Below are 72,089 nucleotides of genomic sequence, written 5' to 3'. Positions count from 1 at the left end.
ATCGGCATGGGGTGTCAGATAGGGGTATGCGATATTGACAAAAATCAATATCCCAATATTTTTTGGGATTTTGCCGATAACGATAATTGACGATATTTTGCATCCCTCAAAAATGTTTGTAAAAGCATCAAAGGCCTATTGTACTAGCTCGCTCTTGTTAATAGTATATTAAATGTTAATGCTAATATTGACAAAAACAGCTTGTTCAAGAAAAACAAGTCTTATTTATTAACTTAAAACTGAGTCATTCAAGTAAGTACAATACAAAAACACTGAAATCACCAGTGCAAGTATTGAGATCATTCAGTGCAAGTATACGTAAACCATTTCAAAGTGGCTTATAGGATTTACAGTATAAAATATTGCACTAACAAACTATCATGAGAGCATTTTAAACTGACACTTCCCCCTAATGTAAACAATACTCATCATATTTGAACTACAAGGCATGAACATTAGAATGTGGATACACATTTGACTGCTGTGCTGGAAGGTGAATTGTGCAGCATAAGCAAGAACAAAACTAAGTCTCCAAATCCAATCTTTATGTGTCAAATACTGCACAAAGAGTGGTGACAGATTTTGTTATTCCTTGCCATCTGTTGCCCTTCTTGTTGTAAGGCACTCCCTTGCCGAATGACGCTGTGTTTTCTTGTCGGTACCTTGCAGGCCGGTCGTGGTCGACCGCTGACTGCCGAAGCTTTTCATATTCTTCATATTCTGTGCTGTGGTTAATTTGCAGATGGTGAAACAAGTTCGTTGACGAGCTGTCTTTGACGGCAACCGCTTTCTGACATAGTTTGCAGATTGGCGTCTTTTGAGCAACATCAGTGTTTTCAAAGCCAAACCACCTCCATGTGAGTGAGAATGATCCACATTGAGCTATTAAATCCGAGGCTGGTAGAGTTTGTGGTTTGTTCACTCATTTTTAACTTCAGCCATAGTATGCAGCTATGTTAGCTTGGTTTGTTGTTGTTGTGAAGTGTAAACACGGCATGTGTTCTCAATGTGCACGTGCCGTAGTCAGGGTTGCCAAATTGAGATTACATTTCCAAGCCAGACACACACAAATACAGAAAGACAAACTAACCACCTTTTAGGTAACCATTTTTTAATCATTTTCATTCCAAAATTGTGCGCATAAATGAATAGTAGGTTGTGATTTAACTTTTGCCACCTTTTCCACCCTCAATGAGCATTAGCCTACACTACTATCTGAAAACTTAATTCTAAAATATTATGCTGCAATAGCCCAAAAATCTAATGATTATTAATTAGAGACATTGATAACATAGTGTCCACAAGTGAGAAGTAATATGGGTCCAATAAGTGACACACAGAAGTGTGTAAAATGGGCGCAACAAGTGACAGATTCAGAGAGTGTGATAATACGGGTCCAATAATTGACACATAGAAGTGTGTAAAATGGGCGCAACAAGTGACAGATTTAGAGAGGTGTGTGACGATACAGGTCCAATAAGTGACACAGAGAAGTGTGTAAAATGGGCGCAACAAGTGACAGATTTAGAGAGGTGTGTAACAATATGGGTCCAATAAGTGACACAGAGAAGTGTGTAAAACGGGCGCAACAAGTGACAGATTTAGAGAGGTGTGTAACAATATGGGTCCAATAAGTGACACAGAAGTGTGTAAAACGGGCGCAACAAGTGACAGATTTAGAGAGGTGTGTAACAATATGGGTCCAATAAGTGACACATAGAAGTGTGTAAAATGGGCGCAACAAGTGACGGATTTAGAGAGGTGTCTAACAATATGGGTCCAATAAGTGACACATAGAAGTCTGTAAAATGGGCGCAACAAGTGACTGATTTAGGGAGGTGTGTGATCATATGGGTCCAATAAGTGACGCAGAGAAGTGTGTAAAATGGGTGCAACAAGCAGTGCTTTAAGTGGGCCGGTACGCACCGGTACTTCTAGATTTTACCCCATGGCATACCGGGACTTTTCTCGGACTTCTCACAAGCTCCCAGAACCCTTTCCTTTCCAAAGCTGTCTCTCTGTGATTCATGGCAGCTAAACTACATTACCCAGGGCGCACTACGTGACGCTTGCCTCTATGTTCTCGCCGGTAGGCTATTATGTGACGCCCACTAGTTTGTTGTCACGGAAGTGGAACGTCACATTTGCTCATGATCCACAGCAGTGTTGGATAAACAGGCATAAACAAAAGACACAATAGTAAAGTACTGCTGATGATCTTGTAGAAAACTTTAATTTGAAAATTTTGAAAGTCATAGATGTCATTGCACCTTATAAGGTTAAAACGATTTCTGGAAAGCAAAAGGCACCCTGGAGAAAAGCTGCTTCTGTAACAGCACAGAAAAAGGAATGCAGGAAGGTTGAACGCATCTGGCGTAAAACAAAACTTCATATTCACCATGATATCTATAAAGAGAGCCTCCGTGCCTACAATTTAGACTTAAAAAATGCTAGAGAAACATTTTTCTCCAATATCATTAAAACCAACACTAATAATGCAAAAACCCTATTTGCAACTGTTGACAGACTGACCAACCCCCCAACAGAAATTCCACCTGATCTCCATTCCACGCAGAAATGCAATGAGTTTGCAGCTTTTTATATTGATAAAATTGAAGGTATCAGACGCGCCATCAATATCTCCACGTCAAACAAAAATGTTGGACTACCACCCTGTTCAGGCAAAAATTACGTGGCAAGGATGGCATGCTTTAATGTTATAGACTCTCAAAATCTTGTGGAAACTGTGACACAACTAAAGCCATCCACCTGTTGCCTTGATACTATACCTACCAACCTCTTTAAGAATGTTTTCGACTGCCTAGCAGTAGACATATTGCAGATAGTTAACAACTCTCTCCAGTCAGGCAAGTTCCCAAAAGCTTTGAAAACTGCAGTTATTAAACCCCTTTTAAAAAAGCGGAGCCTAGATGCCTCTATTATTAACAACTACAGACCAATATCAAATCTACCCTTCATAAGTAAAATCATTGAGAAAGTTGTCCTCCAGCAACTAAATCACTTCCTGGCATCAACTGGTTGCTATGACACCTTCCAATCAGGATTTCGACCCCTGCACAGCACTGAGACCGCCCTTATTAAAGTTGTAAACGACATCCGTCTTAACACAGACTCTGGCAAAACCTCAATACTAATGCTACTTGACCTCAGTGCTGCATTCGACACTGTAGACCATACATTACTTCTGGAAAGGTTAGAAAACTGGGTGGGGCTTTCAGGCACTGTCTTAAATTGGTTCAGGTCCTACCTACAAAATAGGAACTACTTTGTTTCCATTGGCGACTTTGTATCAGAATCAACCAACGTGACATGTGGAGTCCCACAAGGTTCGATCTTAGGACCCTCTTTATTCAACATCTACATGCTCCCACTAGGGCAAATCATGCAAAATAACAATATTGACCATCATTGCTATGCTGATGACACGCAAATCTATGTATCGCTATCACCAAATGACTATCGGCCCATAGATCTGCTGTGCCAGTGCATTGAGCAAGTGAAGGAATGGATGTGCCGAAATTTCCTTCAACTAAATGAGGACAAAACAGAGATAATTGTATTTGGTCCTAAAACGGAAAGGCTTAAAGTAACCCAACACCTTCACTCTCTGTCCCTGAAAACCTCAATCAAAGCCAGAAATCTAGGGGTTATCATGGATTCAGATTTACATTTTGACAGTCACATCAAATCAGTTACAAAATCGGCATATTATCACCTTAAAAATGTAGCAAGACTTAGAGGGCTCATGTCCACCGAAGACTTACAAAAACTTGTACATGCCTTTATCACTAGTAAGCTTGATGACTGCAATGGTCTCCTCACAGGTCTTCCAAAACAAACTCTGAGGAAGCTTCAGCTTGTTCAGAATGCTGCTGCTAGAGTTCTAACAAAGACCAAAAGATTTGATCATATTACACCAATTCTGAAATCGTTACATTGGCTTCCTGTAGGTCAGAGAATTGATTTTAAAATCATGTTGCTAACCTATAAATCCCTACATGGTTTAGGCCCAAAATATTTAACTGATATGCTTCCACTACATCAGCCTTCTAGACCACTAAGATCCTCTGAGACCAATCTGTTAATTATCCCCAGAGTAAACACAAAACATGGGAAAGCAGGATTTAGTTACTATGCAACAAATAGCTGGAATAAACTCCCAGAGGATTTAAGACTTGCCCCAACTCTGAGCACCTTTAAAACAAGACTGAAGACTTTTATGTTTGCTATAGCTTTCTGCTAAAATCTTAAATACATTGCACTTTCTAAAAAGCTTTTTTAACTTTGCCTTTATTTTCTTTATTTTTTTAATACTAAAATGCCTTTTTCTATATTAACCATTTCTTTGCATATGTTTTTCTTTTACTTATCTATTATTTTATTTTATTTTATTGTATGACAATGTTTATATGTGAAGCACTTTGAGTCTGCCTTGTGTATGAAAAGTGCTATATAAATAAAGTTGCCTTGCCTTGCCTTGCCTTGCCTAAAGTTGGCCTGGCTCCTAAAAGGCACAAAGAGAATGCGAACCGGAACGGAGTGGCATGATGACAGAACTCTCAGACAGTCAAATACTACTGAGCCAGAAAATGCAGGTCAGCAGCAACAAGCTAATCTTAGCACACAGCCTGTTGCTATAGCAACGCCTGTTGCTAATGCTGCGACGTTAGCAATAACCTCGTTCAAGATGAATGACCAGACTGTTGGTGAAAGGATCAAGTACGGTGTTTTTTAAAAACCTGACAGTTCTGTTGAAATCCACTGTTGCTCTTTCTACAAGTATATGGATATTCAGTGGTGGAAAGTAACTAAGTAAATTTACTCTAGTAAGTACTGTACTTAAGTAAAATGTTGATGTATTTTACTTTTGTGAATTAATTTTATACTAGGCTATACTATTCAGAGGAAATATTGTACTTTTTACTCAACTATATTTATTCAGTAACTTTAGTTACCAGTTACTTTACAGATTCTGATTCTCAATACAAAATATTTCAATTATAATTTAAAATTAATATACATCATGTATTGTTTTGGATTGAGCTACACAGAAGTATATAAAATAATTCAATTTTGCCCCACCTTTTATCAGCTGGAACGTGATAATTAATCTATCAATGACAATCTAATGATGTTTAGATTGTACTTTAAGTACATTTTGATGCTAATAGTTTTATACTTTTACTTAAGTTACATTTTGAATGCAGGACTTTTACTACAGTAGTGGTATTACTACTTTTACTGAAGTAAAAGCTCTGAGTACTTCTTCCACCACTGTGAATATTTGAAGAAATTAATGTTGTGAAAATCAGCATTATCTTTCAGTATCTTTTATTCACTGTAGAAATGCAGAATGTAATACTTAATGATTCGACAATATCGGCTGCCCAATACACATGACAACAGGTGAAAAGGGGAGTACTGGCACTTATTTTTTTCCACTTAAAGCACTGGCAACAAGTGACAGATTTAGAGTGTAATAATATGGGTCCAATGAGTGACACAGAAGTGTGTAAAATGGGCGCAACAAGTGACAGATTTAGAGAGGTGTGTAACACAGGGGCTCAAAAGTGACGTAAGATAATTGTGTAATATGGGTCTAATAAGTGACAAAGCGTGAGAGTGGTCCCCAAAGGTGACCACCCTGACTCCTATGAAACATTTTTTTGGAATTCTGCTTATTTAAACAGACTTTTGTAATATATGACTGTTGCTGATCATTGGTGATTTTTGTCAGAGCTGTACGAGCCCTGGAAAGGGTGGGCCCCGCAGATGACAGTCCTGACTAATGGTCTCTCAAGTTATGGCGCGGGAGTGTGTGTGTGTGTGTGTGTGTGTGTGTGTACTACATATAGTTATTTTACAGCGTCTGTGTGTGCATGCTGTTCTTGTATATAGTTATTGTGTGTGTCCTGTAAGCATGCTGTGTAATATAGTTCTTTCTTTTGCTGTATATAGGTCTTGTATATAGTTATTGTGTGTTTGTCTGTGTGCATGATGTATAAAGTTCTGTCTTTTGCTGTATATAATTATTTTTGGTTTGTGTGTATGTGCATGCTGTATATAGTTATTTTGCATCTTTGTAGATTTTATGAGAAGGCCTCATTTGCATATTAAAAAATTTAAATACCAAAAACATGCAATACATTTTTTTCTTATCTTAACATATGTAATCAACTAAGAAAGTTTCATGGTGATATCTGTTCTTTTTTTTTTTTACCCTATTCACCTGTGGTGTCTCGCCTAAATGTTCTTATGCTAATTATGCAAATTGCCCAAAGTGCAACTTTTAGCAACCAAGTTCAATTCCATCCATTTGGCCTATAGATGACATTTCTGCAATAAAACTTTAGGGTACTCAACATTTCTGGGTTCAAGAAATTACGACTAGACTACAATGGAAGAGTTAATGGAGGCGAGTGCACAGAGGAAATTCTCAGCTTCACCGGGAGTATGAAAGAAATGTCTCTTACCAACATGGGTAATTCTCAGCGTGCAGGGAAAGAGCAGGCCATATTCGATTTCCCTATCACGGAGCTTTTTCTTCACTGCATCAAACTCTCGGCGTCTCTGGACTACACCAGCAGAGAAGTCCGGGTAGATAAAGATTCGAACATCCTTCAAAGAGCCCCCTTGGTTCACAGCCCTCGCTTTGTACTGAAGGGGGTCCCTCTTGTCCCTGGCCAGTTTCATTATCTTCAGCTTGTCTTGAAAGCACTGGAACTTTACCAAGATCGGCCTTGGACCCTTGGCTTTGACGTTGTCCAGGATACCAGTGCGATGACAGCGCTCTATCACAGGAGGAACGGAGAAATTTGCTTCACCTAGAAGTTTTGGAATCAGATGACTTATGAAGCCGAGGACATCCCCGGCCTCGGCCCTCTCGGGTATGCCGACGAATCGTAGATTGGAGCGTCTGCTTCGGTTCTCGGCGTCTTCAGTCCATGATTTAAGGTCGGTGTTTTCCTTTTCGAGCACCTTTACACGTTTGACCAGTTCTGTTATGTCATCTTCGTTTGAGCTTACTCCTTGCTGAATCTCATTGACCTGATCTCCGAGCATATGCAGGGAGTCATCTATTTTCTTCAGACTGGATCCAAGTGATTCTATTTTTGCGTCAATGTGTGAAATCATGTCGAGCTTCATTTGCTGCATCATATCACAAATACTTGAGAGTAATTGGTTCACCCATTGTGAGGCCAGCAGCGTTTCCACTCGCACAAGGAGGGTGAAGTCTTAAAACTCGTGGGTTTGGTGCTAAAGGCTGCTTTAGTTTTTCGTTCTTGTTTCACCACAGGTAGTTCATTAGCACCAGAGACTTTTTTCGGGTAATCGTAGATATCACAACATCCTTAGTAAACAAATAGTTTAGCCAGTAGACTGGAGCTCACAACACTCACTCACGGCGGCCATTGCCTTTTTGAACGCATTAGGTTGTTCTTAGCCTAATGCGTTCACTGGGATCAGGTTTATATTGTTTTAGGGTCCTAACTGTTCAGTGGTGACCCGTGCTTTCAATTTTATTACCCTCCCAAATGGTTGTCTGCTTTACAAGAGTCTCTTCAAGCGACATTGGTGTCGATGTTAAGATCCTGGTCGCCATAGTTTCTGAATTCACCATTGATATTACGGTTGCCAGTGTTTCCATATTATCCTCTTTAGGTATTATTATTTTGTTCACCTCTACTTTTGATAGTATTGTTGTCAAGTTGTACGGTTTTGTTTTGGTTTTTTGGTGAGTTTTTCAGTTTTGTTTGGTTGGTTTTAAGCACTGTGTTTTTCCCCAACTCGAAAAGGATGTTACACTGAAGGAGTTCTGAAGGCACTGGGTTTCACTCAAGGACTGGACAGACAACAGTTGTTTCCGTTTTTGGTCTTTCCTCTTTTTTTTCTTTTTATTTAGAATATAGAGCACAAGTCCAAAGGTTTGCAATGGTTAGTCCTTAGGTAAAAAACCTAAGATAAACAGACATGAAGATACACAGAGCAGTAGTTAGTTGTCACTTGAATAAATGTGCAAAATGCAATAAATGAGCAAAATGCAAATACATGGATGAAATGTGCAAATATGCTATAATCCTGTGCAAAGTGAGTATACATTAGATTGAACATGAGCAACCCCACTATGAAATATGAAGCGCCCGTGCGCAACTGGAGATGCGTGGTTAAAAGAGTTACAGCTATTTCGCTGGGACCACAATTAATAGACTGCAAAGTCTCAGATGCAATGCGCCCAGCCCATTAAGCTTTCGTCCCGTTTTTAACCAACATTAAAACACTACAATGGTGACAATCAGTGCAAACGCCAAGCTCCAAACATGCCGACCGTATACGCCACAAATCCAACCAAACGAGTCAAGCGCTTACCGGCAGCCTCTCCAATTTTCAGCGTTACGTTCCTGCACAGCACTTTTTCCAAACTGAGAGCAAGCAGTTTAATTTCCGTGTTACTCTCACCAGTGTGTCTCACCAACTAAACGCCAACCAGATAAATAAGCACCTGTGAGCTGAATCCAGCACAACCAAATCAGTAGAACCGCGGACAGCTGACACTCATTAGTTGACTCGCGCTTCTCTTAATCTTAATAAACTCTCATTTACCGCGGCTAACACACCACCTATTTTTTCGATTTAATTTTTCTGTTTTTAATTTTTCCCGTGCATTTTCCCTGTGGATTTAAACAAACCGCTGCAGACCTAGTCTGACGCGACACCCACAAACACACACACACACACACACACACACACACGCACCCACAGACGCACACACCTGCATTTTTCCTGTGAATTCAAACCAAAACGCTGCAGACCTAGTCTGACGCGACAATTGTTGTTAGTATTATTTTACTCTGAGCAGTTGCTGCTGTTCAATTTGTTGCTAGTTTGTTCATCAGATCACTCATGACTGTTGTTATTTCTCTAATTGGAGTTACATTAGTGGTTGCTAGCATTGTTGCTTCCTCTCTAATATAAGTTACATTTGTGATTGCTAATATTGTTGTTTCCTCTCTAATATAAGTTACATTAGTGACTGAAGGTTGTGCTAAATCCCTGATATCAGAAGTTTCATTAGTCTTAATTGCATCTAGAGTTGAATTTAATCTATCAGTGGTTACCAATGAATTTTTCCCATTATCTCTAACTGGAGGTTGATCTACTTTATCGGTGGCTGTGGTTACATTTACCTTGTCATTATCTGAAGATTTTAGTGGATTGCTTTGATCAATTTCAACGACCTTACCCGGTTGATTTTTGATTACACAAGGGTCTTCTGCTTCTAATGCAAAATTGAATGTTCTTTCTGACACTACTTTAAAAAGCATATATCCCCTCATATTTAATTTATACTCGCTGTTATAATCCCATGTTTTTTCTGACTTCACTGTTAAACGCCATTTCATTGGTTTAGGTTGAATATGTACTTCACACTAAATTTTCCTATGCGCTTGTTTATAATTCTGGCGGAAGGTTAATGCAAATAATGGTTGGTTACCTGACATAACAACCCAAATTCATTGACTTGGTTTTGCGGTGGTATCTGAGCATATAAGACTATTCTCTCTTCCTTATTAACTATTCCTAACTGAGTTGGGGCCGGATTGTCCTTTGTTTCTCTCAGGCTTCCTTCAGTACCAGCCCCTGATTCCTGGTTCTTCCAGGTCTGTGTTGTCTCCATGGTTTCATCCTTCCTCGGGATCTGTCCTTGAGCCAGCAGAATCTGGCACAATCCGTAGAGGATCAGGAACAGACTCCCGATTTTCAGCATCATCATGTGGCTGTTGCTTCTGGCTCGGCTGGGTCTGGTCCTGGGGTAGCTGGTCAGCCCCAGGCGTGTCTGCATCTGGCTCCTCACCCTCCTCCTCACGCTCATCACTGGCTTTGGGTTGAGCGGCTTTTGTGCAGTGGTTGAGATGATACCAGGTGGCACTTCCTTCCACCTGGATGGCTGTTGGTGTTGCGTTGATGACTTTGTATGGTCCTTCTCTCCTGAACACGTTCCACTTTCTCCTGAACACCCGTAGGTACACTTGGTCACCTTGTTCCACCCCTCTGGGTGGATCCTCCTCCAACTCTGGAACTCAATTCAATTCAATTTTATTTGTATAGCCCTTAATCACCATTACAGTCTCAAAGGGCTTAACAGGCCAAATATTTGTGACACCCCCCTTTACCCATGCCCCCACTAGGGCAAGAAAAAACTCCCTTGAATCAGCAAGGAAGAAATCTTGAGAAGAAACGCAGTGTAGGGGATCCCTTCTTCCAGGGATGGTCAGGAGTGCAATGGGTGCCACAATTGACATACAGGTAAATACATGCACATCATATTAAAATGGTTATGGGGTTCTGGCCGGTTATCCATGAGGAGAGTCCAGGCATCCAGTCCAGTACCCGCAACACGCTAGAACAGACAGAATAGTGAATTAGAACGGAAAAGTACATAGTGGGAGTGTATAATGTAATAAGAAAAGCACAAGCAAACAGAGTAGTCTTCACTTCGCATCTGTCGTTTTCACACTCCAAATGCAAGATTATAGAGGTGCGTTTTGAGCTTTCCTTTGAATAGCTCCACAGAGTCAGCTTCCCTGATCACTGATGGCAGCCTATTCCATAGGAAGGGGGCTCGATAGGCAAACGCTCTCTGTCCAGCCGATTTCTTTTTTACCTTCGGCAATGAAAGAAGGCCCGCTCCCGAAGACCGGAGGGACCGAGAAGGACTATAAGGAATAATCAGGTCCTTCAGGTAGGATGGAGATAATCCATGCAAGGCTTAATAGGTTAACAATAGCACCTTAAAGTCTAATCTGAAAGTTATTGGTAGCCAGTGTAAAGAGGCGAGAATAGGTTTAATATGATCAAACTTTCTCGTTCTGGTCAGCAGTCTAGCTGCCGCATTGTGTACCAGCTGTAGACTTTTTGTGGTAGAGTTCGGTAATCCCGAGAACAGTGCATTGCAATAGTTCAGTCTTGACGAAACAAATGCATGAATCAGTGTCTCTGCATCCACTGCAGATAACATTGGTCTGATTCTTGCAATGTTTCTCAGATGGAAAAAGGCAATTCTAGTTATACTTCTTATATGTTGGTCAAAGCATAATTGAGTCAAACAAGACATAATTGAGTCAAACATTGTCAAACAGGACACCAAGATTTCTGACGGACGCACTCTGTGGGATGGCGAAGCCATCCAACCACAGAGAGACATCCTCAAACTCTTCCCGGTCCCGCTTCGAGCCGACAATTATCAGCTCTGTCTTCCCAGTATTAATCTGTAGGAAGTTTTGTGACATCCAGCCCTTCACAGCAGCCAGACAGGACTCAAACCTTTGAATCTGGGCCGAGTCCCCGGAATCTACAGGAATGTAGAGCTGGGTGTCATCCGCATAGCAATGGAAACTAATTCCGAAGCTGCGGATAACGTCGCCCAGGGGAAGCATGTAAATTGCAAAAAGTAATGGACCAAGAACCGACCCTTGTGGTACGCCAAAGCGTAAACTCTGTGCTTCTTTCGCTGGAATTACAAACTTATGTACAGCCGTTAGTTGTTTAAAACAATTTTCCTTAAGCATTTCATGCGGGGTTAGATGCGTCGTTCTGTTAGTTTTCATGCGATAACTCATTAGGGTCAGTCGTAGTGCATTAATCCTTTAATTTAGTACTTTAAATTAATTTTGTTAATTATTCCTCTCTCCACCATACCTTGTGATTTGAGGATTGTAGACACAGTCTAGTCTTTATTTGACATGCAGATGTTAAATCACTTGTTTGATTGTTTTCAGAATAAACGCTACCCTATCGTCTGAGCTAATTTGTGAGGGAATTCCAAACCTTGGCATGACTTCTCTAGTCAGAAACTTGATTACTGTAGCCGTACTTTGGTATTTTGATGGGACTGCTCCTACCCATCTGCTGAACCTGTCAATGATAACTACATGTACAACATGTCAACATAGTCCATGACCAACTGTCAAAATGTTTTGGGAATGTGTCCCATTGGAGTATTGATTGTTTTTTCAAATATTTCACACTCATTTAGCTGGATGTCAATCATTGTTTGCAAGTATGGTGAAGAAAAACCTTGTTTTCTAATTTTTTCCTAAAACACACACTCAGCCAAGAGTGTGTGTAATGGATACACATCAGGGCGACTATAAAACAAAAGGTAATTTATCAGAGTTAAAATTATAAAAGTGTTGCAGCAGCAGTAGTGGCATTTGAAAGGTAAACCCACTATTTCCGAATCCAAATTGAGAACATAGCATGCAAGACCCCTTCCCAGCAGATGTGGCGTCAATCCTGTCAGGGTGTGGGTGTCTCCCTGTGTTTTTCCCTCCTGTGTTGATTACTGTTCCCTCCCCTAATGTGTCTCAGCTGTTCCTCGTTGTGTTTGTTATTTAAGCCCTCGTCTTTCCTTTGTTCGGGGTGCTGTCATTGTGGTTTGTGTGGTTTGTGTGTGGTTTGCTGTGGTTAGTGTTGGTTGTAGTCCTGCGTGTTGCGTGTTCCTTGTTCCCTTTCGAGTTCCCTGTTGTCTCCCGAGTTCCGAGTTGTCTCCCGAGTTCCCCGATACCTGTGCCTTAGCCTTTAGGTCGGAATAAAGTGCCGTTTTCCCTCAATACCGTCTGCGTTTGGGTTCTACCTGGCCTTCTACCAGAGGGGACCCGCCCTCTACCTGGCCTTCCACCAGAGGGGACCCGCCCTCTGCCTGTCTTTCCACCAGAGGGGACCCGCCCTCTGCCTGTCTTTCCACCAGAGGGGACCCGCCCTCTACCCTGTCCACCAGAGGGGACCCGCCCTCTACCTGGCCTTCTACCAGAGGGGACCCGCCCTCTGCCTGGCCTTCTACCAGAGGGGACCCGCCCTCTGCCTGGCCTTCTACCAGAGGGGACCCGCCCTCTACCTGGCCTTCTACCAGAGGGGACCCGCCCTCTGCCTGGCCTTCTACAAGAGGGGACCCGCCCTCTACCCTGTCCACCAGAGGGGACCCGCCCTTTGCCTGGCCCTCCTCCTGAGGGGACCCGCCCTCTACCTGGCCTGCCTCCTGAGGGGACCCGCCCTCTACCTGGCCTTCCTCCTGAGGGGACCCGCCCTCCATCTGGCCTTCCTCTTGAGGGGACCCGCCCTCTACCTCGCCTTCGCCGGCCTCCTGAAGGGTTCCGCCTTCACCGCTGCCGGCCTTCTGAGGGGGTTCTGTGCCACTGCAGGTCTCCTGAGGGACTGAGCCCTCATCGTCCTTGCCGCCGGCCTCCTGAAGGGTTCCGCCTTCACTCTGCCTCTGCTTGCCCCCCAGGCCGTCCGCCGGAGGCTCCCTGCCATGCCCTGGGGCAGTTTTCTGGACGCCCGCCTGACGTCCCTCGGCTCTGCCGCAGTCCATTTTTTTTGATTCCCCCCTCCTGGCGCCCCTCCACCCACCCGTTTTGGGTTTGACTTTCTTTGTTTTTTGCTTGTCGTGGGTCGCCTGGGAGTCGACCCTTAAGGGGGGGGTACTGTCAGGGTGTGGGTGTCTCCCTGTGTTTTTCCCTCCTGTGTTGATTACTGTTCCCTCCCCTAATGTGTCTCAGCTGTTCCTCGTTGTGTTTGTTATTTAAGCCCTCGTCTTTCCTTTGTTCGGGGTGCTGTCATTGTGGTTTGTGTGGTTTGTGTGTGGTTTGCTGTGGTTAGTGTTGGTTGTAGTCCTGCGTGTTCCGTGTTCCTTGTTCCCTTTCGAGTTCCCTGTTGTCTCCCGAGTTCCGAGTTGTCTCCCGAGTTCCCCGATACCTGTGCCTTAGCCTTTAGGTCGGAATAAAGTGCCGTTTTCCCTCAATACCGTCTGCGTTTGGGTCCTACCTGCCTGCCTGCACCTCCAGCTTCCCTAACAAATCCACCTATTGTCCTTAACTAGGGAGATGTGAAAGAAAACAAAAATCACAATATTGAAACTTGCATTTTCAATATTGGGCGACTCACTTCTGTCTTAACCGTTACTCAAAATCACAATTCCCTTCTATTTAAATTGGACAACCTAATTTAACCTTTTATTCTACCTATTGCTTGCATTTAATGTTTTCCACATTTTGATTCACTACTATGTACCGAACCCTAACCCTCTATGTTGTCCTTATCAAATTTAATCAACACTCAATTAATACATTGTTTCCATTTTCTAATTAACCATATTGTTTTACCTGAAGCATGCTTTCAGTATCCCCTTGTGTATTCCATCACTCTGAGTAGGAGAGGATTCTCCCCTACCTCGGCGGCCCTGACACACACACGAGAACAGGCTCACACACATATCCTTTTTTATTTATTTTAAATGACATTTGTCATTGTGAATAACCTGAATTAGAAATTTGGATAACGTTTTATCATACTTATTTGGTCTAATTTTAAGTATTGCCTATTGTTTTTTCTAAATTATAAGATCACTTTTAATAAAATGTCTATTACTATCGTAATCTCTAAGGAAATATTTTATTTGTGTTGTTATTTTGGCACCTAGACCTCGTCAGGTCCAAGCACCAAAACAACATCCACCTATCCACCGTGCTCCCGCAGAGTCCATGGGTTGGGTCAGCTCCTCTTTTGATGAGTGCAACTCGGTTCCCCCTGGCGCCATTAAACCCCTTGACTCCTGTGGAGTGTGGTGTGCAGACAACTTTTAACGCTAATTGCTCATGTTTTGGAGTCTAGATAATTATTCCAAAATCCTGCGATCACCATGTAACTCGAATACCCCAATTCAGGGTTGTTGATTTGTTACCTCTGGATCGGTCCCTGACCGCCCTGTCTGCGTTCCTTACATTCCTTCCCCTTCTTCAATCACTTTCTCCCTCTGATCCAACCCGAGGTGTCCAAGCTTTCGGGTCAAGCTATTCAGAACTGGAATTTGTTAAGGTTGCTCCCTGTATTGATTAGTGACAAAGTGCAGAAGACGATGTATGGCAGTTAATTCTTCAGCTTAAAGATATTGTCGATATGATTTGTGCGCAAAAGATTTTTGGAGAAAGTGTTTATTTCCCCGAGACTACACTCAAACCAAAACACCACTTCATGCGGCACTATCCGGCACAAATCTTGAAATTTGGCCCTTTAATCAGAGTATGGATGATGCGTTTTGAAAGTAAACACAGCTACTTCAAAAGACATCCGTCTGACTTTAGCTGAACGACATCAGCAGTTCCAGGCATATCTTGCAGTTGGGCCAGGATGCACTCAGCTCCTGCAAGTCAAAGAGAGCTGTATTTTTTACCTCAACCTCTACTGTGACGCAATTAAACATGCAATCGGAGAGTTTGGCTTTGATGAAAACAATACTACTGTTTCCACCAACATACAGTATAAAGGCACATCATATGAAAAAGGGAATTTCCTTGTGTCAAAAAATGATGAGTCCATGGAGTTTGGAGAACTTGTCATCATTCTGATTAAAATGGAAGCAGCAGTGTATTTTGTCATTGATGTACATAAAGCTGACTATCTTTCTGAATACCATATGTACCCAGTGACAAAACAGAGTACCAGGATGCAATGTCTTAACATTAGTGACTTGGTAGATTTCTACCCATTACCATCATACATTGTGAACGGGGCACAAGTCTTTCCCCTAAAACAAAGTGTGCTGTTGAAATAAACATGATCCTGGCCAGTGAGATTAAGAAACTATTCAAAAAATAGTATGCTTGGTAAAATTAAAAAAAAAACATTTGAAAAGCTTTTGAAAGTGGTCTTAGCTTTCCTTTTAAGATGCATAAATGTCTAAATCATCACTCGCATAACACTTTGCAATCAAGTAGAGTTTCAGCTTAACTGTATGTGTTATGCGTTGGCTTATTTATTTCTTTTCAGTTGTCATTCTTCTTTGATTATAGATATGACTGCCTTGGAGCAATCGTTTCTATGCTCCGCGATCACTGAAGTCTTGCCTGACCTTCCAGAGATGACAAAGGATGTTTTAGAAGAGGACTTACAATCCCTTGGGGTAGAGACCTATGATGATTTCCAGTTTATTGAGGAAGCTGACTTGCTGTCTGCGCTGAGGCCAATTCAACCACGAAAAGTCGTTGCTGTCTTGAAACAAAAATGGAAATCAAGTATTACAACCAGCAGCTCATCTGTTGATGCTTCGCCAGGACCTCCTCCATCCTTGCAGTCTCTTTCACCAGGTAGATTAACCCCAACCTCTTCTAACAGCAGCCAAAGCCCTCATGTCGACTGGGTGGTTACCTTTGTGATTCCGTGGGATAAGTTCCCAGAGGAACTGATGCAGACTTTGGAGAGAGAAAAGCGACCGAGTCCAAGAATGAGAAGGGAGATGGTCCGCCTAGTGGTTCATGAGATGAAACAAAAAATTTCCTGAATAAGTAGAAGGAGCTCTATTGAAGTTGCAAAAAAGATGGTATCAAAATATCCCAAATCTTTGCAAGACGTCATAGAAGGAGACGTGATGGGGCAAGGGTATCACTCTTGTTAAGCAATTGCAAAACGTATCGAGAATGTGAAGCGATCAACAACCCCAAAAATAAGAAAGCGAAGGTATCGCACTGATGATTCTGACACCGATGATTCTGACACTGATGAAGTCCCCCCAGAAAAGAGAGCAGCAATCCAGGACACTTATGGGTGCATAACATGGGATCCAAAATTCCTTCCTCTTGGAGAGAACCCAGAGAGCCAGAAGGAAAAGAGAGAAAAAATGAAGAGACCGGACGTTAATTCAGAGGAGCTCAAAAGCCTAATGAAGAACACTTTCTACTCCCAGCGTAAAGAAGTTAACCAGGGGAAAAACATCAAGCATCTCCTTGAACAGTGGCCATTTTTCTTTGAGGAACTTGGCATGGCAGTCCACTTCAGGGAACTCACCAGAATTGGGCTTCAAGAAACGTTCTCGAGGAATCTGGATATGAAAGGGAAACGACTCCTGTACTACCTGAACACTGTTGCTGTCCACAAGAACAAAAGGTTCCTACAGGCTTTAACAAAGTTAAAAGCAATGAGAGGAGAGCTGTGGGGTCTCTCTGAAGACGTCAAAGGGATGGTGCGGCTTCTGTGGTCATACTTCAATGAGAAAGAAGACGCAATGTTCTGTTATGTTGAGGACACGTGTCTGGCCAAGGAAATACAGATGGAAAAGTCCAGTTGACCCCTACCATTGTTGTGTGCGGTAAGTATCTTTTTTCAGTAATTTAGTCAAATTTGCCTTAAAAGGCTCTACATTTCACTCTCCACCTGTATACAGCACATTGTGTCTATGTCAAGCAATTTAATAGACCTTGAAAACTATAAAAGAAAAGTGCTTAAAAAGTTGTTTTAAATGTTTCAGGAAGACTTGCCTTTTAATGTTTTTAGTTTTTTCTCCTCTTTAGGACAATCCTGCTTTTCTTCAAGGCGCACCATGCTGAGCGTGGATCAAAATATCGTTAACGACCACATCCCCTCATTCATTTCTGCCCTGTGCTCAATGTTTGGGAGCTTCTATTGTTTCAACATTCATTACCCGTCAGAGCTGGCATCAACGCTGGAGTTTCTGCAAAGGTGTCTTTTGTGCTTGGCTTTTACCAACATTGACATCTGAACATCTGAAACTAATCTAAAGTAGCTGCTTTTTCCAGATAGGAGACATTTTAATTGTTTAGGTGCCATTTGAACATGATAGCTTGAAGATAAATGAGTGTTTCACAGTAGATAAAGCACTTTTATTTATACAGTCTTCGGTAACACTTTAAATTAAGATACACATATTAATCATAAACTAGCTGCTTACTAACATGGATTTTAGCAGTACATTAGCCCTTTATTATCCATTATAAATGATTATTACACGGGTCTTTTCAACATTCTGTTCACTTGCATGGGCGCTTCACAACTTCCGGCGGTCAATTATTTTTGGATAATTCATTGGCAACGGATGAATAATGACTGCTGTCAAGGTAAACAAAAGGACTTTTTGCCTTTGGTATCACTCCGCACGTAGTCCGGTAACTTGTTAACCCCAGCGTCTTTGGTTGCTAAGCGACGCCAGCTGATCTGAAGCCGAAAGCAACGTTGAAGGCAGGACACTTTGGCTGAGTTACCAATTAACTCAAATAAAATTGGAAAAAACGGCAAAAGAGAAAAACTACAAAGAGGAGACAAAGTTTTGAATGAGGGAGAAGTTGATCAAATAGAAGAGGATCGACACGAAATTAATACTAAAAAGAGCACAATATGGGCCATGTCAGTTTTCCAAGACTGGTTGACAGAGAAAAACATGTCATCAGACTTGTTAAACAAAAGTTCAGAGAATCTAAATAAGATGCTACGATCCTTTTATCCGTCAGTGCAAAATACAAACGGCAAGGCATACTCAAGTGCGACTATATGGCACTTAGTTCATATACTACGTTTTGGCAAGTAGCCATGTAATAAGCGGGATAATGGATAATTGCCCAGATTTGACACTATGAAATCTGTCAGCTTCAAATCGAGCAATGATGTGTTCAAGTCCGTAATCAAAAACCTACAGAAAAAAGGCAAAGACACCAGCAAGCATCACCCCCCTATCTCAACGAAAGACCTACAGTTGCTCATGAACTCTGAGGCACTTTCTGTCAACACAGCTCACGGACTTGTCAGGAAGGTATGGTTCGATGTGCAGCTGCATCTGGCAAGACGCGGCAGAGAGGGCAATCGGTTCTTAACGAGTGCCTCTTTTGTTTTAAAAAAAGACGAGAATAGCTACAAGTATATTTCTCTTTCACACAACGCTGAGACAAAAAATCACAAAGATGCCATAGATCCATGCAAAGAAAATCACCATGGCTACATTTTCTCGGAACCTGACAACCCACATTGCCCCGTTGCCAGTTTTAAAAAGTACATCTCCATTTGCCCCCACGATGCCGAGTCATTTTACTTGCACCCTCTCAAAAAGGACCAGCAGCTGCTTAACAAGCAGGATGAATGGTACTCTCGGGAGCCCATGGGACACAATTTCCTTGGGGAAATGTTGCCTAAACTCAGCAAGGAAGCGGGCCTCTCCAGGAGGTATACCAACCACAGTCTGCGCAGCACCGCTGTCCAACTGCTGTCGCAGGCTGGTCTGGAGAGTCGGGAAATATTGTCTGTGACGGGGCACAGATGTGAGGACAGTCTGAGGAGCTATTGGACTCCGTCCTTGACAGACAGGGAAAAGTGGAGCAGAGTCCTGTCCTCTCATCCCAGCAATAGCAGATCTGGTGAGTTATATTAGGCCTACATAGTCTTACATAAACGATCTGAAATGTCAAACATTTTCTGGCTAACGTGCTGTCGTTTTCCTAAGGTGTGTCCATGGCCCCCGAAGAAATCAGGAATGCAGACAGAAACATCTCCTTCGATATTCCAAAAGAAGCCCCATTCTCCTTGTCAAATTTTACAATTAATGGGAATGTACAGTTCAACATGAATAAATAAAAATAAGCACTAACATTTTTTTTGTGGTTATTTTTTCTTTTTGGCAAGTAGCCGTGTAATAAGCATGGACCTAAGGGTCCAACCCAAGCGTCCTCGGTCGCTTAGCGACATCAACATCTTGGGCGGACTATTTCTCTGCTGATCAACACTATGAATGCTGATAACAAATACATTGTAAATAAATTGTTTCGTTTTGGCAAGTAGCCGTGTAATAAGCGGGATAATGTATAGAACTTTGCCAGTCATTATCGTAAAATAAGCCCCTTCATGGCGAAGCAAGACACCTCCGCTGCGTGTCGGTGTCCTGTTCGCCCTGTCGGGGCTTATTTTCTCGATAATTACCGGCGTTCTATACATTATCCCTTACTTAATTCATACTTTACTCTACATGACCATATTCTGCCATTAACAGACCAATTTACTACAAGTTTCTCTGCTGTAACCCCCTAATTACTTGATAATTGATGGTAAATAAGGACCTTGTTGACCATGAATTATGATCTGAACAGACAAAAGTTTGGTAAGGGCCTTATTAAGTGTCAGCATCTCATGAATAATTATAAACCCTTTACAACACATTATTATGGTCTGTTCTTGTGGAATAAAATGCATAACTACAAGTGTTAATATTTTCCATATACCTACATATTAAGCCATTGTAGGTCAGAATATGTTCCCTCTTCTAAAGTTGGCTGTTTTTCATATTTAATTCATGGGTAATTCAAGAAGTATCAAGCCTCACATGTTCCCTATTCTAAAGTTGCCCCCTCTTCACAATTAGTAAACCATAATTACTGCACACGATAACAGATAAGCAGATTGATAGCCAGCAATTTTTTTATTAATGAAGAACTTTCATTAACATTTTAAATAAAAGAAAATCATACACTAGGACACAGTAACAAAACATAATATGTACGCTTAAGGGCGCTTAAAGGCGTAAAGAGAACAGAACAAATCTTCAAATTCAACATAAGGGGTGTAACTTTACAGCTTCCGGCTGGGAGAGGGGGAGAGACAAGCACATGGGCGGGAATGAGAGAGAAAGGTAGAGGGGAGAGAGAGAAGAGCAAGGGGAAGAATGAGAGAGAAGAGTGAGAATGGTAGATGGAGAGAGAAGAGTGTGGGGGAGAGAGAGAGGGGGAGAGAAGACCCAGTGGGAAAAAGGCCATGTGATGTGACCCCTGGAACGACATTATATTATCTTGTGGTGTGTGTGTGTGTGTGTGTGTGTGTGTGTGTGTGTGTGTGTGTGTGTGTGTGTGTGTGTGTGTGTGTGTGTCCTAGCTAGCTAGCTAGGTAGTGAGTGAGTACAGTATGCAAGTAATTCCTAATTCTAAGCACCTTAATATTGAATAAGCAAAGGAAGAAGTTTTCCCTTGGACTTCATGTCCTTGACGATAGCCTTTTTTTCTGTTTTGATGTGGGATGCACACTTCTTGGCGAACTGAGACAATGTTTCGCTCGCAGGGTTGTACTTTAAGGTCAGGAACGTGTCAGGGTCTGCATTCTTTAGTTCCGCGATTGGAGCAGTCATTTTTATGGTCCCCCGTTCCACGTTGTTGATGTTGAATGCCTCCGTCATGGTGCACACACACTTAAATGTTTTCATCACGCGTTTGTATCTTTCCACGACTTCATCTGGCCCTTTGACTGACCACAAAAAAAAGAAGAAGAATGAAACTGCAATGTTACTCTTATTTTAATGAGCATATTTTACATATAGCATAATTTCTTTCACCCATTGCTTATCATCATACTTATAAGATAGTCACTCACTTGGTAGGGGTTTGAGTAGAGCAATTCTTACCTCTTATGTGAGCTCGCCCAGACAGAGCCAGAGATGATGTCCGTTTGGGTGACCGAGATTAACGATGGCGTTTTTGGCTTCTGGCTTCTGGCTTCTGGGCTGGCATCTCTCTCTGAGGAGTCGCTGATGTTTGGAGAAGACACCAGAAGGTCACCTTCGTCCATGTCATCATCCTCCTCATCTTCCACAGTGTAGTCTTTACAAGAACAGCTTGTGATCAGAATTATTATTTATTTTTTTCCCTATAAAACTTATTTTGTTTATGTTTATACAGGGATGCAAACACATGTATGGTCTAAAAAGAGAGCTCATCAGTGTTTCCCCTTGACTCTGTCCACATTTTTGGTGGTGGGGGGGTGCTACAAATAAGAAATAAATAATGCTCACATTAATGACACATTGTGTAGCTCTATACTTGGCTTGTGGAGGCCCTGATTGGAATGAGCTTTCTTCATTGAAAAAATCTAATTTTCTCACGCTTCCCCTGGATTTCCATGGTAAGTTGCTCCGATATTACTCACTTGATTTCTCCTTCAGGACTTCTGAGTGAAGAAAGTTGCGCTTTTTTTCAAGCTCTTTAATTTTTTTGTCTTGCCACTGGATCTTTGCTTCGAGAAACTCAACAACCGACACTGATCCTTAATAAAACATTACCACAAATAAAAAAATATTATAAAACATAATGACGAAGCCAATGATTTATAGTATGCATTAACATGATGGTAGAGAATGACAACCATTACCTAATCCACTGCTATTGCTGCTGCAACTGGGTGCCACACTTTCATTATCTTCAAGACATAGACAGAATACATGAATTAAGAATTTAAATATATTCAGTGAAAAAGCTTTTACCTGTAGATCTATCTACATAGATATAGATATTTAGTATATGCTACACGTGAACCTCCTAAGATGGCGCAATTTGATTGGTTTGCTATCTCGGGATATTCTGCAATATCCCATGATTGAGATCTCAAATTCGGGATATTGTGGGGAGCGCGTGTGACGGTCGTCTTGTCACGCTAATAAAAACAAATAAACCGCTAATAAAAACAAATATATCCCGGCAAAAAGTGTTCATGTGTAGTATAGATTATAACAATTATTTACAATTATACATGTGTAGTATATACTAAAATAATTATACATGTGTAGTATATACAAAAACTATTATGGGGGCTATTCCCCACTATTCACTGAGCCTTCGGTGAATAAATGTTAAATATATATAAAACCACAAGCTCTGTGTGTCTGTGGCACCCTCGCATAACCACGCCTCTGCGATACCGCTCTCGGCCACGTGATTTTGGCGCGGTTTCAGACTTGCTAGGGCATGCACACGCTACGGGCATGCACTACTAGTTGACAGAAACAACAAGAAAAAAATGGAAATTACCTGATTGCATCATGTTCTTCTTAGATTCTAGCCATTGCTGCCTTCTTCTTTGCCTTAGGCTACATGGAAGGAAAACAAATTTATAAATAACTGCAAAAAAAATAAAAATAATATGCCTAATCATATAATACCATGTTGATTGAAATATAGTTTATATACAGTTGTAGTGGCCTAAATCAGACTAAGAATAATTTCACAATATCCCGAATTAATCAAATTGCGCCATTTTAGGAGGTTCACGTCTAGCATATACTGATATACAATAAGATTAACCTTGTAGTTGGAAGCAAGCTACTGCAGCGGCTGACTGCAGCGCGCTTCTCGGTTTACGGCCTGCTGTAGTGAATTGGTTGCAACACCGGAGCAAAGTAAAAATCCGCCGCTGCTGAGAAAGTAGTCCCTAAAAATGTAATACGCTCATTACGACGCAAGGATAGTTTTATTTCTAACATTATTCTATCAACATCTGATTACATCTGTCTGGTGTTATAATTGATTTGCCTCGGGAGTACTGTGGAGTGGGTAAAACTGGCAGGCTAGCAGAAACCGTCGACTTGCGCTAGCTAGCCTATCACCAGCGAACTCTGCAACCATAAGGACTGAATTAAACGTGCAGAAAATGGTCTCCAATGATAATAACACACTGGCTCACTTGGAAATTCCGAACTACCCCTGTCAACTTACCATTTCAATACAGGATGGCTACAGTCTTGACTCGATCAATACCAAAGCAGAAAGGAAGAACTTTCGTTAGTTGCAGATTAGTCAGTGTAGGTCCTTCTTGGTTATTGGATAGGAATAAGAGGAGGTATAGCTACTGAATTACGGACTGGTGGTTAGATATGCCAATCATACCTAACCCAAACAGTTTAGTTACCAGGGATCTGATGGTAGTTCTAAACCAGCTGAAATTTCAGTAAAGGGTGTGAAATCAGGTGGCCAGGCAGCAGAAAACTGGGTATCACTTTATTTTGATAGTCCACTGTTGACACTCAACAAGCTATCAGTAGATATGCAGTTGCATGTCAACAGTGAATGAGTTCACACTAACCCTAAGGTTAGGGCTAACTCATAAACTGTTGACACATATGTACTGATATATCTACGGATAGCTTGTTGAGTGTCAACTGATAGCTTGTTGAGTGTCAACATGCAACTGCATATCTACTGATAGCTTGTTGAGTGTCAACTGATAGCTTGTTGAGTGTAACAGTGGACTATCAAAATAAAGTGTTACCGAAAACTTGTATTTGCTGAGACTTCTCCCCATTATCATTGCCGAAAAGATCACAGAGGATCCTGTATGGCAACTGACTGTCCAGCTGAAAGAGCTAGTGGAATTGATTTGTGCCCCTACTATATCAGTACCCCATGTTGCATTGCTCAGTGTTGTAATTGGTGATTATCTGGAAGGAAGGAAAGATTTCTTTCCTTCACAAAAACCAAAGCACCATTACCTCACCCACTACCCTGCCTTAATACTAAAGTTTGGCCCACTCATTCGGCTGTGGACAATGAGGTTCGAGAGTAACCACTCATGTTTCAAAAGATGTGTCCGAAAGACACAAAACTTAAAAAATGTATGTCACACACTTGCAAAGAACCATCAGCTACTGCAGGCATACCTTCATTCTGGCTCCTTTTTTGCACCCTCATTGGTGGTTAAGAACTCCATGCTTTCCTTTCCATGCTGAACTGTACAGCGAAGCAGTGTGCTCTGCAGTAGAAGAAACCATAGTCAAAGAAACCAATGTTGAGTCAGCTAACGAGGTGCAGTGGAAAGGCACTCAGTACAAAAAGGGACTCTTTCTGTGTTTAAACCAAAGTGAGGCACTTGAATTCGGACAGATTGAGCTCATGCTTGTGATGCAGGACCAGCATGTGTACTTTATTGTTACACCTCATGACATGTCCTATATGCCAGCATTTCCATTGTATGAAATGAAATGTTGGAAGCCTGAGCAGAAACTAGATTATTATCCTTTGCCTGTGTACAAGCTTTGTGGGACATGGGTAACTTCACTTAACCCATTTAAGCCGGGAAAGCATTGCCGCTGTTCTACCTTTAAAGCCGGGGGCGCTGTTGCGTCATTCTACCTTTAAGGACGGGAAAGCGTTTGCGTCGTTTTTCTGTATAAGGGGGGTTTTTGCCCAAAGTGTCGGCCTCTGGGCCAACGAAATGCATCAGAATAGACACATATAGGTGTCAACTTGTTCCTCGTGAGTTTAGTTCAGAAATTTCTTCAATCAAGTATGGCGGATTTTGAGACTGTAGACTTTTCTGACGGTAGCGATTTCGAGGAGTTTCTCGGCTTCGAAGATGTTGATGAGGCCGAGTACTTTGATGAAGAATACGAACCGATTGACCGGGAATTATGGTTAAGGCACATGTTCGTGAATGACGACGAGGAAGAAGAAGTATGGAACGAGGCTGCTTGTGTTGCCGGTGCGAAGAGATTACTGGCGACAGAGTAAGAATCTCTTTCGGACGCAATTCGCCAGAAATATGTCCCGGTGTTGTGCCGAATTTCGACCCCCCTGCATATTACGACCCCCCTACGCGTGAACGCGCATTCGCTTATTGTCAACGCCCCATACTTTCGTTTAGTTCGAGGAGCTCTTCCGTCGGACAATATTAGTCAAAATTAGTGTTTATATTATATCACAACATCAGAAGTTGAGGAATTTATCACAAAAAGCGATGGCATGTTTTAGGTTGTAAGTTTTAAGACGAACGCATCGCAATGGAACCTCCGACGACCCATGTACGCTACAACATTCACGACAATGAACTACGAGAGCACTTAAATACGTAGTAGTTAGAAGTAATAAATGTATGCATTATGTTATTTGCTCAATTTTGACAACCTCTTGGTAGCCTACCCTAGAAAGCACATTTAACTGTGACAAATCCAAAACTAAGGAAATCCTTTACTATGTAGGCCTACAGACTCAGTGAGCACAGCCTCGCCATCGAGAGATGCCACCACAGTCCTGTGGTGCCTGTGAAGTATATTGGATATATTCAATATATATTCAATACATATTCAATATATCCAATATATATTTTGGATATATTGAATATATATATACTGGATATATTCAATACCCAGCCAATTTAGCCTGGCATATTCATCACCCCTCTCCTATTTCTTGTTTGCAAAGTCTGAGAAACGTATTGACGGCTGAGTGTTGATTGTTACTGAAAATACAACATTTTCTTCATTATGAAGTCTTCGGCTTTGAACTTCAGGTGACCTTTCACCAATTATCACGAGAGTTTTAGGTAAACATCTACGAGAGTTTAGATGATAAATCAAAGCACGTGTTGAAGATGGATCCCAAAATATATTCCGAAATTTTAGATTATAAATGCAAATGCATTTATCCTGAGGGCTTGTCCAAGCAGGAAAAAAATATTTTCCGCAAGAAGGCACTTCTATTCCGCATTGAAGGTGAGAGACAAGAAGTAATGCAAATTTCGGAGTGAAATTCAAGGAACGAAAAAAAATAGCTCATATTATAATGTCACACAAAAATGTGTGAGATCAATGTTGTTTCAATAAAATATCATTATGTTACAAATATTTACACTAAATATTTATAGTGTAGGCCTACCCTACATAGGTGAAGCTATGTAGGGTACACAGGGACTCAAGCTAGAGCTGGAAACCCACCAGCAGACAGAACAGACACAGACAAGGAGGGATACAATTAACACACTAAAACCTGAGATCAAAAATCTTGCTTTTAATGAGCTGTGTAGTATGTTGTATGTCCAGGTGAGGGTCCTGCTCTGGAAGAATTGAGTGTTGAATGTACACCATTCAGAGATCAAATTTTAGATTTTTAGATTTATTTATTTTTAATTACGGTCAGAAACCGTATGTTGGCATGCAAACCACCTGACTGCAATGCACTCAGGTGGTGTATGCATCAAATTAAACACAAAGCCAAACAAAAGGTTAATTGGCTATTACACTATACTAAACTATATTATAGGTTTCACTATTCTATAATGTTAATGTTGCCGTTCTGTTTTGTAATGTTATAAACTAGGCCCTACATGTCTTTGTCATAAAGTAATTTTCTACAATTTCACAGACAATGAACTGTATTATGTGCGTCGCAAGGCGACATCTACTGCCAGTACAACCAAAGTTGTCTGTGGAAAAGAGGAGGCAAAGGCAATTTTCGCAGAGTTCCACAGCAGCAGTATCGGAGCGCACTGTGGGCAGCGAAAGACCAGAGATGCCATCTCTGCCAGATTTTATTGGCCTGGCATGTCTTCAGAGATTGACTCATGGGTGATTATACTAAATGGTTTTTTTCAACAGTATTCCAAATTCAAGCCTTTTCAAATGAAGATCATATACATTTCTGTATTTTAACATTTTAAATATTGCTGTTTTAATAAAGGTGGCACAGTGTGTTCCATGCCAGGCCAACACAACGACCATAAAGCGTGAGGTGGAGTATATACCCATCACAGTATGTTTTCTTTTCTATTACGCTCCTAATACAACTTGTGTTTTGTATGTCTCAACAATAATAATGAGTCATAATGATTGATGCGATGTTTCCTTATTAAACATTTTACATTTAAATGAAATATGGAAAACCAAATATAAAAAGGGAGATATTTTTGTCATTCATTCATTTCTTCTAGGTTAAAGAGCCATTTGAGCTGGTCGGAATGGACCTCATTGGGAAGCTGACAGTCACCGACAGAGGGAACCAGTACATTTGCGTCATGGTGGACTACCTCACTAAGTGGCCACAAGCTTATGCCCTTCCATCGAAGACAGCAAAAGAAGTCACTGGGTGTCTCTTGAAGTTTGTGCACCAATTTGAAGCACCTAAGAGAGTCCTCACAGACCAGGGGACGGAGTTTGTAAATGCTGTAGGTTTCATATGTACAGTATAAGCTGGACCACAGGATTAAGTCACAAGTGCTGCTGGCTTGTTTTGTCATTTCATGAAATTGGTTAAATACTTTCTTACACAATGTCCTTAACTGTTTCTCTTGTCATTCTTTACTAATAACAGCTCAACAAAAATGTTTGTGAAGTATTGCAAATCAAAAGGAGTCTTTGTGCTCCGTATCATCCACAAACCAATGGTTTAGTGGAAAGGATGAATGCAACCATACAGAGGTATGATCTGTATGTTTTAATTGTAATAATACTCACTATAAAATAATGTTGTTCTAATATGTTATTTTATTATGCTATATCTTTGAAAAGCTCAAAGGTGAAAATCTGACGAGGCAATATTAATCAATCTTTGATGGTATCATCTCTTCAGAGCACTTTGCAAACTGGTGGGAAACAACCCCAAGGAATGGGACATGCATCTCGATGCGGTAATGTTTGGCCTAAGGACAAAAAAACAAATGACCACTAATTTCTCGCCATTCTATATGATGTTTGGAAGAGAGGCGCGATATCCATCCCAGATCCCAGAGCAGTACCAGGTTAGTACAGGCTTTTAACTACTCAAAATATTCAATACTACAGACTGAAATACTAATAAATGTGTAAGCTTTTCTATAAATATCACGCTATAAACTTAAAATACATTTTCAGATTGACAGCAGTGTCGAGGACGCTGTGGCCAAAGACAACCTGACCGACTCTGCCCTCAATATCAGCAAAATTCTCTCGTGTGCTGAGGGGAACACCAAGAAAGCACAAGAGAAGATGAAGAGGATGTCCCAAAAATCATCGATGCAGAAATTCAATGTTGGTGACATGGTCTGGAGGTTGAACATTAGGAGCCGGCAAAGGAAAGGAGGCAAGCTGGACCCCAATTTCCTGGGGCCATACACTGTGTTGTCAGTTGAGAACAAAAGTGCTGACTTGGTGGACGTGAATGGTGTTGTCTTTCCAAAGATCAATATTGACCACCTGAAGCATCACCATGCACAGAGTCCTCACATCCCCCAAAATTTGAAGGTAAACCTCAAGCTAGCCGGCACCACATTGGCAGCATCCACCCCACCAGCATCCACCCCAGCACCAGCATCCACCCCACCAGCATGCACCCCAGCACCAGCATCCACCCCACCAGCATCCACCCCACCAGCATCCACCCCACCAGCATCCACCCCAGCACCAGCATCCACCCCACCAGCATCCACCCCACCAGCATCCACCCCAGCACCAGCATCCACCCCAGCAGCATCCACCCCACCAGCATCCACCCCACCAGCATCCACCCCAGCACCAGCATCCACCCCAGCAGCATCCACCCCACCAGCATCCACCCCAGCAGCATCCACCCCACCAGCATCCACCCCAGCAGCATCCACCCCAGCAGCATCCACCCCACCAGCATCCACCCCACCAGCATCCACCCCAGCAGCATCCACCCCAGCAGCATCCCCAGTCACAGACCCAGCTAAATGTATGTGATATGAATGTTTGGAGATTTGCTGAAGTTCATTATATATATGTATAAACATGTGATTTATAATCTAATGTTATGGTTTTCTACATGTTAAATATTATGTGGATGCTTCCAGTATTTATTATACCTTAATATTGCAGGTGTAGAAGAAGCTTGGCAGGGAACAGATGTCTATGTGCTGCTCTCAAAAATAGGGCCATACCTAATCTTCTTTGCCGACATCGCAAGAACCGCTCCAGATATGGAGTTTGAGAGTGAGGTAAGACCTCACCTTGCTCATAGTAAAGGACTAACTACTTTCACGTTGTTACATATGTTGTTAGAGCATATATTTTTGACATCACTACTCTGGTATCACTTATAGTACAGTTTAATTTATCAGGATCATTAGCATTTTAGTACTCTGTTTTTCCATTGTAAGTGTTACATTTGACCTACCCATGTGATTAAACAGCATTTTATTCATCTAACTGATTATCTTTCTTGTCTTTATTCTTTCTTTCAGGTCATGAATGCCTACATGCAGCTACTGGTGCGAGACTTTAATGCGAAGTCAACCGACAGGGCTATGGCAATAGACACATTTGAGATGTCCAACATATGGAAAAGGAAACAACCAAAAGTGAAGGTTAGGGAAAGCTTTGCCTGCTCCAATACTGAAGTGATGTGTCTCTACAAAGTTATGAACTCCATAAATAATTGGAACTTTTTATTCTTTAAGCTGGATCCACACACAGGGTATCTGCAGGTTTCAGCAAGTCAAATTTAAGACTTTTTAAGACCTTTTTAAGACCACCTTGAATGAAATTTAAGACCTTAAACCCGCGATGGTCGGGGGGATCCCGCTGTATTACAACCCAAGCGTAGCATGTGTGTCACTCAATGAGACTCATTCAAGTTTACTTTTTGTCTGTTTATTGAACATAAAGTGATACTCAGTGCTCTCTGGTTCAAAAACTGTAAGAACAAGTGCATGTTTCCGAACAAGAAGTTTACAAAATAATATACAAAAATACACAAACAAATTTAGTAAATTGAGTCAAACAGCATTGGCTCTGTGGTTCATGAAATAACAAGTGCAGCTGCAAACCTCTAACAAAAAAAAACAACGAATGAACCTAACACACACACACACACACACACACACACACACACACACACACACACACACACACACACACACACACACACACACACACACACACACACACACACACACACACACACACAATGAGCCTCAGGTGAGCCTCAGTTCTGTGGCCTTAATCTCCAGTTCTGCCTCAATCCTTTTCAGCTCACTTAATTTTTCCTTGCATCTCTTCCTGAGGATGTTTGATTTCGTTATGAGCTGAGCCATCAAGGTGCCGGACTTACCCTCAGCTTGCTCGGCAAACAGGTCAGCATCTTTCTCCAGAGAGCCACATACCTCCAGGAGAGTTTTCTTTTTCTTCTTAAGCTCAGCGACGTGTTCTTCTGCAGCTTTCCTCTTCTGCCCTTGTGCAGCACCTTGGCTCTTCCTCTTTTCCAGGTCAAGGTGTTCTCTATATTTTGACCTTGCTGATCCCACCGAGGTCAGCAGCTCCTTGGTGAGAGGGACATTGGCAACCCCCCCACAAACGGCAACGTAGTCACATACCAGTCTCTGGGCAATGACACCGTCCTCCTTAAGGTTTACAGTTTCCACCTCCTTATTTATCGAGAAGCCTCTCTCGACCGTTGCCTGCCCATGGGATAACAGTAGGATCTTCTGACAGAAACCCCAAAGCTCAGGGTAGGGTTGGCTGAGAAAGCCATGCAGAAACACATCAAGCCTGGTTTCGATGGGCCGGAAGGACAAAAACTTCTCACTTTTAGCCTCGACAGACATGAAGTTCCCAAACTGTTGGATAATCACATCACCTGTAATAAAACAGATGAAAGGAAATATGTGAAATCTTATTTAGATGATTAATTATGATAAGCAGATGGTCTTATGTCCAATTGTTCCTTATAATCAGGAACAACATTAAAACTATTCTATGAACTATTCATACCAGCAGCGACACCTCTGGACAACTGCTTGTCTTGCAGGAATTTCTGCACTACACTCCTCATTCTTCCCTGGCACCAGTCCGGGTCGGAGTACATGGCTGTGGGGTCCAGGCATGCCACCTGTCTCACAATAGGGTACTTCAGGGGGCTCTTGTCCTGGACTTTCTTTAGGATATTTGACATACCCTTCACGCAGTCCTTCCTAAACTCTAGGGCAGTGAGCTCTCCTATGCTGTTCTTTCTCTGGAGGTCCTGACAGATGGGTAATGTGTTGTAAATACAGCTGAATGGCCTAACACAGCATTCTCTCCTGCCTGGTGGATATGGAGCATCATTTGATAGAAAGTAAGTAATAAGTAATACATCTAAATTACCTTCAGGGCTGCCTCTGCACCCAAGCCTATGTCAGCTTCCTTCAAGTTGACCCAGATCTTTTGGTCAGCCACATCCAGCCTCACCAGCTGCACTGGAGTGATGTTTTGGAGATGCTCCCTCTTGACAAAACGCCTAAGCATACTCTGAAAGGGTAATAGGAATTGTTACATAGAGGGGTAGGTACCTTGATAACCACATTAACCATGATAAACATTTCTATATTAGTTATTTAAAATAATCTCTTAACATCACCATAAGAAAGTATAAATAATGATGAGTGACCTTTACTGAGCAAAAACATAATCTTTCAGTCATTTTATGTTTTGATTGGGTACGAGTTTCATGAATCAAGCTACCAAACAGCGTCTCCCATTTTTGCCTACTACACGCATGCCCGCACACATACAGTATGCCCCACACACGCTCAACTTGTTTTTCTTTTCTTCTTGATTCTTCATTATTAATTTGATTACCTGGAACAACTCCACCAAGTCCTTGCAAAGGAATGGCATGACTGGTGCGTCAGTCTGATACTTCGTCAGAAAGGGAGTGAACGTCCTTGAGATGGCCATGAAGAATTGTAGCTTAGGCAAGATGAGTGGATCTTGCTTGGCTGCTTCTATGGTGTCAAATGAGGCTGTTCCAGGGTTTGGAACCTTCTTTGTCCGCACTGCATCCACGTATGTCACCAGTGAAGGCCATACCTTTAATATTTCATCATGTATGTGTTTATTATTTCATCATGCACGTCTATTTTATCGTATTGTGCAGCACCTTGTAATTTTGTTAGAGTGCTATAATATAAATAACGTTTAATTACTATTACCTCTATGGCCCTTTCTACAACTGGCAGGTTTTCAATCCACCGATGCCCACAGAATGGTAGCGGGAAGACTGAGGATTTGGTGAGGGCAATGAAGTCATCCCTCCTTGCTGGTGTGTTATGAAAAAGGTAGTGCATCCCCCTCAACACCTTGGTGGAAGAGAGCGGAATGATGAGTTAACCGTCATCTCTGATGGAGAATGACTTTTACCCACCCATGCACACACTGATAGCACTGGTGGGACTTCTTCACTAAAATTGTTTAAAGGAGCAATATATTGCAGGCCCATTCCCCCTGTCATATCAGACTGTAAAACCAGCACCGCCCATTAGACCACACAGTGACAGTGATATCTTTTTCTCACAGGGGCAACTTGAGTCAAGGAGGCAAATGGGCTGTTGCCCGGGTAACCAAAGCAACATCCTGAGCAAATCCCGAGACTGACGGTTAATGTACATTATGTGTAAATGGTAATAAACATCTGTAATAACATTAAATCAAATTCAAGCTCTATTTATATTCTTTCTATTGTCCATGTGTGAAACTAATTTCCCTAGTGAAACTAATGAAAGATTTCTCTTAGTTATAATTATCTTACCTTCTCCAGTTGCCACATAGAGAATCCACATTTGAATGCGTTATGTAGGGTGTGGAGGCCACAGCTACCCACATTCACCAGCTGGACACCACCATACTGCTCAGCGTGCTCTTGCTGTAGAAGCTCAAAGAATTTCCAATTTACATTGGGTCCATCCATGGAGATGGACACCATGTTCCTCAGATTCAGCTCCTTCACACACTCCTGAGAAAGAAGTTGATTATGATTATAATGACATGATTGCCAATGGTTCAGTTTAATTTATTTCATCCTCAGTTAACATTAACTCTCTCCCTCTTCCATCCATCCACTCCCTCTCCCTTCTCTTATGTCCCCATCTCTGTTAGTCTAAAAAAATAATGGGGTAGAAATTACTAGCCTACACAGCATGAATACACACACATGTATGAACTTAACTCCTTTACTCACACACACATGTATAAACACACAAACATAACACTCAAAGCTGCAAGCTTTTTATATTCATCATACAGCCACATTATACCTTTTAATATGTAATTGCATTACACATATGCAAGCACACACATGCCGACACACACACACAAACACAGACACACGCACACATAATTATATATACGGCCCCCAAGCACACGCACACACACACGCACACACATGTCATCATTCCCTATTTTAGGCCGACCATTATACTGAATAGGCCTGCATAATGAAATTGCCCAAATGCATATAAAGTTCACAATTAATCATTGAAAAAAAATTATATTACTTACTTTGAAGTGGTGCAGTAAATCTCGGGCTGTTGCGTGTCCCATGAATTGTGAGCCCAAGTACCGGGAATGCACTTGATCTCCGACCCAATATCGGACGTGCACGTCAAGTTGTTTGCTCTTAGTGGCGTGGTTCAACGTCTCATCAAACATCAACACAAAATCAGCCTTGTTGACGCTGCAGATTAGCTCGTTGCGGATGAACGGCGCTAGTCCGAAGCGAGTTATATACGCCGTTTTGTCCTTTCCGGCCGTAAAGGTGCTCGCGATTTGAGAGTCGGGGAACATCATACCGAAGAGCTCTCCTATCCCCTCATTTGAGTTGTAGGACTGGTGCTTGACCACTGTGTTCAAAATCCACAACACCTCCGCTTTCAGCGTTGGTGTCGCACCAAATGCTACCCTCAGGTCAGTGCTAGCAGCGCGGACCGTCTGCGGCGGTGGCGCCGGGGCAGAGATGCAAAATGTAGAAATTGCTGGGGTCTGTGTGTGGCTCCTGGCAGAGGTTTTGTGTTTTTGGCTCTGCATATGGCTGAGGACAGCCTTAATCCCCATGGTGCCGAGCTTAAATGTACTTTTGCACAGAATGCATCTGGCCTCTTCTGGGTTGGCAACAGACGCTAGCCAACCTCTGAAACGGACGTCTTGCAGCCAACTGACGTTGAACTTGCATTTCCCCATTGTTGCAGACTAGCTAGCAAGCGCGCAGACATCCGTATATATATGCAGCTAGCAAGAAAGTAGCCTCTCTACATCTCCTTCCCGAAAAGTCCCGCGAGAAAATTTAAAAATAAAATAGTCCTGCCCCGACAAATTTAAGACCTCCGAGTTATTTATTTAAGACCAGCGTATGACATTTTTGACGAATTTAAGACTTTTTAAGGCCTTAAATTTAGAAAAATGAATTTAAGACTTTTTAAGACTTTTAAGACCTCCGCGGACACCCTGCACACATGTACAAGTACATCCTTGGGATCATCAATGAGAACCACCACTGGAAACTCACTGTAAGTGAAATCTTGCGGCATACATAAAGTCATAAATTACTCTTACGGTCCTTTATTTTATTTTACATACTTATATTCAATATAGTCTACTTGCCATAAAGTAAGTGGTAAATTCCAGTGTTGCCATGTGTATGTGTAGGTGATTTGCAGTGTGACTTTTAGTAGCATAGATCTCCGCTAATGTCTTTTTTATTATTAAAAAAAATAAAGGTCATGATCCCATCACAAAAAAAGGCTCTCTTACTCGATCCTCTTGGGGAATCCAGTACCGACATAAATAGGTGCAAAGATGTAACAAGGTAATCTGAGATTTTGCTCTTGGATTTCTATTGGGACGTTCATACAGAGTGTATAGCAATCCACTACAGTTACTTTTCATATATTTCAGAGCCTTCATGAGACTTAGGGGGATCAATGTGTCCAGATGGGGATGCGACACAGTCCCACACCCTCGTCAGACTGACAGTACCTCCTGCGGGCCCTTTGTATTGAAAGTAAGTGTTAGGTGATGGGCCAACTATGATTTAAATAAAATTAACACTTTGTCTGTCAGTGACAATGTATCCAAAGCCAATGTCATTCTTAATGGTAACATAACAGTAATTTGTCACATTTAGATCAAAATATTAATTTGTCTTAACTTGTGCTTTTTTCCAGTTTGCTGAATGTATCCTTAAAGGTGAAAACTGCAAATTCAATACATCAAGAAAAGGTGTAGGGGAAATGCGAAGGGCAATCGCAACTGCTCTCCTTGAGAATACTGGTAACTATTTCCCCCATGAAAATATGTAGTTATAATTCTCTTTTTAGGGCTACTTTGCAAAGACAATGTAATATAGAGCAACTGTTACAGTTAATTTAGGTCATTATGAGGAACATAATGACCTAAAGTCATGATCTTTTATTAGATGACCTATTAGATGACCTGAGGTATGCCACCAATGCGGACCGACAGACAATCCAGAAACAGACGAGGACGTACAATGGGTAAGACATGTCATAATTTATTATATATATACCTTTATTTTCAATCAGATGAACAGTATTGTCAGTGTTAATAGCACAGGAGTTGGTGCCACTTACCAAATTACCAAAACTACTTACCAAGTATGAACATTTCAACTGATATTGTCAATATCAAATTGTTTAGATTTCCTGTGAACGGTGCCAACGCTGGTATCATCAGAGCTGTGCAAAACATATGATGGAATCGCCACACCTCTGTCTAGCCTGTAACACAGACAGGACAGCCAGGAGAGAGAGGGCACTGGCACGCTAGGTGGGAGTGGTGGGCGTGACATACTGTACATCAGTGTACCAGGTAGCTTTTGTTGATTTTCTATATATTGTACTTATTTTGTATTTATTGTAGTTGGTTTGGCTTTTTGTTTTTTCTTTTTACATATGTTGTTCTAAGAAATTGTTTATATTTGTTTTAATTGTGTTAATAAATGTTTTGTTCTGAATGTTTGAATTGTGTTAATAAATGTTTTGTTCTCAATGTCAGTGTAAAGTCTACTTCCAGCTAACCCTTGATCACGCCACCAATCCCTTGAATGCAACTCACTCCTCAGATCACATCACAGCAATTCTAGTCACCCGTGCATGCACATCACTCCCTCTATTTAGTTCAGTTCAGTTCACCCTTTCCTTTGTGAGGTATTGTTTGTTTTCACCACAACCGTACTGTGCCTTTTCAAAATATTACCTATATATAATGAATTACCCGTGCATCAACCTGTTTGCCTGACTAACGTAGTCTCCGACTCCTAGCCTGCTCCCCGCCTGGACTTCGCCTACCCATCAAATTTCCTGTGTATGACCCCCTGCCAGTCCCTTGACCCATCTCCAGCCTCCTCCTTGGGAATTGTGTTAATAAACTATTATGCTCTGCGTTTGAAACCCATTCTTGGCATCCTTCGTATTCATTACAGTCAGGTTAAGTTGTTTACATGTTGCTTGGCAACGCGCTACGCCCTGACAACTGTTTGCAGATTATTTGTATTTACTAAATAATAAAACCACATAGTGCTTAATAAATTAAAACAATAGACACGTATTAAGCGGAGTTATGTATAGGGAACAGTTAGCTCAAGAGAAATAAAGATAAAAAGGTGAACAAGAGCCAGACAAAGTGACCAGTTGGCTATAGCCAGCCAGGCCTACGTTAAAGATAAACAAATTAAAGTTACTGTATTTCTGTATTTTTCCCATTTTTCTAAAATGGGAATTTTTTTTTAGCATTTTTGCTAAATTGCCTGCCGAAATACAACCCCCCCCCCCGCCAAATGTCCCCTGATGTGACTACACGTCTGAAATTTCTACGGTCACATCCAGTGACCTAACGATGTAAGCCTAAAAAATTTGAAGTGTCTCAGACTTTGCAAACAGGAAATAGGAGGGGGGGTTGAAATACGGCAGGCTAAATTGCCTGCCGAAATACAACCCCCCCCCCGCCAAATGTCCCCTGATGTGACTACACGTCTGAAATTTCTACGGTCACATCCAGTGACCTAACGATGTAAGCCTAAAAAATTTGAAGTGTCTCAGACTTTGCAAACAGGAAATAGGAGGGGGGGTTGAAATACGGCAGGCTAAATTGCCTGCCGAAATACAACCCCCCCCCGCCAAATGTCCCCTGATGTGACTACACGTCTGAAATTTCTACGGTCACATCCAGTGACCTAACGATGTAAGCCTAAAAAATTTGAAGTGTCTCAGACTTTGCAAACAGGAAATAGGAGGGGGGGTTGAAATACGGCAGGCTAAATTGCCTGCCGAAATACAACCCCCCCCCGCCAAATGTCCCCTGATGTGACTACACGTCTGAAATTTCTACGGTCACATCCAGTGACCTAACGATGTAAGCCTAAAAAATTTGAAGTGTCTCAGACTTTGCAAACAGGAAATAGGAGGGGGGGTTGAAATACGGCAGGCTAAATTGCCTGCCGAAATACAACCCCCCCCCGCCAAATGTCCCCTGTTGTGACTACACGTCTGAAATTTCTACGGTCACATTCAGTGACCTAACGGTGTAAGCCAAAAAAATTTGAAGTGTCTCAGACTTTGCAAACAGGAAATAGGAGGGGGGGTTGAAATACGGCAGGCTAAATTGCCTGCCGAAATACAACCCCCCCCCCGCCAAATGTCCCCTGATGTGACTACACGTCTGAAATTTCTACGGTCACATCCAGTGACCTAACGATGTAAGCCTAAAAAATTTGAAGTGTCTCAGACTTTGCAAACAGGAAATAGGAGGGGGGGTTGAAATACGGCAGGCTAAATTGCCTGCCGAAATACAACCCCCCCCCGCCAAATGTCCCCTGATGTGACTACACGTCTGAAATTTCTACGGTCACATCCAGTGACCTAACGATGTAAGCCTAAAAAATTTGAAGTGTCTCAGACTTTGCAAACAGGAAATAGGAGGGGGGGTTGAAATACGGCAGGCTAAATTGCCTGCCGAAATACAACCCCCCCCCGCCAAATGTCCCCTGATGTGACTACACGTCTGAAATTTATAAGGTCACATTCAATGACCTAACGATGTAAGCTCAAAAAATTTGAAGTGTCTCAGACTTTGCAAACAGGAAATAGGAGGGGGGGTTGAAATACGGCAGGCTAAATTGCCTGCCGAAATACAACCCCCCCCCCGCCAAATGTCCCCTGATGTGACTACACGTCTGAAATTTCTACGGTCACATCCAATGACCTAACGGTGTAAGCCAAAACAATTTGAAGTGTCTCAGACTTTGCAAACAAGAAATAGGAGGGGGGTGATGCATATGGCAGGCTAAATTGGCTGGATGTTGAACATATCCAGTATATATATATATTCAATATGTATTCAATGTAGTCAAAATATATATTGGATACATTGAATATATATTGAATAGATCCAATATCCTTCACAGGCCACCACAGGCCTGTGAGCTGCCTGTCACTCACCTAAATTCTCGTGATAATTGGCGAAAGGTCACCTGAAGTTCAAAGCCGAAGACTTCATAATGAAAAAAATGTTGTCTTTTCAGTAACACTCAACACTCAACCGTCAATACGTTTCTCAGACTTTGCAAACAAGAAATAGGAGAGGGGTGATGAATCTGGCAGGCTTAATTGGCTGGATATTGAATGTATCTAGTATCTATCTATTCAATATATCGAAAATATATAATGGATTCATTGAATATATATTGAATATATATCGAATATACCCAATATCCTTGGGTATATTCTGAGGCTGTGCTCACTGAGTCTGTACATAGCAAAGGATTTCCTTAGTTTTGGATCAGTCACAGTTAAATGTGCTTGCTAGGGTAGGCTACCAAGAGGTTGTCAAAATTGAGCAAATAACATAATTCATAAATGTATTACTTTTAACTATTACGCATTTAAGTGATCTCGTAGTTCATTATCGTGAATGTTGTAGCGTACATGGGTCGTCGCCGTCGGAGGTTCCATTGCGATGTGTTCGTCTTCAAACTTACAATCTAAAATATGCCATCGCTTTCTGTGATAAGTTGCTCAACTTGTGATGTTCTGATAGAATATAAACACTAATTTAGACCGATATTGTCAGAAGGAAGAGCGCCTCGAACTAAACGAAAGTATGGGGCGTTGACAATAAGCGAATGCGCGTTCCCGCGAAGGGGGGTCGTAATATGCAGGGGGGTCGAAATTCGGCACAACACCGGGACAGATTTGCGGCCATCTGGAGGTAAGGACAATAGTAATACTTATTGATTGTGATGATGCTGTAATAAGAAATTACGACAGTTTATATGTAAGCGATGTATAACTGTCCCGGAGATGCGTAAAGCACCCGGGTGCGTAAAACCAGATAAGCTTCTCTGGAATGTCACTTATACTTATCAATAGTAATACTTATTGATTGTGATGATGCTGTAATAAGAAATTACGACAGTTTATATGTAAGAGATGTATTACTGTCCCGGAGATGCGTAAAGCACCCGGGTGCGTAAAACCAGATAAGCTTCTCTGGAATGTCACACGTAAATGCGATCTCCAGACTAGCAATACATCTCTTCCAAAGAATAGAGCTTCTTTGGAATTTCACACCTAACTGCGATCTCCAGAACAATAAGGCCTAGGCTACTATACATTCCCAAATGATAGCCTGTATCTTTTAATTACGCTACTTCTTAGGATGGAATGCAATTGTATTTATGGATGGACTCTCCTCATGGATAACCGGCCAAAACCCCATCACCATTTTAATATGATGTGCATGTATTTACCTGTATGTCAATTGTATTTACCTGTATGTCAATTGTGGCACCCATTGCACTCCTGACCATCCCTGGAAGAAGGGATCCCCTACACTGCGTTTCTTCTCAAGATTTCTTCCTTGCTGATTCAAGGGAGTTTTTTCTTGCCCGTGTGGGGGCATGGGTAAAGGGGGGTGTCACAAATATTTGGCCTGTTAAGCCCTTTGAGACTGTAATGGTGATTAAGGGCTATACAAATAAAATTGAATTGAATTATTTGTATTATGCATAATACTTTTATTCAGTAGTCATCACATACAAGTGCATGTAATTTAAAACGCAGACTGTTTACAGTTTTAGTCCCAGTCTGTTCCCCTTCCCATGTTTGTTATTATATACTTTATTACTTTCGTATATAATTATTTCCTTTTTTATACTTTATTTTTTTTACTGTTTTGTGCTGTTCCTGCACTTTTACATATTTTTTTACTTTTTTATTTACTTTTCTACCTGTATGTAAATATTGTAAATATTTGTAAATAAAAACTCCAATTTCCCATGAAAGCCACAGGTGTCAGCTCTCAAATACTTTTTGAATTGTGTTCCTATCTGTTACAGGGGCTGAGAAATCAGTAATTTAGTAGGCGTTGACACAATTGCTGAATTTCTAGAAAAACTTCAGGTTTTGGGGGCTTTTCTGAAATCGCCTATAGGTTTTACAGGCATTTTTTCCAGGCGCTTTAGGCCTAAATGGGTTAAGCATAGCATCGTTGAATTAGAGTAAGTTAAAAGTTAAAATCTAATGCTTGAAGAACAGTATTTTTCACCTCTCCTAGTCATGGATACAGAGAGCCCACTTCTGTCTTCCATCCAATCAAGTCTTCCTAAGATGAGAGACCCTGAGCCTTTGCTGGAGCGTCTGCAAGGTTTAGGAGTTGAGGACCTGGAAGACCTGAGCTACCTGCAGGAGAGTGACCTCCTTTCTGTCCTGAGACCAATTGAAGCCAGGAAACTTCTGTCACTGCTCCAAAAGACAAGTATGTGTTTCAATTTGTACAATAAACTTTGACATTAGAAAAATTTGCATAGTCAAAATATATTTATTAGCTACACCTGTTCAAATGAATGCATTCCAGTACAGAAGTTCTACTATGAATTATACTTCAAAAAATCTTCTCTACATTTTGTTGATGTTTTCAAAAAGGTGATAACTAAACTATACCTTGTTCATCATTGATTTCATAGTGGGTGTTAGTGGTGGTGTACTGTACTGCATTATATTGAGAAAGGAACAGTTTGAATTGTGTCAATTGGCTACTGAGTATATAATTATGTTGGGTATTAATATACCCAGATTGGGCTATGTGATGTCTGTATGGTTAAAGGGTGTCCCTTGGAGGACTGTCCAAGATGTCTTGGACAGTCCTCCAAGCAACCAGAGCAACCAACAGTTCAGCAGAGCCAGCACCAGTACAAGTTTCAATAACACAGTCTGACGAGATGCACCTTTCTGGTGAGTGTATGCATCTGTTGCACAAAATCACATTTCTCAGCCCGATGGAAAAGGGCTCCATGAAAACCCACCTATTATTTTTGTGTTCTCTTCAGGTGGTTATGGCTCAGAAAATGCAAGTTCACTGCGGTCAACAAGTAGTTCAAGTATGGATATCACACCTCGACGACCTTTCTGATGTTCTTGTTGTTTTTGTTTTGAATGTTTTATATGTTTTGAGAAATAAATCAATGTTCATACACAGGTGTTGAAATTGACCAATTATCCATGGTCAGGAGCGTAACACAGCGCTGCCATTCTATTTCTCTCCTCAGCTCCAGAGACGGTACCTAGGGGTGCTGCCTCCCGTCTTGGATCCTCTTCCTCTGCAGCTCCAGCCTCGCTGTCCTCGCCGTCCTCCGGGTCCAGCACGTCTCCCTGGCTCAGGCAAATATTGTCGAGTATGGTGCAGCAGAGGATGACCTCCGGGACGAACACCTCCAGCGCCTTCAGAAATATGGCCCTCCATCTGGTCTTCAAGATCCCAAAGGCCCGCTCCACCACTACTCTGGCCTTTGTCAGTCGGCTGTTGTACGCTGCCTGAAGCTGGCTCCTGAGAGGCTGACGGTAGGGGGTCATCAGGGTCATGGGGTAGGACAGGCAGGGGTACCCACCATCCCCGATGAGTCAGTACCCTGGTGGAGGGTACTGTTTCTCTAGGTACAGGGGGCTGTTCTTTAGTACCCTCGAGTCATGCACTGACCCGGTGTACCCCAAACACACATCTAGGAATTTTGCTGTTTGGTCAACCACAGCCTGAAGCTGAACCGAATAAAAAAGTTTACGGTTCAGGTAGCAGTCGGCATCCTGTGAAGGGGGCTTTACTCTGACGTGGCAGCCGTCAATGCTCCCAACCACCCTGTTGAAGGCCGCCGACCCTGCCATGCGCGCAAATCCTGCGCCCACAGTCACCATCTCTTCCTCTGTAGGATGGTTGACTTGTTTGAGCAAACAGGGAGGCAATCTTTGCACTGGTGGTGTGGATAGGACGGTGGAAGGATGTTCTGGGCATATCAAAGGCCCTGGAGACGACACGGTAGGATGTACCACTGGCCAACCAGAACAGGAAGACCAGGCAGGCGATCTCCGGATCCCAGCCGTGGTCTGCGTTGCTCCCCATGGCTTCCATAAGGGCATTAAAAGATCCCCTTGACAAGCGGAAGTCAACTTGCATGTCACTCTGGCCATCAAAATAAACCTTGAGAATCGGCACTGCATCATTGAGCTGACAATACCGCCTGGCGTTGGGAGGCTGTAAGAGAAAGTGGACATGACTTCATTAATTATTATTGAAGTTTGTTATCGAATTCTTTATTATTTGTATTATTTAATAAAATCAGTCATTTTTAAGTTGATGTGTTGCCTTCTGCATTGCACTCCAAATAGGTTACTATTAAATTCATGAATGAAGGCTCCACATGGTAAGAACTTTCAAGAAACTAGAGAGCATTAGTAGAACTAGTACACTAAACTTGAAGGCCAAATATAATATAATAATATCATGACTACGAATTTAATATCACAAAATTAATCCCCCAGTATAACTTAAATGCTGCTGTAGTATGGGCTGCGTTGGTAGACAAATATAATAAATAACACCTACCGTAGCATTGTCTGTCACCGTCAGGAGGAGGTAACGTAGATGACGACGTCGGTGCATTCTCAACATTTGCTGCGTTAACGGACCCATATTGCAGGATTGACAAACAAAAGATTTTTAAACTGTATTTTTTCAGCCCTCAAAGCGGGATGTATTTTGCGGGTGACGAGCAGCGATGGCTGTCGTGATTGTCACTTCCGGTAAGTGCACCACGGAGTATTGGATTTGGAACAACACTGACATCCGAAAATTGGTGCACTTAGTGAGTGCGGATAGTGTACTTCGCTTAAGTGTACTCATGGAAGTATGGATATCGGAACACGGCACAGGACAGAGTTCAGATTGAGGCCAGAGCTGATAGGCAGACCCGCAGAGAGACTCGGGCCTAAGCCCGGGTCTCGAAGTAGCTCACGGTATGTCTCTCACACGCGTTAGATACAATTCCCCCCCTTTTGCTTCGTAGTTACCATACCGAAATACTTTAACAAATAAAGTGAGTTAAAAGCGACCAAGGATTGGACTACTTTCTTCAAAAAACGCGACAATATATATATATAAATAAATAATGCATACTGTAAAACTGAGCACTGCTGAAGTGCTGAAATGATTAGTACAAGAGTTCCCAAACTTTGTCAACTCAGGGCCCACTTGAAAATCTCAATTTTTCTTGCAGCCCACCTCTGCCCTCATTAACGATACAGAGGCCTACTAATGCGATTTCAGTGCACTTTTTTTAATCTTAATAATTAAAGATAAAGAATTCAGTACTAACCTGAAAAACCTGAAGAAATTTTGGAGGTGCAGGTGCTTTACCTTCAGCGTATGTAACCGAGGTCAAGTCGAACGCTCACGGGACTCGAACTTGCCACCTCGTCAGTTACTACAACCCAGGGACCGGGAGTCGAACGCTCTCACCACTGAGCCAAAAAGCCCAGGTATCCAACTCAGCGGTTAGAATTATTCTTAAAGGCCCACTATGCAACTTCGGGAATATCTTCGCTGTTTTCTTGGTTTTGGCACGCACATTACTCTACACAGCGCCCCCTACAGCTTCGTAGTAGATATTTCACAACACTGTCGTAACAACTCGTTGACGTCCCTTCCCCATGCACTTCTACGCGAGCCATGTGCATTTGTTTTCAAAGAAGCCGGCGAATGCGTGGAGCCATGTCCGAAGTAGATGTTCATAAAGTGTAGGCAAGGTTATACATTTTTAAAAGGGTGTATTTGCATTGCAATAAACATAAATCCATCCTTTTTTATAGTTCACCGGGAGAATTTATACCCTAGGTTATAATTGTTTTATCTTAGGTTGAACAGAACAATCAGTGTAAGAGGTTTGGCCAACATAATAATCGAAATAAACAAGAACCTGGATTCGGGGATTCAGTCTGTATCTGGGGGACAGACGAACAGCAAAACACCCATGGAAACAAAGGTGTTTATATGGTTGCAAGCAAGCTAGAAACATACAGGGCTCACAACAAAACGGTCGAGAAAACAATTTTTACAGGGCTCACAACTAAATGGTTGAGCAAACACATTTGTACAGAGACTATCAGAATCAAGAATACCACTAAGACAAAGTTCACCCAAGGGTACTTTCAATTTCAAAAGCAACACGGCCGAGTCGGCGTCTGATTTGCAGTCTTCTATTTCTTTCAGTTCACGCTATTCCTGAAAAGCTTGCCCAACGTTTACTCGTGTCTGGCCTCTCTGTCGGTCAGTCTCCCTTTTCTCTTCTTCTGTTCCTCCGACATTGGGTTTTTCTGTCTCTTTTTAGTCGGCTGATCTATGATGAATATAACAATCCCTTAGTTACTTGTGTTTATATCGAGCCGGTTCCGTGTTTGGGGGTCTGTGCCGTAAAGCAATTCGTTACTGTAGTGACCCTTGCACAGAAGCATACGGCCGACATCTTTCTTTATTCTGGGTGGAAATAGTAACATAGTTACGCCATTAAATGCGTTTATGGAAACATTTTTAGCGAGAAATGTGCATTTTACTTTCATAATGTTCGCTCGGTGAATGTGAAGGATGTTCGGTTTGATAGTTATGACGAAGAGTGAACGCTCCGTTCACTTGCATGGACAGAGTCTCTGGTTGCTAAGCAACCTCAACGTCTTGGCGGACTATTTCTCTCCTGATCAACACTACGAATGCTGGAAACACACCAGACACACCATGTGAAGTTATTTAACCCGATTATCGTTATTTATGAGTCCTTAGCCCAAGTGAAGGAGTTCAAGTACCTCGGGGTCTTGTTCGCGAGTGAGGGTACTATGGAGCGTGAGATTGGCCGGAGAATCAAAGCAGCGGGGGCGGTATTGCGTTCGCTTTACCGCACCGTTGTTACGAAAAGAGAGCTGAGCCGCAAGGCAAAGCTCTCGATCTACCGGTCGATCTTCGTTCCTATCCTCACCTATGGTCATGAGGGTTGGGTGATGACCGAAAGGACGAGATCGCGGGTACAAGCGGCCGAGATGAGTTTTCTCAGAAGGGTGGCTGGCGTCGCGGGATAGGGTGAGAAGCTCAGTCATCCGTGAGGAACTCGGATTAGAGCCGCTGCTCCTTTACTTAGAAAGGAGTCAGCTGAGGTGGTTCGGGCATCTGGCAAGGATGCCCACTGGGCGCCTCCCTTTGGAGGTGTTTCAGGCAAGTCCATTGGGGAGGAGACCTCGGGGAAGACCCAGGACTAGGTGGAGAGATTATATCTCAACACTGGCCTGGGAACGCCCCGGGATCCCCCCGTCAGAGCTGGTCAATGTGGCCCGGGAAAGGGAAGTCTGGAGCCCCCTGCTTGAGCTGCTCCCCCCGCGACCCGACCCCTGATAAACGGATGACGATGAGATGAGATCGTTATTTATATCCGAGATTATTTAATCTAACCCGATCTAAACTCTATCATGCACCCAAACACGGCGGCGTTTGGGTTTCCTACCTCGGACTCTAGCGCAGCCACAGGCGCGTTGAACCATTTTTGTGACACACAATGATCAAGCGTCAGGTTAGGCGCGTTACTCGCGTTATCCAACGCGAGTAACGCGGTTGGTGTGGCCGTACCATTAGTCGATTGATCCATGATGAATGCAACAATTGCCTCGCAACTGGCTGTATATATCTAGCCGGTGCCATGTTTGGGTGTGTGTCTGTGCCGTAAAGCATTTTCGAAACTACAATCTGACTACATTTTCGAGGATACTTCCGCTGCGTCACATCCGGATTGTGTCGGTCCGAACAGATCAAGTTGCATATGCGCTTTTTCACTGGAGAGGCGACATGGGTAAATGACACACCCACCAATCGACCCAGAAATGGATGAAGAACCATCAGCATAACTCTCAACCTGCATACTTAATGTAATTTTGGCTAAAAAAGTTGCATAGTGGGCTTTAAGGCTAGGGGTGTGAGGATTTACCACGTACTACTTCTGATTGAGTTATGAAATGGAATGATGAAAGATCGACCCATACACTGAGTAGGACAATGTATTATTGACCTCTTTGAATTCCACAGTTCCCTGTATGTCCAAACACTCTTTCACAAAAGCAAGCTCTGTCTACACTGTTGTGTAACCTTATTGCAAATGTATGAAAACATTAAATTCAATTACAGTACAGTCCACAGTGACTAAAGTTTTTTTTTCATTTGACAGGTGCCTCTTCAAGATAAATCCAGACAAGGGATCAAAAGTGGAGCGGAACGCCACAAAAAGAAAACTTGCAGACAGTCCAAAGGTTCTCACACTGATCACCAGAACTGCAGACTACGAGTGGAGGGAATAAGAAGTGCTCACAAGTTATGGATACTTTGTCCAAGTTACGGACTGTTATGGCTTAATATCCAGTGAGGTTTCATGCAAGTTATTATGTAGCTTTGTTATCAATAGAGCTGTCAAGCGATTAAAATATTTAATCGTGATTAATCGCATTAATGTCATAGTTAACTCTAATTAATCGCGATTAATCGCAAATTATTTTTCTATGATAAATATCCCTTGATTTTTTTGTCCCATAATTCTTCTCATTTTAATTCTCTTATCAACATGGTGAAGCGCATCGGCTTGCCTTGTGCAAATGATTTTTTATTGATAACAACATTGGCATATACACTGATCAAAACAGGACGATACAAAAAAAGAGCCTATAGTGCAATTAAACGACTGCTTTGAAGAAATGTCATTTGAACATAGCAGTCAGGCTACTGCTTCTTTGTTTTGAGCCAAAGGAAGAATTTTTTTTTTTTTTTTTATAAAATAATTGCGTCAATCGCGCGATAAAAAAATTAACGCCGTTAAATTTGGTTTGCGTTAACGCCGTTAATAACGCGTTTAACTGACAGCTCTAGTTATCAATGATGTGGATTATTTGGCCAAGTTACGGATGCCTTAGATAGAGTATAGATTCATTTCCAGTGAGGTTTGACAAAGTTTGTCATCAATGTTTTGGATGTATGGTTACTTGTCCCAGGTTTTGGAAACCTTGGATAGAGTATGGATTCATTTACAGTGAGGTTAAATCTAAGTTTCTAATCCATGTATGGTGACTTGACCAAGTCATGGATGCCTTGGATAGAAATGTTACTGTCAATTGTTAACTCAACTTTTTCTTATTTTTTACTTTTCTTTTTCATTTTAATTTAATTGTTTTTATTTTTTTAATATTGCTGTAATAATGGTTAGTTAAATAATAATACAGAGAATGGTAAATTATAGCTAATCTTGTTCATCTTAGTCTCAATCAAGCACAACAATTCATTTAAGACCCTTTTCCCACTGGCCAAAAACCGGTTTAAACTATTTAAAATTAAAATAATTCTGGTGTTATTAGGTGAGTATTGTTTTTTTTTAAAGTTGAAAGTCTTTTAAATATTCAGGAAATCAATGTAAACGAAAACAAAAACAATAAACAGTAAATTGTTGCAATTGTGCACCTAAGTTTTGACATGTTTTGACAGATTAATCAAATTATTGTTGTATACTGTTACTTTACATCTAATATAAGTGACATACAGCCTTTTTACATAAAATAATGCCATTTAAACCAACTAATAGCGCATTTCTGTAAATTTAAGCATTACTATTCATATTACAATGATAATTTACCTTCTTTATGGGTAATTTCATTGTTTTAAAACAAAATGTTTAAGTAAAGCAGCAGACATATTGCAGATAGTTAACAACTCTCTCCAGTCAGGCAATTTCCCAAAAGCTTTGAAAACTGCAGTTATTAAACCCCTTTTAAAAAAGCGGAGCCTAGATGCCTCTGTTATTAACAACTACAGACTAATATCAAATCTACCATTCATAAGTAAAATCATTGAGGAAGTTGTCCTCCAGCAACTTAATCACTTCCTTGCATCAACTGGTTGCTATGACACCTTCCAATCAGGATTTCGACCCCTGCACAGCACGGAGACCGCCCTTATTAAAGTTGTAAACGACATCCGTCTTAACACAGACTCTGGCAAAATCGCAATACTAATGCTACTTGACCTCAGTGCTGCATTCGACACTGTAGACCATACATTACTTCTGGACAGGTTAGAAAACTGGGTGGGGCTTTCAGGCACCGTCTTAAATTGGTTCAGGTCCTACCTACAAAATAGGAACTACTTTGTTTCCATTGGCGACTTTGTATCAGAATCAACCAACGTGACATGTGGAGTCCCACAAGGTTCGATCTTAGGACCCTCTTTATTCAACATCTACATGCTCCCACTAGGGCAAATCATGCAAAATAACAATATTGACCATCATTGCTATGCTGATGACACGCAAATCTATGTATCGCTATCACCAAATGACTATCGGCCCATAGATCTGCTGTGCCAGTGCATTGAGCAAGTGAAAGATTGGATGTGCCGAAATTTCCTTCAACTAAATGAGGACAAAACAGAGATAATTGTATTTGGTTCTCAAACGGAAAGGCTTAAAGTAACCGAACACCTTCACTCTCTGTCCCTGAAAACCTCAATCAAAGCCAGAAATCTAGGGGTTATCATGGATTCAGATTTACATTTCGACAGTCACATCAAATCAGTTACAAAATCGGCATATTATCACCTTAAAAATGTAGCAAGACTTAGAGGGCTCATGTCCACCGAAGACTTACAAAAACTTGTACATGCCTTTATCACTAGTAAGCTTTATTACTGCAATGGTCTCCTTACAGGCCTCCCAAAACAAACTCTGAGGAAGCTTCAGCTTGTTCAGAATGCTGCTGCTAGAGTTCTAACAAAGACCAAAAAATTTGATCATATTACACCAATTCTGAAATCGTTACATTGGCTTCCTGTAGGTCAGAGAATTGACTTTAAAATCATGTTGCTAACCTATAAATCCCTACATGGTTTAGGCCCAAAATATTTAACTGATATGCTTCCACTACATCAGCCTTCTAGACCGCTAAGATCCTCTGAGACCAATCTGTTAATTATCCCCAGAGTAAACACAAAACATGGGAAAGCAGGATTTAGTTACTATGCAACAAATAGCTGGAATAAACTCCCAGAGGATTTAAGACTTGCCCCAACTCTGAGCACCTTTAAAACAAGACTGAAGACTTTTATGTTGGCTTTAGCTTTCAGCTAAATATCTATTATTTTATTTTATTGTATGACAATGTTTATATGTGAAGCACTTTGAGTCTGCCTTGTGTATGAAAAGTGCTACATAAATAAAGTTGCCTTGCCTAAATGTTAAAAACAAATGTAAAATAACTAAATATTCATTTGATGTGATCTAAAATAACAGTAAATTATTGCAATTGTAAAGCCAAGATAATGTTTTTCAACATGTTTTTACATATTTTGAAAGATGACACATTATTTTGTGTCCATAAACTGTTATATTACATCCAATATAAATTATTAGCACATTTCAGTCAATCTAAGCAGTATTATTTGTAGTACAACATTTATTTACCATATTTCTAGGTAATTTTATTGTTTTAAAATGTGAATGTTTCTAAATAACATTAAAAACAACATGAAAATAAGGCAAAATCTTGTTAAAATTACAACTACAAATTGTATTTTAATTATGGAAAATAACCGTATTTTTATGAGAAAGTGATTATCTGTTATTTCACAGTATTTTTCTGGCACCCCAGCTGCCAGTAAATGACTGTTTAAGATTTCTTCTTTTACAGTGTATGATATGCATAAAAACTATAGTTTGTTGCATTTATGAATGACAATAAAGGAAACTGTTGACCTTTTTTTTAACTTTTGTTACCAGTTAAACAAAAAAAAAATCACTAATAGCTTGTCACTTTGAATTAATTGAAAAACAACAATTTAGGCATTTTTGAGTCCTCCCCAAAATTCATAGAACGTTTAATAAAATATTTAATAGCCCACTTTAAAATAAATTCAACTAAGAATAATGTAGGCATATTTGAGTCCTCCCCAAAATTCATAGAACATTTAATAAAATATTTAATAGCCCACTTTAAAATAAATTAAACTAAGAACAATGTAGGCATATTTGAGTCCTCCCCAAAATTCATGGAACATTCAATAAAATATTTAACAGAACTTTGAAATAAATGAAAAACAATAAAATAAACACAAGACTTGGACACTCAGCCTTCCATAGCCAGCACTCCCATGCTAGTCACATTCATCTTGCCCTGATTACACCAGACACTTTCCCTAATAAACGATAGTTACGTATTGTAACTCTAGATTCTATGAGTATAGGCGCAGCCTTTTAAGGCTATCGCTATTGGGTTATCCCTAGGCGTGAGCCGTAGCACTGAAAATGTCTAATCCCCGCCCACCAACAGCGTGGGCCTCAACGACGTCCGCAGTCATAGGCGTCGATTACGGGGGGGACATGTCCCCCCCACTATTTGAAACACGAATTTTGTCCCAACCACTTTTAAAAATGTGCAAACCAATTGCGACTGAAAAAATCCCCACATACTCAACCGAAATCGTAGAGTCTAAAATCATGCGATAGGCGCGCACGAAGACATCATTTATTAGATAGGCCTACCTAATAAACCGTTGGAACACACAAGACCGGAACCCATAGCAACGCCGGTAAACAAACCCAGACTCCCGAGAAGCCCAATCCCTATGAGCTCCCTGCGCTATGGCCATCCGGAGGCGCACAGAGCTTTTGGCCGTGATATTATATATACAATTATATTATATTATATACTATTATATATAGAGCTCCGAGAGTCGCAGACGGCAACAATCACTTTCTCCTCCATGCTGCAGTTCACCCCGGACTGCACTGCACTGAGTTTGACGGTTGAACGCTGATTGTCTGTTACGTTACACATGTCACTCAGTGGCCACGCTGTGGAATGCTGATTGCCTGTCATCACGCAAAATTCGTGTCAAGGTTTAAATATTTAAACTCGAGCGAATTTGTCGCGCCACAAATCCTCGTGAACGCGCTCGCCTGTGCACGGCGAAAGTGTGGCGCGACAAATCAAAAAGATTCGCCCGATACGCGTCTATACGTCACTTTGTATGGGATCTTGTCGCCCCGTTTCGTTTTGGTGTGAACGCACTTGAGAAGTTTCAAGACAGACAGCCAAAATTGACATTTTTATTCAGAAAATAGCCGGTCCTTTTGTTTTGTCTGACTGAGAGATGTGACGACTTGGAGCCTGGTAGGCCTATACCAGGCCTATTCAACTAGCGGCCCGTGGGCCAAATGCGGCCCCTCTTAATTTTTTTCTGGCCCGCAAGTGGTTGCATGCAAAAAATAAATAAAATAAAGGAAAAACATAGTTGCATGCGAATCAGGTTTCTGTGTGTAGCCGGTGACACTAGCCAGTATCAGTACCCCACAATCAGGAACTGGCATCACTTATTCTGACAATGTTTGGCTCAACCGATACGTGTGAGTCTAGCTTTTCTCATATGAATGCCATCAGAACAAGGGCACGTTGCTCCATGACCTATAAAAAGCTGCATGAGTGTCTCAGGATGAGCCAAACTAGGCAAACAACTAGGCAAACAAGGCAGTGCAATCTTTCTCACTGACTCACTGGCTCAAAATGTCTCATCTGTACAGTAGTTCTGTTTTGTGATGATTCAAACAACATTGGTGAATTCTAAATACGTGTCCAAAATATGTGAGAACAAAATCTTTTATAATGATACGATTAAAAGTGAAGAAGGAAGGAATGCGTCTGACAAGTTTATTCCATGTAATAGCACTATATATATTAAGTTAACACTACTTTAAGTACAATTTATTTGTAGCAATTCATTCATGTAGTTTTACTCGGTGTGGCCCATGAACACCCAGTGGTTTTCCTTTTCGGCCCACTTGTTAAGGAGGTTGAATAGCCCTGGCCTATACTGACATAAATATTGTTACACCTTTCCTGTTTCTTGGCTCTCAGACCGTAGTCGGGGAGCACAGGGGAGACGTATCCTCCAGGGCCGATGTCCTTTCGGGGGTAACACCCTTCACTATAACCGGCAGTGGGTCTGTTTATAGGTCGGAAGACACGGGCACGGATTCTCGGCGTTTGGTACTTTATTCAACAGTACACGTAACTCGAAGAACACAACCGGACTCGTTTAATTCCTCCTAGACTGACACTCGCTCAATCGCTCGTTCGCTCATTCGTCGACTCATTCGCTGACGTCACTCACACACACACAGACATTCTCGCGCACACACATACGCCACTCTCGTAACAATATGTTCTTGCATAACCTGTGTGATTATCCTAAACTGTAGGTGATTTTATTTGCGGGCAATTTGCTTATGATGTTGTAACGAGTGAAGTCTACATTGGTCCTTCGCAAGTGTTTACTGGTGGTCAGGATTTGGCAGATACAAACAGTCGCCCTTGTCCGCAGTCCACAGATATAAGCAGGCGCCGGCGGACGTTCTGCTCCCAATAAACAGCTTTTCTTCAGCTATTTAAGGGACAATGAGGCAGACACTCAAAAGGCTGCGCCTATACTCATAGAATATAGAGTTACAATACGTAACTATCGTTCTATGTCGTATAGGCTCCGCCTTTTAAGGCTATCGCTATTTGGTTAAAGGGCGAAGCACGATATAGTCTATGCCTCATTGGTCCCGATCAGTACCAGAAACACAGCTACATACGCGCTAGTATCATGCGTCAGACGTAGCATAACATACGTCATGCGTCTAACGGCACGTCATCAACTCCAATGTGTCTGATAAGACACAAGAGCTCTCAGCATGAATGTTTGACTCCTCCTCACATTGTTTAATATGCGAGGGGAATAGTCTGTCACACAATCACATTCACTCTGACAAAGCACTTAGAACTGAGTGTGTCATAGAGAGGCACGACATGTCTCTTAGGTAAAACATAATAAAAGAGCATGGGGAAGCCAAGGAGGCTGCTGTGCAGATATCCTCCATAGGCATCCCTCTTTGCAGAGCGACAGAGGACGATATTCCTCTGGTCGAGTGAGCTCTGATAGTATCAAGCGGCTCTGCCCCCGCTGCCCACGCCTGTGTGATAGCATCACACAGCCAATGCGACAGCCGTTGTTTCGTCACAGGGAGGCCCTGGGAATGTTCTCTGTAATGCACAAATAACTGTTGAGATTTGCGCAGAGCCTCCGTGCGCTTCACACAACAGGCAAGCGCGCGTACGGGGCTCAAGAGATGGGCTGTTGTCTCCTCCTCAGATTGATGAGGAGGGAGAGAGAAACCATTGAGCGTTATTACTCTCGATCTGAACGAGCTAGTAATACTCTTAGGTGTAAAAGCCGGGTTCGGGCTTAATATGGCCGAACTGCCGTCCCCTTGTATTCTAAGACAAGAAGGGGCTACAGAGAGTGGAGACAGGTCTCTCACTCTCTTAGTTGACGTCAGGGCCAGCAGCAAAGCTGTCTTGGCTGACACAAACTTGAGGGGCACCCGGTCAAGCGGCTCAAATGGGGCTTTAACCAGTGGGCGCAGCACCAGTGTTAAATCCCATTGTGGAGTGAGAGAGCGCGTCACGGGTCTCTCTCTGCAAGGGGTGACTAAAAACAGTTTTATCCCCAAAGCCTTCGTGGCATGATGAAACAGCAGCCGCGTACGTCTTAACCGTGCTAAAGGCCAGCCCTCTTTCCATCAGTGTCTGGAGGAAAGAGAACACACGCGGCAAAGGGCAGGAGATGGGATCACAACCCCTCTCCGTGCACCATTTCTGGAAAGCCGCCCATTTAGCCGAGTAACACGCTCTGGTGGAGTCAGCTCTGGCACCCTGGATGGTCCGTAAGACCTCCTGGGAGAGGCCGAGACCCTCTAGGCTCGCATTCAGCGGCCAGGCCCACATGCGCTGGCCGATCTCTGGGTAATCTGTGATTGCTCCCCCTGCCTGTGAGAGAGCGTCCCGCCGCCAAGGGAGTTCCTTCGGCGGCCCCGAGAGCAGACACTGGGGGCAGGGAAACCACGGTGCACTCGTGCGTTGCGGTGCTATGAGAATCATATACAGCCGCTCCTCTTGGACTCGGTCCAAGACTTGGGGAATCAGGGGGACGGGCGGGAAAGCGTAGGAGTGTGTTCTCCACGGTCTGTGAGCGAACGCATCCACCCGGAGTGGGGGATTGTCCTTCGCGCTGAGAGAGAACCACAGCTCGCACTGTGTGTTCTCCCGCGTGGCGAATAGGTCGACCTCCGCCTCCCAAACTCGCTCCATATCTGATTGTTCAGATCGTGGTGCAGAGTCCAGTCTCCTGGTTGGGGACCCCCCTCGACATTATGTCGGCCCTTCTGTTCAGGACAACAGTGCCTGAATAGGGAACCATTCTCTTGGTGTAGAATGCAGGCACAGGAAGAACCCACTACGGACCCCCCGGTGAAGTACCCCACCCAGTCGGTATGCCGAACCCGGTCGGGACAGACGCCGCCGCCGCCGCGAGAGACGCCGCCGCCATACAAGAGAATACACGAGAAGCGGTTGCCGTCGCGGCGAGAGATGCGGCTGCCGTCGCGGCAAGGGATGCGTCCGGCGTCGCTGCGAGAAGTGCGGCCGCCGCCGCCGCGAGGGACGCAGCCGCCGCCGCCGCAGGAGACACCCGGCCCCGTCGAGATACCAGGCTGGGCGGGTCCCTCGTCTACCTGAGGCTTGGTCAAAGGGTGGAGGAGTGTGGCATCCCGCCACGTAAACCTCGGCCTGGACGGGCCCGAGAGTCCGTGAAGGACGGGGTATACCACCCAGAGTTCCCGTTGTCCGGTAATTACCGGTCTTTGACCGGAAAAAAATTAGGAGGACCGAAAATTCTAAATGTCTCCGGTCAGAATGACCGATTGGAAATAAGGCCCCGTCCACACGGAGCCGAAACGGGCGAAAACGATCCGGTTTCGTTTTATGCTTAATGTTCAAGGCGCTGGTTCTCCACAGAAAAAAGTGGAGCGCATCAACCCTGCGCTCATACAGCATGCGCGCTGTATACAAACATTCAGTCACGAGGAGATTCAACCATTGATCAGAACAAAGTGAGCAGGTCCTATGTTCCCGCCGGTTTTCCCCAAAAAGGGTGCTATGTTCCCCTGTAGCCATACATACCGGGGAGCATAGGACCCTTTTTGGGAAAAGCGGGGAACATAGGACCCTTTTCTGGGAAAAGGGTCCTGATGTTCCCCGCAATCTATCAATCTTTAAAAATATTTAAACTTTGGCGCGGCATTCGCGCAATGACAGCCAATCGGCGTTCAACCGGCCAACTCAGTGCAGTGCAGTCTGGGCTGAACTGCAGCATGGAGGAGAAAGTGATTGTTGCCGTTTGCGACTCCCGGAGCTCTTTATATAATAGTATATAATATAATTGTATAATAATATCACGGCCAAAAGCTCTGTGCGCCTCCGGATGGCCGTAGCGCGGGGAGCTCTCGTAGGGATTGGGCTTCTCGGGGTTTGTTTACCGGCGTATGAATATACTGCGTCAGGTTCTCCGACGTCTCTCCCTCTTCCACAAAAGGTAAAGACATGCAATGGTAGTTATCTCGGCCGGAATTTGGCAGTAATGGTGGAAAAAGTAACAGACCGGGGAACATAGAACTCTTTTAAAAAAAAGGGTCCTATGTTCCCCGGTCACATACATATCGGGGAACATAGGACACTTTTTTGGGAAAAGCAGGGAACATAGGACCCTTTTTTAAAAAAAGGGTCCTATGTTCCCCAGTCTCATACAAAGAGGGGAACATAGGACTCGGGGAACATAGACACGCTCCCCTATAGACTACCGTAGGTTTATGAACTAAACGGCGGCAAGCTAGCGAAAGCCGGCGGCAAGCTTTGCAGAGCACCGGTATTTAACAACCATGGCGAATCAAAATATGACCGATCGGGACCGACATCTTATAATGTATGTAACCAGTTGATTACATACATTATAAGAAAAAAATGAATTTTGCATATTTAATTATGCTAATTAGGCTGAATCTCATTAAATATGCACGTTTTTGCATATATTTCCAGTGCATGAATCTTAAACTGTGATAAAGCCAGGACCAAAATTCTTTTTTTATTTTGTTTATATATCAAATGACAAAAAATCCTCACATGGATTTTAGGATATCTGCTTTTATGACCTGGGAAATCAAAATATACTATCCATGGCCTTAAAAACCCTATTTTCTCCATGATTTCCAGGTAAAATGACCCATAAATCTGGCCAGGAACAATTTATAAATAAATCCATGTGTAGATGTCTTCATAACAATGCTATGTGTGAAACTGGGAAGTGTGGTGTACCTAGGTTCTACATAGGCTGAGAAATGTGCACCTAAAAATGGAAAAACACTCATTTTGAGAAAACGGCCTTTAAAGATTCTTATGGCAAAAGCCAACCAAGCTTGAGAGCATACCACGTGTTACGTATTTTAGGAACACAAGCTGTATTTCCCTCACTTAACCAATAGGGGGTAGGACCAAATATATAAGCCGTAAATACTACACATAGCCACAAGGGAAAGCAGGACATTACTGAAGGCTGCAATAGATACTTTAGCCACAGAGGGCAGCATCACAGACCAGGCGAGGAAAACCGAGGATTACGTCACACCGGTTCCTCTCCAAGTCTTCCGGTCCTCGCTGAGTCCATAAAGAAGACCACCTGGCCACAAACTTTAGAACTCTCCCGGCAGCGATTACCATACGTGGGTTTGTGGTTAGGATCAGCTAGGAGAACACTCTCGCACGTGCTAAGGCACATCTCCAATCTCTCTTTACTTCAGAGCATCAGTTTACCATACCGAAAATACTTTATACAAATAAAGTCTCGTTAAAGCTATTCCTTTGGATTCGACCCCTCTTTCCAAGAAAAACATTGCAATTTGGTGACGCCCTGACGTGATTGGAAAGTTCCGGACCGAGACTTGCGACCGCGGGGCCGTCGGGAGCAGTACAAGCTACTTACAGGCGCCACAAGAAAGGTAAACAGAACCTGTTGTCCATGACTAAACTCTGTATAGTTAGATTAGTAACATTAGGTGAATAGCTTGTACTGCCTTCGACTGGTTGCGGGGACGTGTAATCTCGGACTGGTTTAAATTCATACAGCCGGTTAGACGAACGGCCTAGGATACGCTAACAGATTGAAATTGAATAACGAGCTCACGAAGTAAAGGGCTCGGAGTGTGTTTTATATGGGTTTGTAGATAGACTGTATCCAATCCTGATTAGATCTAAATGTTTGTACCAACGTGGGAGACGTATTACCTGTGGTTAAGTGTTATTTATTTGGTGATAAGCTTCGAGTTCAGCCGGGCCACCATAAGGTATATTTATTACCGGCCATAAACTTCCGAACTCTTACGGCGGGGCGAGGAAAGGTCAGGTTTTTAACGTTAATCTAGCTTAGTTGCATATTGAACCGGACGGAGGCTTGGCCGGCGTTAGCCAAGGAGTTCAAATCTAATTGATTCCTCACAGCCCGGTTCATGTAACATCTAATGTGCAATTTTGGTTAGTATAAAACGCAGCCGTAGAGGTAGCACTTACGCAGTACAACCCATCTGCTATCAAGTCCCTCGCTAACCCGCCGTGGGGACAAACTTGCTGGAATCTCATACTTCTTATAGAGATCCAAAACTAGTTTGTTTCTGCAGCATTTTGGATGTACCACGTGGTGTACGATTTAAAGGGACAACGCGTCTTGGAAACGTGCGTTTCCTTTGTTCGTACCTCCACAGTCTTTGTAGTCGGAGCCCTTTCTGAAACAAACGCCATTGCTCAAGAGCAACAGGGGGCCTCGACTTAAGTGTTACATCCTCTCTCTCTCTCTCTCTCTCTCTCTCTCTCTCTCTCTCTCTCTCTCTCTCTCTCTCTCTCTCTCTCTCTCTCTCTCTCTCTCTCTCTCTCTCTCTCTCTCTCCAAGCACACACTTATTGAAGACAACAAGTGTCATTTTTGACCTGGGTGTTTTGATAAGGCAATGGTAGCCTGCACAAAGGGACCCCCGGTGTGCTCTGTCTGTCTCTAAAAATATGTTCTCTCTCCATAAAAATATTCCCTTAAAAATCCATCTGTTTCAAATGATAACAATGTTTTGGCAGTTACTTATTCAGCCAATTGTATATAATTGTCACATTTCACTAGTCAATAGCTGGAAGTATTATATTGTATATTTCATTCCAATATTTGAGGTATTCCGCACGCTCATTAAGTGCCCTCATCCTCTACGAATCAATAAATCCATAGCATTAAGTTGAAAACCATCGGTAAAGCAATAGTTTCTGACGCATAATATTTTGGCTATAGTTTTGTAACTAATAGAATTCAACATCTATGGGAGAACAATATTTATGTATACATGTGATAAATCTGTAAATCCACTTTGTTTGTACAGACATACTGCTTTTGGGCAACCAGGAAGGTTGTTCCACAGTTTCAATATGGAATATTGAAAAGTAATTAACGTTGTACAATCTTGTAACTCCCAATTCCTCGCTCTTTCTCTCTGTCTGCCTGCCTGTCTAAAGATAGGCCCTCCCTCACCCCTTAAATTCCTTCCCCATCCTTTAGTCCCTATCTCCAACCCCCCCCCCTCATAAAGACCCCCCCTCATAAAGACCCCCCCCCCCCCCTTCCCCAGAGAATAGAACGAACCCCCACCCTTCCCACATCACCTCTCTCTATGTCGCTATTTTTAACAACAATGACTTCTATTTGTAGTTCCCCTTATCATCCAAGGATCTCATAGGGCTATCTGTGTACATATAAATTTACACAAAGCGCAGAAACAGAGTGTATTAAGAACACAAATTGCGGTTAAGTGGTAGCCTTATGCCATAAGGTAGCACCGTTTTCAGCCGGACAGATAGAACTCTGAGAAGTTTCTGTAGTCAGCTGATACGCATGTAGTTTGCACCGCAGTCATATTTGTAGTTCTTGGTAGTGAATCCAACCCCCCCAAATCCCCCCCTTCGTAGATCTCCTCGTCTCTTCCTCCCGCCTAAACCCCCTCTCGTAAATTCCCTCCCCACCCTTTTTCCCTGTCTCCCACCCCCCCCCCCTTCCCCACAGAATAGCTTTGTCTTAAATGCCCCACTGGCGTCGTTTTGAGTACTTGTCGTTAACGATTGTTCATGGTTATGGGTGCGAGGTAAGGTCCTCCACTGTCGGTCTCTGTGAAGATCGAGCCACAAAAGAACATTAACGAGAGTTCCAATCATTATTATCTTTAACTTCTCCCATTCTTCTGAACTTTCCTGAGGCCGGCACGGTCTGTGTTCCTAAGCAATAGCTCCATTGCGGACGGTCAGAGTAAATACCACCTATCTGATGATCCGCTAATAACATCCAAGACTGCATGATTACTTTTATATTCAAGTCTGTTGATATTTTGTTATTAAAAACGATGAATTATTAATCTACGAGTCCCTCCTAACCCTTTACACTCGTAAAAGTCCCCACCACCCCCCCTCCAGGCCCAGTCTAACACCCTGTCCCCTCACTGGCCTTCCATCTCTCTCTCACTCCAACCCCGTCTTTCTCCGCGTCTCCTCCTCCACTGTCTTAATGAACCCCATCCCCACCACCAATCTTCCTCCCTCTAAACCCTCATCATAAAGACCACCCCCCAGCCTCTCCCACGACACATCTCTCTCTCTGTCGCTATTTTTAACAACGATAACTTGTTTACATATAAATGTACACACAACGCAGAGCCATAGTGTATTGAGAACACAAATTGCGGTTAAGTGGTAGCCTTATGTTATAAGGTACCACAATTTTCAGCCGGACAGATAGAACTCAAAGAAGTTTCTGTAGTCGGCTGATACGTATGTAGTATGCACCACAGCCATATTTGTAGTTCTTGGTAGTGCCCCCTACTCGTTAACACGAGATTATTCCCAATTACATCTCAACATCTCCAAATGTACCACAAATATATAACTATTATGAGTCCCAACTAGACGACCCCCAGCTTTCCAAGTAGCCGATCTCTTGCATTCGTACTAAATTTGTTCTCTTTTCTCGTCAGGCCTTGGCAACCCGAGCAGTAATGGATGCCCGACATTCATCATTTTTAATCGTTAACATTACTACAAATATTCTCTTTTCTAATCAGGGAGTGGCAACACAACGATCAGTTGCCCACGATCATCATTTTACTTCTGTGCATAAAATATTAATTCTCATTTCTCTTTAGGAGGTGGCAACACAAGCAACACAAGGTGGCAACACAAGCATTATAGTTGCCAAACACTCATCTTTTTACTTCTCTGCATTGATCTTAATTCTTTCTCTCTCCAGGAAATGGCAGTATAAGAACGAATGCTAAACACACGGACAGTAATTATTATTTTTTTTTTCAGGTTGCTGAGCGCTTCTGTCTATTCAACATGCGTTTTGTGTAGCAAGACAGGTAGAGAACCAGGCTGGTTCAAATAGACACGGGGTTCAACTGCTAGAATAATATGTCTAATTAATAAATGGTGCACATGGTTTTAAACGGTGCCCAAGGAGGGAGTTAGCTCAACTGCGGTAGACACAATTACAATACGTTTTTTGCGAATATTAAAGGTACATGGGTTAAATTCTACTATAATCAGCTACTACATACGAATAGACTGAATAACACTGCGTGAGGTGTTCAAGGGTCAACTATTGCTTCCATTGGAGCGATTGCAATAGATATAATATCATACCACCAATATGCATGCAATATCTTGTATTCAACAATTAGGAATGCCGGATTCCAGAACCGAAAGAAGTCCTACAAAAGGACACCAACCCAGGGGTCTTGCATCAAACCAGATCCCTGTACGACAATTACACGGTGATCTTAAGATAGGAATAATTATCTAAACTCCGCATCATGAACGGTTAACCTTTAAAGTTGTCCATAGCATGCATACCGTTTGTCCACAGAAGTCCGGGGATTAACCAGGCCTGGGAATTCTTATTAGAAGAGTTTTGGGATAACCTGCCTCATAGGAGAGCAGAAGAGTCCCCCCCAATAGAGGATCCTGAGGACAAGCGGTAGAAATGCATAGTTCAACAAACCTGACGAGGTCCAAAATACCAAAATAAGAACGATTAAAAAATATATTTCATTACAAACTATAAAAAACGTTACGGTAACAACAGAATGCCTAATATTGAAATGCAGATTTTTAATATTAAGATATTTTTGATAATGTTCAAATTTAAGTTTTGTATGTTTGTATTTTCCCATGTGGTCTTGTCACCCTGTTATTCTGCAGGGTCGTTCAAAATCCTTTGAGGTTAGTGGAAATCAGTTCTCACTCTGTTCCTTTGTTGTCCTGTGTTGGTTTGGGCCCGTTATCCTTGATCCCCAGAGAAGCGCAGAGACGCAAGTGATAAGGAACGGCCAACCCCATATTTATGACATCTTAAGGAATGATGACTTAGGTGACCATATGGTTAACAAAGGCATTTGGTTTGTGGTGAGGCAGCTGTCCTCAGCAACACTTCTGAATGTGTAAGAACTCCTGGCCACTCAGCAGACCTCTCTGCGGACCCTTTAGAAAAAGAAGGGCTCCGCAGGAAGAAATCCCATCTGAGGTCTCAAATTGTTGAATAATATGCTTATTTTTAGGTCTGTTGATGCATGTTATGATGCATCTTCGTTCGTGCTTTTCTTACGAATGTGTATATAGAGATAAAAATAAAATGAAAATAAAAATATAGAATGAAAACAAATGGTGGATTCATATACCATGTGTAAATGTCCTCTTGTGTGTGCCAGAGCCACCACAATAATGGAGGTTACTCGACTGTTACATACACGAGGGGATATTGAAAGCATACCACATATAAAACTAAGATAATTAGAAAATGGTTCGTTATAATTAACTTTCAATAACTTTGCTTTATCCAATAACTTCTGAATTTTTATTTTAGGTTCAGGTTTTGTTTTGTTTTAGAATATCACCCTATATTTAATGCCCAGATGTGCATATAGTGTAGGACAATCGGGTAGTATAATAAAGGTAGCTGTTGGAACCAGATACGGTTACAAAGAAGTGATATTGAACATACAAATTTTAACTTTCTAATTTCCCTTTTTTCATCTTTTTAGGTTTATAAGATAGGAAAGGGATTAGCAATACATCTGCTCGCCAGGGACAACATAGGCTCAATTTAGATTCAGCAGTAGAGGGTTAACCTTTCAAATGCCACTGCTACTGCTGTAACGCTTTGATACGTCAGCTTCTCATAGTCTGATATTTATTTTTACTCTGATAAGTTACGGCGCATCTGACTCATGAAACATTTACGGTTTACTGCATTTAACTACAGCGTGGTCTCAAGACGGCTGCATAGGCCCACAACTATCGACCTTTGGTTTTGTATGTACTGGTCTTCATATATCTTCATAATGGATTGGTTTAGGTACAGATGATTAAGGAAAGGAACTTCAACTTGGTTGCACTACACCGTTGTTAGGATTGGTTAATTCTAATGCGCATGGCTGAAGCAATGCGTAAGGAGGGATGTAGTGTGAATATTAAATCAAGGTTGAAGGTTGAAATCAGCTCAGAATAAGGAATGGGACCCTCAAAACAAAAATTTAAAATCCGCACAAGCACTAAATAGATCAATTATAATACAAACATGTTTGAAACGCATACAACTTTCAGGTCCTATGTTTCCAGAAGCAAGGTGAGTACAGTGTATCACTCTGACACAGCTAACTTTGCACCTAATGCTTACGGTTAGATTCATGCTTACACTTACATTTCTAGGGTCCCATAATGGACTTCCATTAGAACAATTAAAAATAGAATTATAGGAAATGTTTTTGAACAACTAACTGCTGTACATGAGTTTGTATTTCTACAATAGAAACAAAAGTTCCAGAACCAGATGCAGACACACCCGGAGCCGATAAACTGCCTCCGCCGAGCAAGGAGCAGTCACATGAGGAGATCAAATAACGGCAGGAGTTGAATTGGTTCTGTTTTGCTTGTCCACCATATAAAAATTATGTATATATATATTGTTTAGATAAATTACATGTATCATAATCAGCAACACTTCGTTCAGTTTAACAGATAAAGTTAAAAGGAATATGTATATATATGGAAATGTTATTGACAGAGCAAGGAGGGATAAATGCGATAGGCACAACGTGTTGTAGGCCAACTTTATCCCCAATAACACAGCTCTGGATGGGTTGCTGGCATAATTACAATCCCTCAGGTTAGAATTGGCAGAGAACTCCGGCATTAATGACCCTTTCACAGGTTGGATGGAGAATATGTTTGGGAGGTGGAAAAGCATGATCCAGTAAGTGCCCGTCGCGGGAATAAATGCAGAGACCGTGTTAATTGTTACCGGCTGCCGTTGTATTCCCTGCGCACGAGGGCTACTGCATCTGCTGATCCCCACAGCAGTGGGCGCTACAGAAGCGCCAAGTACCATTCAGGCTTACATGGGGATCAGATATGATCCGATGAAAGTGAATGATACATCACCTGAGGGGCCCGACCATATCCAGCTGTAATATGTAGAATAGTCAACACCTATACTATTCTAGTAGAAGCGCCTGTATATAAGATAATCAATATCCCGGATTTACTTGAATAACACATTTCCAACAACCATACCAGGCTGTTTGTTATTGTATAGTGTTGCGAATGCAACCCGTTATTTCTGAATCGCTGCATTGATAATGGTACTGTTGATCTTCCTTGAGACGATTGTTTTACAGGCCACCTGTTGCTGACACGACGACGGAGAACCTGTGAGGAGGTTCCCATAGTGTAGGAGTAACCTCTCTGAGATGAGCCCTTGACAAGGAGGGACGAGTCTTGGGTTCATGAATTACAGACCCGACGGCGACAGAAAAAACAATGACTACAGTAATAACATCGCCCAAAACCACCCACAGGAACCGGCACACCAATACACGAAGATCACCTGAACCCCCCAAATCCATGTTAGCTTATCAATCCTTTTGAAATTTTAAAAATTGTATTATGACCACCAATTTTTACGTTACTTTTGCACCTGTTGAATATTTTATGACCTTGTAGCACATGACCAAAAGTATTACCTCAGGATTTCTATTGATAGTTTTGTTTGTGTGCTGTTTGGCCATGTGATTGTATGATAACAAGATTCATGTTCATTGTTGTATTGTTAAATAATGACCTGTATTTTCAACAAGACCCACAACGTGAATGCCGTCTCAGTATTATGGGGACGCGTAGTGGTTTTTCCCCTCTCTTCAAGAGGTCTTTCCGCGACGGTTGATGGTGTTGATGATAGATTCTACTTTGACTATGTTTTCGGTGTGGTAAATGGTGTTTATGATCTAAAATATTATTGTATGGTCATCTAAGATGACCAAGGAGGGACTGTTACGTATTTTAGGAACACAAGCTGTATTTCCCTCACTTAACCAATAGGGGGTAGGACCAAATATATAAGCCGTAAATACTACACATAGCCACAAGGGAAAGCAGGACATTACTGAAGGCTGCAATAGATACTTTAGCCACAGAGGGCAGCATCACAGACCAGGCGAGGAAAACCGAGGATTACGTCACACCGGTTCCTCTCCAAGTCTTCCGGTCCTCGCTGAGTCCATAAAGAAGACCACCTGGCCACAAACTTTAGAACTCTCCCGGCAGCGATTACCATACGTGGGTTTGTGGTTAGGATCAGCTAGGAGAACACTCTCGCACGTGCTAAGGCACATCTCCAATCTCTCTTTACTTCAGAGCATCAGTTTACCATACCGAAAATACTTTATACAAATAAAGTCTCGTTAAAGCTATTCCTTTGGATTCGACCCCTCTTTCCAAGAAAAACATTGCACACGTGATACATTCGAACCAATCGTCTGGTCGGAAATAGAGTCCAGCCAATCAGATATCAGTTTTATGTTGTGCAGCAGATCGAGTGCTTTCCAATGATACCACGGAACACATATGACAGAGACCGGCTGTAATTTGAAACGGTGCGTAATAAAGCAAACTTGGTGAATCTTCTGTAAAATTCAGAGGCGCAAGTTGACAAACTATAATAAAACAAACACCTAAATGTTTCGTTTTGACATTTTTTTTTCTTTTGTGCGAAACATTACATGTTAATGGTGCAAAATAGCCCAAAATATCAAAATTGACCAGTGACTGAAAAATCGATGATTTTGCCTGCCGTGTCTTGCCTTAAACGTGCAGGCTACAACGTCATTATCGTGGTCTGCACAAAATTGTCATCATGCGTGTATTCTGCTAACTGCACTATAACTACTTAATAGGAATTCATTTCTAGCCTAGGCTTTGTTTTTCGGTGATTCAGTGGGCTCGTCTGAACAACCAATCACCGAACTGACCGCTTCTAAACTCGCGCACGAGAATTGACGCAATCCATAGCAACGGCGCGTCACTCTTAGTTCTCTGTTTTATCCTTAGTAAGAGTAGGTCTCAGCGGCTTTGTGAATAACTTAAGAAAGAACTCCTACGTAAAATGTTTTAGCGCGAGTTAGGAGCACTCCTAGCGGTAAGATAAAAAATTTTGTGAATACGGCCCCTGGCCTGAAAAGAAATAGAAAAATTTTGCAGTTAGTTGAAAGCCATTGTTCATTGTCATTTTTATACCAACATTAAATTGGCAAATGTTTTAAAACCTGTTCAAGTGCGGTTCGCTGTATTTGGAGCTGTTCAACTCAATCGATGTCCTCTTGAGTGAGGTTTATCACGCCTCTGCCACGTCCTCTGGTCTGTCCCCTGCCACTTCCTCAGGTCTGTCCTCTGCCTTCTCCTCTTCCACGACTCTCTGTGGCTGGTGGACTGGTGACTCCGAACCTGCGGTCTCTACCTGCAAGCTCTGAAGTAAACAAATAAATAAACATAATGAATCAACGGAAGGGTAGTGGTGAATAGTACACAGAATGTAATCTTTCAGAAATCACAATTTTTAAACAAAATAGCCATGGAGCACAGTAAACTGCTTACCTAGTGTTAGCCAAAGCATTGCTATGATGGGAGCATGTCTATGTTCCCCGGGTCCTTTGTTCCCCTCATTGTATGAGACCGGGGAACATAGGACCCTTTTTTAAGAAAGGGGTCCTTTATACCCCGAGAGGGGAACATAGGACCAGGGAAAACATAGGATCCTTTTTAAAAAAAAAAAGGGTCCTATGTTCCCCGGTCTGTATGTTGGACCAAGGGATCCTTTCAATGAATGCTAGCTCAATCAGTAATAATAAAACTTGGATCACAAACTCATTTAATTTATAAGCACACCCAGAGAGAGCAGGCTCCACCATGGTTCCTTTCGCTTTCAATGTGCAATAGTTGAGGTGTGTCACGATGCTCCAAAAATAAAGGTTAAAGACAGGTATTTAGCAGACGCTTTGGGAAAGCAAAATGGACTTGCATGTCATTGTCTGTCGTGTTTTGGTGCGTTTCCCTCCTGTGTCGATTGCTGCTCCCTCCTCTAATGTGTCTCAGCTGTTCCTCGTTGCGTGTCTGGTGTTTGCTACTTAAGCCCTTGTCTTTCCTTTGTTTATTTATTTTTTATTTAAGTCTTTTATTGAACATGGTTAAAATAAATCAATAAAATAATAAACAAAGAATTGAGCAGTAAAAATAAAAAATTAAAAACAAACAAATGGGAACTTCAGGATCCTAAGCAACAATTACATAGCTCAAATAACATGGTTCATGTTCAAAAGGGATAGGAAGAAGTTAAAAAAAAACTTTTCTGGTCCTACCCTCTTATTTTTTATAATTGTTTTCCAAAAAAGAAATATTCAATATGAATCAGTCAGTGTCTATGATGTTTAGCTCATGGGTTAAACAAATCAAAACTTTTCGACGAGACAATATCAAAATAAAATAATGGAACAGATGAACGAAAACCATCAAATTGAAAAGCAGGAGCGTGTTCCTGGTGCTGTCATTGTGGTTTGTACCCGAGTCGTGTTACCTGTGTTCTCGTCGTTCCCTTGCTCCTTGCCTTAGCCTTTTGGCGTAAATAAAGTGCCGTTAACCCTAACCGTCTGCATCTGGGTCCTACCTGCTTGCCACCCGCTAACCACAACAGAATGACAGCACCTAGATTGGACCCAGCGGACGCTCTATTTTACTGTGGGTTGGAGGATATGTTAGTGTCAATTATCATATCCATGGATGGCCGGGAGAACATTCCCAGCAGGAAGGAGCAGGAGGCTGTGTTGGGGCGTACGTGCTGGGCTGTTGGTTCAAGGCCCGAGTTGGAGGACGCCTTACCAGAGTGGGCAGTCGAGCTACTCAACCCCACAGCTTTTTGGCCGGAGAGCTACATGCCACTGCCACCGGACTTTGGTGACCGGCCTAAGCCTCCACGCTCCTGCTTTCAGCCTCTGCCCCCGGCCCCCAGCTACCAGCCTCTGCCCCCATTATTCCGGATGTACTAGCCCACACCGGCGCCGACTAGCTGCGCGGCAGCGTTCCGCGCCCCGCCGCCCAACTAGTCTTCGAGCCAATGTTCTATTCCCTAGCGTCGCCGCCCCTGAAAAAGCGCTTTTTAAAAGCTGGTTTGTACATCCCGGGTCCCTTAGGCACCTCTATATCTACTCCTCACCACTGGATGTCGTCCTCTTTCGTTTGTGAGAAAACTATTCCCAGAATGGACGATGAGAGACTGGTCGTCGAGGTGGAAAAGTATGTAGAATTATGACCAAAGTTGCCGTCATTATAAAGACAACGCCAAACAGGACATTGCCTGGCGAGCCATAGCTCTGGAGATTGGCTCTTCAGATGAGAAATCAACAATGGTGGGCTAAGTACCCTAACCATAATGGGAAATAGACGAAATCAAGTCACATAATCACACCATGTAGGTAGAAACCAGATTACTTGTAGTATATATTTTTTTATTTAAGGCAAGGCAACTTCATTTATATAGCACTTTTCATACATGAAGCAGACTTAAAGTGCTTCACATACAAATACAATAAATATACAATACAATAAGGCTAAGTAAAAGAAAACAGGCAAAGTTAAAAAAAAATGCATTGTCATGTATTAACTGTCTCTCTGGTATCAGATCATGTATTAACTGTCTCTCTGGGTTTAAGGAAAAATAACATTAAGTGTCTCGAGCACTCAAATAAAATAGACTGGCTACAGAGTCCAGCACAGCAGTCACATCACTGTATTTATCCCTAGGGATATAACTAAATTATAGGTCATCATGATGACTAGGCTACACCATACGGTTCTACCATTGCACACTTCCTAGTGGCGAATTGAAATATTGGCACAGCTCGTCTCCGACAGCATGTGCTGCTTGCCCACCTCTGTTTCCCAACCTCATCCTCTCCATGTCCTCAAGGTTGTTGCATTCCTGCTCGTCCAGCCATCTGATTGTCTGCTGGTTGAAGAAGATAGTTATGAAGTATGCATGTTGCTAGCACAATGGCATCCACTTTGTTAGGGCGGAGGGAGATGCTTCTTTTAAAGATCTGCCACCTGGATGTTAGAATGCCAAACGCATTTTCAACCACATTTCTGGCCCGTGATAGTCTGTAATTGAAAATGCGCCTCTCCAGGGAAATGTCGCATCCAGGATAGGGCCTCAAATATGTTTTAAGAGGGAACGCAGCATCTCCAATCACCGTGAACGGCATGTCACCCAGATGTTGAGCAGCAGGTATGACTGCATCCTGAGGGACATTGAGGGTTGCAGCCTGCAGACCTCTGCCCAGTGCAGATGCAGCCAACACTCCCCCATCACTGGACCTACCATATGCCCCGATGTGGACCACCCTAAAACGGTAGTCTGCGTCCACCAGGGCCATGAGGACAACAGAAAAGTTTTTTTTGTAATGAAAATACAGGGTGCCAGATCCGGGGGGTGCCTGTATGGAGACGTGTTTCCCATCAAGGGCACCAATGCAATTTGGGAAGTTCCACCTTTCCAAAAACCTTGCCGCTATTCCTCGCCACTCATTCTCAGTTGGCGGTGGCATGCATGTCCCCACCATCCTCAAATTGATGGCTTCACAGGTGTCCTTGATGGCGTTGGAGACCGTGCTTTCGCCCAAGCGGTAGCTGAAAGCAAGGCTTGGAATTTAATCTCCTGAGGCTTTATACCTGTAAAAGAGAAGAAAATGTCGGCGAACATGTGTTTGATAATTTACTTATTTCACCATTTACAGTGGGAGATTGCAAGGTCAGGTGGAAGGGGTTCAGGGATTCATTTGTGAGCACAGGAAAAAGATGCATCATCTTCCAAGTGGGTCTGGGGCAACAAGCCAACGGGACTGGAGGTACTCAAACCTCATGTCCTTTCTGGTGCCCTTTATGCCGAGCAGAAGGTCAGTCCCCTTGCTTGAATCATCATTGTAAAGCCAGTAACAAATCATTCTTTGCCATTACTTATTAAGACTAATTTACAGTTACAATTGTTTTACTTCTAGCACCACAGGCAATCTGGAGGCCTCTGAGCCAGGGCAGAACACCCAGGAAGAGGAGGCACAGGAGCAGCAGGAGGATACAGCTCCACCTCCCCGGACTGAGAGGATGGCAGCCCAACACGCCACTGCATCCAGCAGCAGACACATGAGCAGAAGCCCCAACACTCTCGAACACTCAACGAAAGGCTCCTGGGGCCTCATGTAGAATAGAATAGGTCTTTATTTGTCATTGTCACAAGTACAACGAAATTTCAAAGTGCTCTCCAGTCAGTGCAACATTTAAGAGTCTATAAAAATATATATTAAGAATATGTTGAATTCAAAATACCTAGTTTAAACAAACATACATAAAAATATATATTAAAAAATGTTGAATTCAAAATACCTAGTTTAAACAAACATACATAAACACATCCAGCCATACATGCATAATCACACAGGACGAACAGCATGAACACAGTCAAAACAAACAACAGTGAGCATATCTCAGACTGAGCCATCAATATGAGTACTCTGCAGTATTATCGGGTTTTTCCAGTATTGAGGGTGGTTATTGCAGTTGGATAAAAGCTGTGTTTGAGTCTGTTAGTTCTTGTATTGAGTGATCTGTACCTTCTGCCTGAGGGCAACAGTTCAAACAAGGAGTGACCGGGATGGTGTGTGTCCTTAATAATGTTCGAGGCTTTTTTGAGGCAGCGGGAACTATGTAGTTCTTCCAGTGTGGGGAGAGGGCAGCCGACAGTCTTTTGGGCGGTGTTGATGATCCTCTGGAGCGCTTTTCTCTGAGCCGCTGTGCAGCTGGTGTACCATATGCCCATGCAGTATGTGAGGATGCTCTCTATGGTGGCACGGTAGAAGGACACCAGCAGACTTTGAGCGATGTTATTCCTCCTGAGTATTCTCAGAAAGAACAGCCTCTGCTGGGATTTTTTCAACAGCTCAGAGGTGTTCACGCTCCAGGATAGGCTGTCTTCTATGTGGACTCCAAGAAAGCGGAAGTCTGCTACCCTCTCCACACTCTCCCCGTTGATAAATAATGGTGTGATCTCTGTTTTCTTTCTCCTGAAGTCTATGATGAGTTCTTTGGTCTTTGAGGTGTTGAGGAGCAGGTTGTTAGCCTTGCACCATGTTGACAGCTGCCCCACCTCATCTCTGTAGGCAGCCTCGTCTCCCCCTCTGGAAATGAGCCCCACCACTGTGGTGTCGTCCGAACTTCACCATGGTGTTACTGTGATGGGCAGGGGAGCAGTCGTGTGTATAGAGGGAGTAGAGTAAGGGACTCAGCACACAGCCCTGGGGGGAGCCGGTACTGAGGCTTAGGGCCGTGGATGTATGGTGGCCTACTCTAACCCTCTGTCTGCGATCTGAGAGAAAGCTATAGACTTATATGTACTAAGACTTGCATGGATTTCATACTGAAACTTGGCGTACGCCAAAACCCAGAAACTGTCTTACGCACAAATAAATTCAGATGTATCAAAGTGTGCGAACGCATGGATCCAAGCACGTTTCTTTTGTACATCTCGATCAACGTGGAATTGAGCGCACATGCCGAGGTGCCAAACTCCTCCCTGTCCACGCCCTCATTTAAATATGCAATTTCATTTAAATAGGCCTCTGGACCTGAGATTCACCTCTTAATCCGATCACCTGGCACCATGAACAGAGGCAAAAAACGAAACTTCACGGAGTCTGAGCTCGAGATTTTGCTCCACGAGGTAGAAATGCGCAAGCATATGCTATTGGAACCCTGTCAACAGGGATAAATGCAAAACAAAAGAGAAGTGAGTGAGAGTGTGTTTGCGAGGCCGTCAATGCAGTGGGGTCTCAGCAGCGCACACTCTGAAATTAAAAAAAAGTGGTCAGACCTCAAGGTGGAGGTGAAGCGGTGGGTTTCTGCCCACCGCCGAAGCGTGACCGCAACAGGTGGGGGGACGGGAGTGGGGGAACTCTCCCCCTTCGATTTGAGAGTGGCCGCTTTGATCGGTGACACAGCTCTCACCGGAGTGGTGGGAGCCCATGAAGGGGACACCGATCATCCCCAAGGTAAATATGCTGAAGTCATAAATGCTGTAATTATACTGGTCATACAATTGGCTGCTTGCAATACACATAAGTCGTGCGTAAAGATGCCAGGATATTAAAGACTTTGACTCGTGTTTATTAACTTAAATTTTTTATTTTTGAATAGACAAGCAAGGAGAGGGCACGGATTGTTCCGTCAGCCCCGGCGTCTCCT

General features: G+C 42.4%; 1 protein-coding gene and 2 long non-coding RNA genes across 4 annotated transcripts; 2 read left to right on the top strand and 1 right to left on the bottom strand.

Annotated features, from left to right (window-relative positions):
* The first annotated feature begins 28,985 nt into the window (after positions 1-28,985).
* LOC115549556 (uncharacterized) lies at positions 28,986-29,676 on the top strand. The gene is made up of 3 exons (XR_003977783.1): positions 28,986-29,045; positions 29,189-29,307; positions 29,554-29,676. It is a non-coding gene; the product is annotated as an uncharacterized LOC115549556 (long non-coding RNA).
* Positions 29,677-29,910: 234 nt separating this feature from the next.
* LOC115548177 (uncharacterized) lies at positions 29,911-33,617 on the bottom strand. 2 transcript variants are annotated; one of them, XM_030362608.1, is made up of 5 exons: positions 32,877-33,609; positions 32,281-32,427; positions 31,928-32,158; positions 31,454-31,597; positions 29,911-30,947 (listed from the first exon to the last, which is right to left on the bottom strand). In XM_030362608.1, exons 1-5 carry the CDS (start codon positions 33,048-33,050, stop codon positions 30,939-30,941), a joined length of 705 nt encoding a protein of 234 aa, XP_030218468.1. In that variant the 5' UTR covers positions 33,051-33,609; the 3' UTR covers positions 29,911-30,938. The 2 variants fall into 2 exon arrangements, with proteins under 2 accessions (XP_030218468.1, XP_030218467.1); XM_030362607.1 differs by lacking the exon at positions 29,911-30,947 and adding an exon at positions 30,978-31,331 and having other exon boundaries at positions 32,877-33,617.
* A 953-nt stretch (positions 33,618-34,570) lies between these two features.
* LOC115549212 (uncharacterized) lies at positions 34,571-35,538 on the top strand. Its single transcript, XR_003977717.1, has 4 exons — positions 34,571-34,629; positions 34,840-34,928; positions 35,018-35,123; positions 35,287-35,538. It is a non-coding gene; the product is annotated as an uncharacterized LOC115549212 (long non-coding RNA).
* Positions 35,539-72,089: the final 36,551 nt, after the last annotated feature.

Source organism: Gadus morhua, chromosome 8 (assembly GCF_902167405.1).
Source record: "Gadus morhua chromosome 8, gadMor3.0, whole genome shotgun sequence".
In the NCBI taxonomy this organism is placed as follows: domain Eukaryota; kingdom Metazoa; phylum Chordata; class Actinopteri; order Gadiformes; family Gadidae; genus Gadus; species Gadus morhua.
Note: the sequence above shows the minus strand (reverse complement) of the source record. Positions and strands in the feature narration are given on the sequence as shown.

Coding starts and splice junctions, on each gene's coding strand:
- LOC115548177 (XM_030362607.1), bottom strand. CDS start 33,050: ATGGTGTCCATCTCCATGGATGGACCCAATGTAAATTGGAAATTCTTT. Junction 32,159..32,280: donor TTGTAGAAAGGGCCATAGAG/GTAATAGTAATT, acceptor GAAATATTAAAG/GTATGGCCTTCACTGGTGAC. Junction 31,598..31,927: donor ACTTGGTGGAGTTGTTCCAG/GTAATCAAATTA, acceptor TTACCCTTTCAG/AGTATGCTTAGGCGTTTTGT.